The sequence below is a fragment of the Eretmochelys imbricata genome, chromosome 1, assembly GCF_965152235.1.
Source record: "Eretmochelys imbricata isolate rEreImb1 chromosome 1, rEreImb1.hap1, whole genome shotgun sequence".
In the NCBI taxonomy this organism is placed as follows: domain Eukaryota; kingdom Metazoa; phylum Chordata; order Testudines; family Cheloniidae; genus Eretmochelys; species Eretmochelys imbricata.
The window spans coordinates 118,205,808-118,266,755 of NC_135572.1; the positions used below are offsets into that span (position 1 = coordinate 118,205,808).

The following is a 60,948-nucleotide window of genomic DNA, read 5'->3' on the forward strand; positions in this document are numbered from 1 at the left end:
TTGGAACAAGTTAAAATGGAGTTTGAGTTACAATATGGGCAAGTGTAAGGAATGGCAAACAGTGAACAGAAGTTACAATGTGTTGAACACTGTAAGTTTCGGCAATTTAAGCAGCAATTGGGTTGAAAGTGAAACTCAATTAGCCAGTTATTGGGGTAACCGGTTTTATGAATGAATGTATCTCTATATACTGTATCCCATAAGCTTGCATCTGTACACATCATATTGCTACCGCAGTCTTGTTATTAATTTCTGACACACTCAATAAACTTGGATTTAAAGACGTTTCCAAGGCTTGTATTTGTTTTAATTAGAGTACTACATTCCTTGCTCCCATAACGTGCCAAAATTTTGTATTACATGCGTCTGTATAGCTCCCAAAATCTCACCCAAGACATTTTCCCTCATAAGTCTCAGTATCAAATGAATTCCACACCCCAACCCCAGCACCAATGCCACCCACAATATATTCTCCTACACCTCTTTTACCACCATCTCCCCCTTGTTGTTGCCATGCTAGTAACAGAGCCAAGGCATATGGCGTACACTCTGAATGTTGTGCACTCGCATCTAACTGCGACCCCTCTGGCCAGATCATTTGGTCCACAATAGATGGGGCTTCGATTACTTCCCCCCTTCTATATGGATGTTTATCTGCCATGATTCTTGGTACGGTTTTGTGTACTGGTGTTTGATTAAGAAACATGAAATACCTACCATACCCCCAAAAGTATATTCCCCTATTGAATTTCTTGCAACAGCTTAATTTCACCATTATGGAAGAATTTACCATAGCATCATATATCCACACTTTGAGAGCCACTGACTCATTCCATCCCACATGGACATTAGACAATTCTTCTTCATAATTCACATCCCAGTTAGTTACATTAAATCCCAAACTCCAAAAAGTGCAGTTCAGGGCACTTATATTCGGGTTATTTTCATTATAACTACATTTAAATATCAACCAGCCCTTCCCTGTTACAATATAAAAATACTTTCATTGCTTCTCCAAATCCTCTGGTTTTAAATATTCCCATGTTAAATTCTTACCATTTTCCCACCATATTTCAAATTTCCCCTCAAAAGGTTTCACCTCACATCTATCTGTCTGTGTTTGTTCCTGTTTTCTCCATTGTGTCCCATGGATAGTTGAAAGTATTATCCCCTTTAATCCATACCTCCATTTTAGAGGTGCTCCCATGTGTATATCCTTGTACCCCTAAACTTCCTCAGATACTCACAAAACAAAAAAAACAGAAGCCATATCCTCATCCTTCAGGGTGCCAGCGACTTTCCCATTTTTCCCAAATCATTGCTGACAGTGTTAGAACTTTTACTTTAAAATCAATTTTCATTCCCTGCAAACTTTTCTTTTTCTGGTTCCACTTTTGCACCCCTCTGGTGTTGCGGTCATGGTCGTTATTCCGTAAGAATAACGTCCAGTGCCTCTGACCAGACCCAAGCGCTTTTGTTAAGCCTTTGCTAAACTCTTCTGTCTTCGCTCAAGCTCTGGTGTTCTTTTTCCTAAAATGTAATTCGCACAACACAATCTTTCCACCAGACAAATAATGCAAAGCAAAGTGAGCATAAGCAGCAAGCCAATTACAAAAGTTGTAGCTTCGTATCCACACTCCCAATCCAGGATCTGTTTGGAATATCCTCTGATGCAGTTGGACATTCCCCTTTTATTTCTGTAAAACAAATTTTGCGCCATAACTTTAATTGTGATGTATGTACCCATTTCCACTTTTTTCCCCTGATTAATTTGCACTGCAGTGGGAAAAATTTTATTCATAACTGAAAATGGTCCAACCCATTTTGATTCCAAGACATAATCTTTTGGTGTCAGCCTCAGATACATCACCTTATCTCTTATGTTCCACAATTTCGTATCTTGAGTGGCCTGTGAGTTCACATATTCTCTTGCTTTCTCAGTTGCATCTGTGAATCTAAATTCCATTTTCTTAAGTTCAGTCGGTAACTCTTTAACCCATTGGGTAACTGATACTTCCTCTACTTCTCCTGGATACAGTAGAGGGCTCCACAGCCTCATAGGCCTTCCAAAGAGAATTTGGTATGGCTGGTACCCTGTACTTAACCATCACTACTTCGAAGTGCCACCAACACCAATGGTAATTTCTCATCCTGTATGAGGAGATTTTGGCAAACCAGTAAAGTGCCTAAAACCACTATGACTTATTGCTAATAGTAATCAAGTTAGCAGGCCGTACTGAGCCATCCTTGCTCATTGCTAAAAGTAGCCAAGTCAGCAGGTCGTAAATTGGTCATGTAGAGTCCTCAGCATAACCAAGGCAGGAGGGGAGGGGGTTTGGGGTGCCACAGACAGGGAAGCTTGATCCAGTGTCCTTCCTGCTAAGAATGCTTCTAAGAATGTTGAAATTCCTGATGCATGTATTTTAGAAAAACAGGAAGTCTACCTAGATGCGCCCCCTGGAATGTTTATCAGGGCCCCAAGGGCATCTGGAAAAAAAAAATCTGGTAAATTGATGACCATAAGGAAATCTCTTCCTAGATCTTTAAAAACTGCTTGCTTAGCAAGTTTTCTTTAAGGAATATGTCATTATGTTACTAAAGTATAAAAAAGGGGGAGAAGTTTGAGGTAACCAGACTTCTCAGATGGGGCTCTTCAGGGACGCTTCCTCTGGATGCATCTTGGGGTCCCTACCAGCAGACAGAAGCTTGGCCAGCGGAAGCTTGTCATGGTGCCACTCGAAGGCCACACTCAGCTTCAGTAATTATCGAGGGTTGGGGGCAATTTACTAACCTGTTGTGGACATGTGTAAGTGCTTGAGACTAAGTAAAGTTCAGCTTTAAGTGAAAGCACTCGTGTTGTCCTGTTTGTGCCAGCCATCTATCGGTCGGACAGCCGTGTCTCCCCTGATTTATTTCCTGACACCACCTTGCACAGAGTAAAAGTTACCAAGAGCTTTGGCTTGAAAGAACCCCGGGTAACAGAATTTGGAGGCCCCAGTGAGGATGGTAGAGAGGAAGGAGATGGATGGTACAAACAGTTTGTAGTTTGTCCATTGCTGTCAAGGTTCCTTCCCCACTCTGAACTCTAGGGTACAGACGTGGGGACCTGCATGAAAACCTCCTAAGCTTACTTTTACCAGCTTAGGTTAAAACTTCCCCAAGGTACAAACTATTTTACCTTTTGCCCTTGGACTTTCGCTGCCACCACCAAACGTCTAACCGGGTTTATTATTGAGAAGAGTCGTTTGGAAACTTCTTTCCCCACAAAATCCTCACCAAAACCTTGCACTCCCCTTCCTGGGGAAGGTTTGATAAAAATCCTAACCAATTTGCATAGGTGACCACAGACCTTGGATCTTAAGAACAATGAAAAAAGCATTCAGTTTCTTACAAGAAGAATTTTAATAGAAGAAAAAGTAAAAAGAATCACCTCTGTAAAATCAGGATGGTAAATACCTTACAGGGTAATTAGATTCAAAACGTAGAGAATCCCTCTAGGCAAAACCTTAAGTTACAAAAAGACACAAAGACAGGAATATCCATTCCATTCAGCACAGCTTATTTTGTCCGCCATTTAAAGAAATCATAATCTAAAGCTCTTTAGCTAGATTACTTACTAAATTCTAAGACTCCATTCCTGTTCTGTCCCCGGCAAAAACATCACACAGACAGACCCAGACCCTTTCTTTCTCCACCCCTCCAGCTTTGAAAGTATCTTGTCTCCTCATTGGTCATTTTGCTCAGGTGCCAGCGAGATTATCCTAGCTTCTTAACCCTTTACAGATGAAAGGCCTTTTCCTCTGGCCAGGAGGGATTTTAAAGGTGTTTACCCTTCCCTTTATATTTATGACAATTGCAATAGGAGGTAAAAGACAGAGGGGTAGGGTTGCTCCCTGCGAGTTCCCGTGTCACAGTTCACGAGTTAATTTACGGATACATTCCATTACTGGGGCTCAGAACTCAGGCTGATTGCCTGCTCGAGTGGAGAAATTATGTCCAGTGACAGGGAACCAACTCCAGGACACAGCCCTAAAGATCAGAGCTGCCAGACCTTAACACTCTGCCAATGACACCGTGCAGAAACTGGAGTCCCCCAGATGACCCTGATTCTTACTGGCCGTCAAGAAAAGCTCATCTGTCTTATTGGGAGTGGTGAGCACTGTATGTAGCATATGAATTCTGGTTTTGGTGATTGTTAATAAATTGAGGTTACGCAGGATATTACTGTCTAAGGCTCTTTCACTGGTAAAAGACCCCATAAACCCACAAAAGATTAAGTCCTGAATCCACGTGGAAAGGTTGTTTGCTCTGAGCTCACAGGGAAAGGGTGTTTGCCCAGAGCCCACAGAGGGGTAAAGTTAGGTGCCTTTCGCCTGGAGCCCTAGGAACTGGGGAAGTGTGGGGGTGTATAAATTAAGAGGGTTATGCCTTGAGCCCTAGGAAGTGCATAAAGGTGGGTGCCCTAATGTGTGCAGGTAACAAATTTGGTGGAGAGAATGCGGGCAGCCTAAGGTCTTTTGGACTGAACTGATAGAGTTTAGCACAGTAAACAATAGCAAAGTACCTGTGCCTTCTGTCAGAAAGGATTGCTACCTACCTGGCAGAGTGACCTTCCCAGAGCAACAAGAGAAAAAGAGACCAAAGAAAAGGGACCAGGAGGGTTGGGGGCTAGTTGAGGAGCGCACCCTCCTTGCTAAATGGTAACGAAACCTGTGCCCCATGGGAAGGGGCGGTTCAGCAAGGAAAGCAAGATCAGGCCCAGACAAGCAGGCAGGCAACAGATAAAGAGATTGGAAAACAGGTTGGGAGCCCTGAGGGGCATTGTGGCAGGAGTAAGGAAAGGAGTAAATAAGTACAGGCGTGGGGATTTCAGATCCCTGGGACAATACTTGGAATGGTAAAATCTAAGTTGATGAAGGTGTAATTTTGGGAAATAAGCAAGTGATTTAAGGAAAAAGAGTAAGAAGTTAACTCTGCAGAGGCTGGAGGGAATTAAGCAGCTGAACCTTGTAAAAATGTTAACCAAAAAGTGTTATAGAAAAAGAATTCTTGGTTTCTTTGCAGCCATTCTGAAGGGAAAATGGGCCCTTTTCCAAAGGAATGTTTGTAAATAAGCCAGGCAAAAAGAGACTCTGATTGAAATCATTTGACTGAACAATTTAGTCAAATTCATTAAAAGAACATAAGGGGTTTCTGTTGGAACTTAACTGCCCCCAAATGTATACAAATGTAATCTATGTACAGCTGTGTAAAAATTAAAGCAGTGAAAGAGATGTTAAGCAAAAGAGTATGTATTTATTTGTGTGTGTATGTATAAGTATATTGTGTAAATATGTGGAGTGTTTAGGACCTAAACCAACACTCCTGGCTTGTAAAACTGTTTTGTAGGTTTAAGATAAATTGGTTTTTGTTTTGTTTTTAAATACTACTACTAAAAATCCATTTGAATCTTTCATTCAAAGTTGCAAAAATGACAGACACTTTTTGCCAGACACAGGTAACTAGTGTTGTTTGGCTTTGGTATTTAACCCTTAAAGTACCTCAATGCTTTATAAAGTTCAAAATCTTTTTAAAGACCAAAGTTGTGGCTGCAGCAGGGCAGTCAAACCCAGGAGAATGGGGAGAAATTCTGGATCCTTTTTTTTTTTTTTTTTGGCGGGGGGGGGGGACAATATAGCAGATAAAAGCTGTAGTAAAAGAATAAGAAATTTAAAAAAAGACACCCTCTGGTGCAACAGTAAGGGTGTGGTGGTAAAAAAATGAAGCAAAAAAAAGCAATGTTAGAAACACTGAGCCTTAAGGTGGCTCTGAGTAATCAGACTGTTGCTTTGATAAAGGTACATGAAAACTCTGTGAGCACAAAAGAAACAGTTATACTTTATGTAAAAATTGAGATGGCTAATATGATGTTATAGAAGTTAAACTATGAAAGGAATGTGCATTTTTCCCAGGACATGTGCAGTGTATATTGTAGAAGGGGTAAAAGAAATGCAAACAAAACATGCTACTTAACTAAAATCCTATTAGAGCTCTAAAGGGAGCCACAATAGGTTGTTTTCTTTTTCAGATCACTGTGTTTTGGAAGCAGGAGTTAAAAGTGAAAAGAAATCAAAACTCTGGTGGAAGTTGATTGTGTCCCCTTTAAGACAGAGTCTCTGAGCTCTGGATCCAAAAGCAAGCCAGAAAGCGCCTATGTTAATGCAAATTACCTAACTGATAGAGGAAGGAGAGAACTGTCCATAAATGGCAACACAAAGGAGCTGCAGATAAAGGACATACCTGGTTAGCAAACAAACTACCTGAAACCAAAAGGCTCAAATATTGACCCTCCAGAGGAAGGTAGAAAAAAGTCAAACCTAAGAATAAGACAGACAGGTTAATCCTAAGTAAAGAAAAATATACTTTTTTTGTGTATGCAGTGCTGAAATCTGAAGACACGTACAAAAGGGGTCTGCTTATATGCATGACACCCCTACCTTTTAATTCACCAAAACCCCAAGTATATAATTAAATTAAAAAGCCTATGCAAAGATTTCAAGAGAACAATGAACACACTGGCCTCAAAAACAAATTGTCTAAATAAAAGGCATGGTATAACAAGATACTTTTAATAGATTTGATGTTAATATTAAACACTGGGATAAACTTAATGTTAATAAGTACCCCTGTAACAATGTATAGTGTGTATGATTTTTGAAAAAAAAACCTTTAAGGTCATATGGTAATGATCCTTCTCAACTATTACCTGTGAATAAACTTAAAAGCATAGCACAGCAGAAAAAACATTACAAACTTGGTCAGCTGTATTAGAAGAAAAACTGAGGTACACTACCTCATAAATTTAATAACTGAGCAGTGGGATAATTTCCCCTAAACCTTAAAAGGTAGGAGCCATTGAAACCTGGGCTGCCTATAGAACAAAAACACAGAAAAGTATGGGGTAATTCCTCTATTTTGCCTGCAGTTAGCAAGGATATTTGTAAAAGGAAGGAATATTTTAAGCAATAATCTGCCACCCCAAAAGGAGTAGAAACATGTTCTTCTTGTCTTTCGGAAAAGCTGGTACCAGCTGAAGAGCAACCCAGACTACCATGGATCCCAGTCTTTACAAGTCTGCTGTACCACCTTTCGTAGAGGTTGCTTAATCGTTTGATTCATTCTCTTGACTGATCCTGATGATTGAGGATGGTAAGGAATGTGTAACTGATGCTTTATTCCTAAAACTTCCAATAAGCTTTTCACTACTTTCTCCACAAAATGCGGTCCATTATCCGAATCAATTACTCTCAAAGTTCCATACCTGCTAAGAACAACATCCCATAGTTTCTTAGCGGTTGTCTCTGCAGTATGGTTCCGAGTAGGAATCGCCTCCACCGATCAGGAAAAAGAATCCACCACCACCAGCAGATACTGATTTCCTCTGGAAGTTTTCGGCAACTTATCAATATAGTCCATTTGTATCCTACTCCATGGCCCTACAATTCTCTGATGTAACAACAGCCCTGCACTAGATGTTCTATTGCTGTCTGCATTTTCTACAATTTTTAACAAATCTTCCAATACTTTATGCCAAATTCCAATTGGTTTTACCTTAAAAAGCGTATTCTCTATTCCTCAATGGGCCATGGAATGGCCGACATTAATAATTTCTTCCCTTGGTGTTTTGGTTTTTTTTTGGGGGGGTGGGGGGTACCCACTTTACCTCTCCTGTCTTTTTGTTCACTGCATACAGTGAACCTATTTCCGCCCTCCATTCTCTGTTCCCAATAGCAGCAGGCTGGGAATAGAGGGTGTTCGCCTGGAATGTGGTATATCCCTTAAACTCCCACCTTAAATAGCCCATGCTTTCTAGGCAAATCTTGCATTACTTGTGCTTGTCTTACTTTCTTCTCTAAACTTTCCTGGCAGATTTTAAGACTTTCTTGCAGGGTCTGTAGCCCTGCACACGCCTCCCCCTTGTATTCAATTACCTTTTTTGTAGCCCACCACAACCACCATATCCACAGCTGCCTGCTTCTTGCTGGCATTAGGCGTATATAGCTGTACATACTTCTCAAACATGTTTTCCAATGTATCAATTATCACATCAGGTTCCACTGCACCCTCCAGTGACGGGCAGGTCCCAAATGCATAATCTCCTTCTCTAAAATAAAAGGGGCTTTAACTTTAACCCATTGGCATGCCTCCTCTACCCCTTTACTCTTTTTAAACATTATCTCAATAACCCCTTGCAGTTTCTCCCTGCACGCTCTCACTCACTTATACTTAATGTAGCACGTTCCCAAAACTCCACGCAATATGTCCCCACGCGTACTTTTAATCTGACAAATACCACAAATAAAGAGTCATCCTTTAGACTCCCCCAACACTGTCAGACCCCGCCTAGCAATCCAGCACTCCTTATCTCTCTCCCCCATCTCAATTCTCCACCAATTGTTAGGCTCTGATAGAGGCCTCCCTACGGGATGGGGGAGCAGGCAAATACCGGACAGTGTTGGTATATAATACTCTAAATGTTTTTATTGATTACAGTACAAACCCTACTCACTCCACATTCACACTCCTTTCATACTACACCAGAAGCTAAAGATCCAAAGGAAATCCCGACGGCCAGTCGAAATTCAGTCCCATCATAAGGCATGGGGAGCCCCACGTTCCATGCCTCTTCTTTTCCATGATTCTGGGTCGGTGTCTGACTCCAACTTCAGCGATCGCAAAACAACCTTTTTTATAGACCAGTCCCTCACGTCATTAGCTCTTTGTCTGTTTACTAAGCCTTTCATTCATAACTCCAAAAGAGCAGTTCTGGGCAGGCCATCATAATCCAAGACATTCCATTTCCTCTTATTGACATGACAAAGTTTGTTTTGCACAGATAATCCTTGACCGCTCATAACCTTAAGTCCTTGCTTCAGCTGCCAGCACACAACGAACGTACTCATGTCACGCATACAGCATTTATACTAGGCCCATATGGCCTATAGCATATTACAACATGTACATCACAACACAATCAGTCCTTTTCAAACTCAGTCATTTCAAAATTCTGTTCTCAGTAGGTTTGTATTATGGGTACTAGCTTTTAAAAAAATAATAATAAAATTCCTCAATAAAGTAATTGGTTACATTTTGGTTGTCTCCCATTGTTACTAGAATTCTTATCTATTGAAAAGTGGTGTCATTTTATTAGTGGAAATATACAGAATATCAGTTCTTCTTCAAGTAGTGTCCCTATGGGTGCTCCACTTTAGGTGTCTGTGTGCCTCTGCACCTCTAATCAGAGACTTTTGGTAGCAGTGTCCTGTTGAGCCCACATGTGCTCTCCCTCCCTGGTGGTCTGCCTGGAGGCTATTTAGCACTGCACAGGGGAACCCCCCTCACTTCCTTCTCTACTGCCTTTGGCCTCTGAGGGAATGAGCAGTTGTCCCTTCCTTATCTGTGTCATTAGCATAAGTAGTATTTGTTTTAAAAAGAAAAGGAGTACTAATGGCACCTTAGAGACTAACCAATTTATTTGAGCATAAGCTTTCGTGAGCTACAGCTCACTTCATCGGATGCATCACGAAAGCTTATGCTCAAATAAATTGGTTAGTCTCTAAGGTGCCACAAGTACTCCTTTTCTTTTTGCGAATACAGACTAACACGGCTGTTACTCTGAAACCTGTATCTGTTTTGTTACCTTTGTTCTCCCTAAAAGTACTCAGGCTAGTGTTTTGTTTTATTTTATTTCTTTGGTTTAAAAAGAAAGGAGAAAAAGGAAAAGAACTTCACTTTCCTTCCCTGTCTGGGGGCATTCCTCCCCCCACCCCCACCCCCAGGCATCTAGTAGACTTATAATTATTTTATTTTTCAGTTTAAAAAAAAAAAGTAAAGAGAATGTTCTTCTGCATATTCCTCCCTGCTAGAGGATGACACCCCCTGCCCAGGGGCTTGCCTGGCTCTCTCTGCTCCAAGCGGTGCCTCTCCTGCCAGGAGTCAGTTCCTGTAATAGCCAGACACTCACTGTGCCTGGGAGACCCTCACGGAAGTGCTTTACCTGCCACACCTAAAACTGCAGCCTCACAGGAGCTGAAGTAAAAATTCCTCCAGATAGAGAAACACTTCATTCAGTCTGCAGGGGACTCTGGCGGGTGGTGACCCCGGATCATCCCTGGAGCCTTCACTTCCAAAGGGGTCGAGTGGTGAAGAGGAGAAGAGCGAGAAAAAGAAGAAGTCACCAGCAGACTCCCCCTGGAAAGGCTCCTCAGAGCAACTGGCCAGCCAGAGGGGTGTTCCCCAGTGCAGCCATCTCGGAAGGACAATACCAGCAGAGGAACCTCCTGCTGTGAGCTCAGCTGCCGCTCCCCTTGGGCACCGAAGCTCTGGAAGCTGAAACCTGAGAAGGGGTTTCCTGCTGTGAGCTCTGCCCTGCTCTGAGCTCTCCTCTCCCCACGGACAAGGGGCTTCTGTGAGCTCTGTGCTGCTCTGAGCTCTACTCTGGGCAACTAGAAAAGGAGGAATTGTGGCACCTTAGAGACTAACCAATTTATTTGAGCATAAGCTTTCATGAGCTGCAGCTCACTTCATCGGATGCATTCAGTGGAAAATACAGTGAGGAGATTTATATACACAGAGAACATGAAACAATGGGTGTTACCATACACACTGTAAGGAGAGTGATCAGGTAAGGTGAGCTATTACCAGAGGGGGAATCTTTTGTAGTGATAATCGAGGTGGGCCATTTCCAGCAGTTGAGGGGGGGGGGGAATAGTTTTACTTTGTTTAATGACACATCCACTCCCAGTCTCTATTCAAGCCTGGGCAAGTACTGCACGGAGTGGGCACAGTTACCGTACCATCTCTAAAAGAGCGACACAGAGAAGCCCTGCTGTCAGCTCTGCTTCCGCATCAACACACCAGAAGCTTCCACAGTCATGCTCTGAGGAAACGGGTACCTAAGGAGAGGGGACAGTTACCGTACCATCTCTAAAAGAGCGGCATAGAGAAACTCTTTGGTACCAGATGCAACAAAACTCCCATCTAGGAAGTGTTCTGCACCTTCCCAACCATTGATACCGACTACAGACACTCCTCTGGGGTTCCAGATGAGCCCATGGTAACACAGGTATTCTGATACTCTGGAGACCTGTGGCCTCAGTACCCAGGGAGAGACAATTACCATACCATCTCTAAAAAAGTGGCACCAACAAACTTTTTGTACTGGGCAAAATTCTCATTGAGGGAGTGCTCTGCCCAACTATCGGTACTGACAATGTACCACAGACCCTCCTCTGTGGTACCAAATGAATCCATGGTAGTGCATGAGCTCTGGTACCCTGGAGACCTGATGACTGGGGAAGAACCACAATCCCCATTACTTGGTACCAAGACCCCGGTATCGAGCACATCCCGGCACCCAGAATCGTTCTTAGCACTGGAGTGTATACTGCCAATACCCCAGTCAGCAGCACCCTTACCCACTGACAAATCTGACACTGGCCAGGAGGAGATAATTCCCTGGCCCCTCAAGGGTCATCCCCAATTCCAGCATGCCAACCGCCCGTGCCTGCCTTCCTGCCTCTCCCTCCCAAGGCCATATTGTAACTCTTTGGGTATATACACACACATGGCGCGACTGTCTCCGGTGTCTCTCAGGAAGAGTCCACCAGATGGTTTGCTACAGTCTGGCACCTGAGCCAGGACAGGAGAAAGCTTTTTCAGAACAGGAAAGAAGGGGGAAGGGGGAAAGGGAAAAAAAAAAAAACACCTGAAGAGGAAGCTACCTCTTTAGCGCACTTCTCCTCATCTCTCCTAGATGAGACTGTGCTGCTCACCCCTCATCACTAGGTGAAGATTTAAGAACTTTCTGGATCTTACCAAGAGGGTGGCAGACGAGCTGCAGATTCCCTTACAGGAGGTGGCAAATACACATCACAAGTTGGTGGAAATTCTGCACACTACCTTCTCATCTAGAACTGTCCTCCCAATTAATGAGCAGATTCTAGATCCTACCAAAATCATCTGGCAGAGCCAGCCTCCATCGCACCAACCAGCAACAGAGTGTAAACAAAAACAACTCTACATCTCTACCCAAAGAGGCAGACTTTGTTTTCAACATCCGCAACCCAACTCCATCATAGTGGATGTGGTTAATGCAGGAAGCAAGCAACATAATGCCAAGTCAACTCCATATGATCAGGCTTCGCAAGACGGTGTATTCATCAACAACATTACTGTTTAGAGTCATAAATTACCAAACTGTCATGGCCAAAACAATTTTGTTAATCTTGGGAAACCCAGAATGTTTCTGAAACATTACTGGAAACACAAAAAGAACAGATTCAGACCATTCTTAGAAAAGGTCAGTTAATAGCCAGACCAGTCCTAGAGACACCACTGGATGTAGCTGTTACAGCTGCCCGCCCAGTCTCCATCACAGTGGTACTGAGGTAGGTTGTGGGGTTGTTTCTTTTTTGTTCACTACACCTCTTTAGATTGCCCAAAGAGCTACAGACTTCCAATTTGAAGGGCCAAACTCTTTGCGGAGAAGACAGATTTTCTCTCCACATCCTGAAGGATTCTTGGACCTCACTGCACTCCTTAGGAATCTATACTGTGGAACAAAAGAGAAGATATACCTCTCAACCACACCACAGATCACAAATCTTCTTAATACTCACCATCTCTGCGCTGTTATGAGCCACAGTGTAAGAGGCCCAGGGCTCAAAAGTGAGAACAGTCTGCACCCCAGTCCATGACCTCTCAAACTGCCTCTTATAAGCACTTTGATGAGCTGGCCAGGGGCCTGAACAATGATACCTTACGGCATCAGCTGCCATCTATACACCTGTCACACCACTCAGAAGTCACCTTACCTTACTTCACAGCAGTTAGGACCAGCTCTAGAGCAAAGAGATTGATTTCTAACCCTGAACTTACAGGGTGCCTACTTCCATATCTCAATACAACTATCGTACAGGAGATTTCCTACTGCTTACCTTTGGGGCAGGATCATTATAGGTACAGACTGCTCCACACAGGGTAGTCTCCAAGGTTCACTTCATTGTAGTGGCATACTAACCCTGATACAGTGACTGGACTTTATCAGCACCAACCGATGCAGTACAAGCGAGAGTGCTCCTCTCACTACCCACATTCACCACCCTGGGACACGTCTCCCTAATATCCCTACACAACAACAAGGTTCAGGACAAATGGCCTTCCACCGAAATGACCTTCCATATCACTCTTTTGGGGCTAGGGGCTGTCAGGAGTGCCGGTGCACAAACTCTGCCTGTTATCAAAAACAACACACAAAGGTTATGATGGACTTAATGTGACCTGTACGTTTTGTATGAGCTGCCAGATCTCCCTCCCTCTGCAAGACAGCATTCAAACTTTGGAATTGATGCACCCATCACAATGTGCTCATCTCTGCTGTCTGGTCTACAAGGGATACAGAACGGGATAACCAACAGTCTCCGTTGGAATTTTCTCACAACAATAAGTGTATACTGAATTAACAGGTGCTTCAAGATATAGTCACCCTTTGGGGAAACATTCACTGGCAGTTGCCCTCATCTTCCCAGTGGACAGGGCCCACTTGTATGTCTTTTCCCAGTTTCCTACCCTATCCAAGATTCTGTTGAAAATTCAACGAAACAAAGCGAGAGTTATTGTGATTGACCCTCTTGACTAAGACAAGTTTGGCTCCCTTACCTGACGCAGATGGCAATATGCCCTCCTGTTCCTCTGACGTCAGCCCATTCCTCACCCGCTCTCTCAAAACAATGGGCTGACCCTTCACCCCAACCCATGGGTCCTCCACCTCCAGGCTTGGATCTTTCTTTCTTCCAAGGCTTAGAAGCAGAATGCTCTGACAAGCTGAAACACATGTTGCACCACAACCACAAGTTGACCACTCCACATACCTATCTACAAAATGGAAACGACTCCAAGTTTGTACTATTGCAAACGGATAGACGCAACCTCATCTTTCCTCCCTCTGATTTTGCACTACATTTTAAACTGTCACTCAGCTCCCTTAAGGTACATCTCATGGCGAAAATGGCTTCCCATCTGGAGTTTGCTCACCCCCTAATATGTAGACTCTTTAAGGGCATTGGGACTCTCTTCCCCATGTGACACCACCCGCTCCAGCCTCGGACTTTAATCTAGTTCTCAGGGCTTGGACTAGACCTCCCTCCAAGTCCAGGGCAACTTGTTCTCTCTTACACCTGTCCATGACTACAGCATTTCTAATTGCCATTGCCTTAGCTAGGCACATAGAAGAAATAGCGGCCCTGGTGGCACACCCATCATTCGCAGCCTTTGTCTTTTTTTTTTTTTAAATAACCTCTAAGGCTATATCCCAAGTTTCTCCCTACTTTTTCTGCACTTTCCATATGAATCAACAGATCCATCTCCCCGTTTTTTCCCAAAACCACATTGTGACAACTGGGAGACAATTGTGCATATGCTAGATATTAGAAGAACATTAGCATTCTACTTGGACAGGACTAAGAACTTCGGGAAATTCCCTAGACTCTTCCTTTTGTCCACAGAAAGATCAAAAAGCTCTGTGATATCTCCTCAAAGACTATCCAAATGGGTCTCTAGTTGCATTAATCACTTAGCAAGGGCACAATTTGCTTCCGTCCATACGCACTCCATGAGATCAGTTCCTACCTCAACCACATTCATTAGGGATACCCCTATCTCGCCAATCTATAGAGCAATGACTGGGGCCTCTGTCCATACTTTTGCAGAACATTATGCGATTACTGAAGATTTGGCCACTGACACCATCTTCAACTCCACAGTACTCTCTGTAGTAAAAGACTCTGCTCTGAAGTCCCAGCCTCCAGTGGTGGGTACTGCTCTGGAGCGACCTGACGTGGAGCACCCATAGGGACACTACTCGAAGAAGAAGAGGAAGTTACTCACCTTGTGCAGTAACGATGGTTCTTTGAGACGTATGTCCCTATGGATGCTCCACAACCCACCCTCCTCCCCTCTACTTCAGAGTTCTCTATAGGGCTCTGTGGTAGAGAAGAAAGTGAGGGGGGTTCGCCTGTGCAGTGCTAAATAGCCTCGAGGCAGACCACGAGGGAGAGAGAGCACATGCGTGGGCTCAAGTCGACACTGCTACCAAAAATCTCCGATTAGAGGTGCAGGGGCACGCAGACACCTAAAGTGGAGCACCCATAGGGACACACATCTCGAAGAACCATCGTTACTGCACAAGGTAACTTCCTCTTTCTGAAATTCCTCTTCTTGCTGGAGGACTTTGACCGTTGGAAAACCTGGATAGGGATGCCAGAGGTGGGTGAAATCTGACTTGCAGGTCTCCCAGTGTCCAGTCTGGGGAAAAGGGAATGGCAATGCTCAACTGGGCATTAAGGTTTAAGAGCTGCATCTGCAGTTTCAGCCTCCATTGATGCCACTGTCCAAGGTCTGATGAAAGTCCTCCAGCTAAGAGAGACTGGCTCCCCATGTTACTAATGTAAAAATAGATTTTATTTATTTTAAGAAAAACACAAGGCTTTACGAAGATATAGATGAAGATAAAATCTTGGAAATGTTTTGATGGGCTTCCTCCCCCAGAGAAGCAGGGATTACTTGATTTTGAGGCATTTGGGAGTTCTAGTTGTGTTAGACCATTCTCAATGACAGTACGCCAGGCTATTTTGGACTCACAAAGCTATAGTGTTAAAAGGAAGCCAACCGATGACATTCCACTTTGTACCACTTGGCATTCCCCAGGAACCAGGCCAGTGGAACTGTATGGGCTCAGAAATTTGAGATTTTTTTCCTTTAGTGGTATCCCTAGGGCTGGCACTAGTGCCCCCATAAACCCTGCACCTATGTGCCAGTATAATGGGTGCTGCTGGCCCCACACCTGCTCAGTTCCTTCTTGCCGGTACTCTGACAGAGGGGAATGAGGGTGGGTCATGGAATGGACATGAGCAACACATCTCAAAGAACAAAAGTTATGAAGTTTCAGTAACCATTTTATCTTCTTTGAGCGCTTGCTCATGTCAATTCCATGCTAGGTGACTCACAAGCAGTATCCCTGAAGGTGGGCTTGGAGCTCATGGACATGTTGACTGCAACACTGCCCTCCCAAAAACTGGCATCATCATGGGCCTGTTGGGTGATGGCATAGTGGGATGCAAAGGTATGAATCAATGACCATGTCGCAGCCCTGCAAGTGTCCTGGATTGGTATCTGTGTGAGGAATGCTGCTGCTGAAGTCTGAGCCCTTGTAGAATGGGCTGTTGTGATGGCTGGAGGCAAAACCTTCACCTGATCATAGCAAATGGGGATGCAAGTGGTTATCCAGGACTAGATTCTCTGGGATGACACCAGCAGACCTTTCATCCTGTCCGCTACAAAGAGTTGTGTCAACTTTTGGAAGGGTTTAGTTCTTTCAACATAAAAGGACAGGGGCCATCTATGTCTATGGTATATAGTCAGTGTTCCTCATCAATTCTGTGAGGCTTTGGGAAGAAGAAAGGCAGAAAAATGTCCTAGTTGTGGTGGAACTGTCACATCACCTTTGGTAGGAAAGCAGGGTGGGGATGCAGCTGGACTTTGTCTTTGAAGAACACCATATGAAGGGGTTCTGAAGTCCAGGCTTTGATTTCAGAGAATCCCCTGGCTGAAATAATGGCTTTCCATGAGGGGAGCAGCAGCAAACAAGATGCCAAGGGCTCAAAGGGTGAGCCTTGACAGTACCAGATTTAAGTCCCGTGCGTGAATCGGGTCACAAACATGCGGATAGAGCCTTTCTAAACCCTTGCGGAACCTGATCATCATCTCATGGGAGAAGACTGATCTACCTTGGACTGGAGGATGGAAGGCCGAGATGGCTGCCAAGTAACCAGGAGGTTACTCACCCTGTGCAGTAACTGACGTTCTTCGAGATGAGTGTCCCTGTGGGTGCTCCACTCCAGGTGTTGGTGCGTCCCTGCGCCTTCACTCAGAGATTTTTACAGCAGTACTCGTACCAGGCACGCCTGCACAGAGCCTGCCCCCCCACTCTGAGTGTACCTTAATAGTATGTGTGTGCGACCGGTCTCCTCAGTTCCTTCTCTACAATGGAGGCTACCCCAACTCCGAAGTAGAGGGGAGGAGGGTGGGTAGTGGAGCATCCACAGGGACATTCATCTCGAAGAATATCAGTTACTGCACAGGGTGAGTAACCTCCTCTTCGAGAGAGAGATGTCCCTGTGGGTGCTCCACTTCAGGTGACTTAAAAGCAGCGTATCTCAAGGAGGTAGGGACTTTGGTAGGAATGCAGAAGATAATACAGCTCTGCCTAATCGTGTATCAGAGAGAGGGCCTTGAGTAAGGGCATAATGCTTAACAAATGTGAGTTCAGAAGTCCAAGTGGCCACTTTACAGATGTCACTCAGAGGAACTTTGCGTAGAAAAGCCACGGAGGTAGCCACAGATCTAGTGGAGTGAGTTCTGATGCCAGCTGGAGGCGTAATTTTCTTTATTTGGTAGCATAGTCGGATACAGTCAGAAATTCAGTTTGAAAGTCTCTGGGTAGAAATTGGTGCGCTCCTTTGGAGCGCTCCACAATGGAGACAGAGTCTAGAAGAGTTTCTAAAGGGCTTGGTTCTATCCAGATAGAAGGACAAAGCCCTGGGTACATTTAATGTATGCTTTGTAAAAAGAAAAGGAGTACCTGTGGCACCTTAGAGACTAACCAATTTATTTGAGCATGAGCTTTCGTGAGCTACAGCTCACTTCATCGGATGCATACCGTGGAAACTGCAGCAGACATTATATACACACAGAGATCATGAAACAATACCTCCTCCCACCCCACTGTCCTGCTGGTAATAGCTTATCTAAAGTGATCATCAAGTTGGGCCATTTCCAGCACAAATCCAGGTTTTCTCACCCTCCACCCCCCCACACACAAACTCACTCTCCTGCTGGTAATAGCCCATCCAAAGTGACAACTCTCTTCACAATGTGCATGATAATCAAGGTGGGCCATTTCCTGCAAAAATCCAGGTTCTCTCACCCCCTCACCGCCCTCCAAAAACCACACACACAAACTCACTATCCTGCTGGTAATAGCTCATCCAAAGTGACCACTCTCCCTACAATATGCATGATAATCAAGGTGGGCCATTTCCAGCACAAATCCTGGTTTTCTCACCCCCCCACCCCCATACACACACAAACTCACTCTCCTGCTGGTAATAGCTCATCCAAAGTGACCACTCTCCCTACAATATGCATGATAATCAAGGTGGGCCATTTCCAGCACAAATCCTGGTTTTCTCACCCCCCCACCCCCATACACACACAAACTCACTCTCCTGCTGGTAATAGCTCATCCAAAGTGACCACTCTCCCTACAATGTGCATGGTAATCAAGGTGGGCCATGTCCAGCACAAATCCAGGTTTTCTCACCCCCCCCCCTTTTTTTTTCCCCCGGGGACACACACACACACACAAACTCACTCTCCTGCTGGCAATAGCTCATCCAAACTGACCACTCTCCAAGTTTAAATCCAAGTTTAACCAGAATGTCTGGGGAGGGGGGGGGTAAGAAAAAAAAGGGGGGGTAAGAAAAAAGGGGGGGGTGAGAAAACCTGGATTTGTGCTGGAAATGGCCCACCTTGATTACCATGCACATTGTAGGGAGAGTGGTCACTTTGGATGAGCTATTACCAGCAGGATAGTGAGTTTGTGTGTGTGGTTTTTGGAGGGCGGTGAGGGGGTGAGAGAACCTGGATTTTTGCAGGAAATGGCCCACCTTGATTATCATGCACATTGTGAAGAGAGTTGTCACTTTGGATGGGCTATTACCAGCAGGAGAGTGAGTTTGTGTGTGGGGGTGGGTGGGTGGAGGGTGAGAAAACCTGGATTTGTGCTGGAAATGGCCCAACTTGATGATCACTTTAGATAAGCTATTACCAGCAGGACAGTGGGGTGGGAGGAGGTATTGTTTCATGATCTCTGTGTGTATATAATGTCTGCTGCAGTTTCCACGGTATGCATCCGATGAAGTGAGCTGTAGCTCACGAAAGCTCATGCTCAAATAAATTGGTTAGTCTTTAAGGTGCCACAAGTACTCCTTTTCTTTTTGAGAATACAGATTAACACGGCTGTTACTCTGAAACCTGTATGCTTTGTGGATTCAAAAGAGTTTGCATGTGGTTTAGGAAAGAAGGTTGGTAGGTGTATCGGCTCATTAGTGTGGAATGACGAATGCACCTTTGGAAGAAATTTGGGGTGTAGTCAGAGGGTAACCTTGCCTTAAAAAATAGTCGGTGAGTCCGCCATGAGAGCTGCTATTTCTCCTGCACGTCTGGCAGAGGTGATTGCCACTAAGAATGCTGTTTTCATAGAGAGGTGTAAGAGGGAGCAAATGGCTAGGGGCTCAAATGGTTGTTGAGTTAAGGAGGATAATACTATGTGAAAGTCCCACGGAGGGGTAAGGGGTTTAATGTCCGGGTATAGGGATTGGAGCCCTTTGAGTAAACGCTTGGAGATAAGCAAAAATAGAGGTATCGTCGATCCTGTCATGAAAAGTTGTAAAGCAGCTAAGTAGACCTTGATGTAGCTGAAAGGCAGGCCAGATTGCTTAAGGTCTAATAGGTAGTCAAGTATGGGTGGAAGAGGTGCAGAAGTAGGAGGAAGTTGTTTAGTTGAGCACCATTGTGTGAATCGCTTCCACTTTCTGAGATAGGTGATGCAAGTAGATTGTGTTCTACTATTTAGGAGCACTCTTTGAACCTGCTCAGAGCATGCTAGTTCATTTTGGGAGAACCATGTAGGAACCAAGCTTTGAGGTGAAGCATGGACAGGTTGGGGTGAAGAAGTCGGCCATGTTACTGCGATAGGAGGTTTGGAGTGAAGGGCAACGAAATTGGTGGGCGAGTTGACCGTTCTGGTGAGGAATGGAAACCACGGTTGTCTGGGCCACGATGGGGCAATCAGAATGACAGTGGCACGATCTGTTCGTATCTTTGTCAGAACTCTGTGGAGAACCGATACTGGGGGGAAAGCATACATTAAGTGTTGAGCCCATGAGATCAGGAATGCATCTCCTAGGGAATGTTTGCCCAATCCCGCTCTGGAGCAAAATTCGAGACAATTCTTCTCCATAAGCCTCAGTTCCCCAAGCATAAACCCTCAGTAACTATGTTGGCCTTACACAGTATCCGGATTGGCAAACAAAGAAGATATATCTACCAGCTCTAGATGGAGACTACTTCTCTTTCCCCACTCAGGCACTTGGTCTGTCCATCGAAGCAGGACCTTGGTTACCCTGACTTCTGGTTTTAAGATCTTGCAAAGGTCCCTCAAGGCCAAGTCTCGGTTACCCCGATGACTTCTGTCTCACAGTCTCAAACCTCTTCGGATATTAATTGGGGAATTGATCCAAACTGACTAATTTACTTTGCTTAGCACTTATATACCTTTTTGTCCTCAAAGGAATCACATTCCAGAAATATGCCTCAAGCATTTATTACTGGTTTTCTTCAGAATTTTGAAGGGATTGCAAAGCGGACACACAAACCAAAGCTCATCCATAATTCACCCTCTCATAAATCATTCAGTTAAGCTCTTAGCATGAGGTTATCCAAAAAGGGTAATTCTGACCCATGTCAGCCATGTTACCAAGCCCACCAATCGCATGATTTTACGTGTTCTTTACTTTGTGGGCTGGTTCCCCTGCTGATATTCCAAAGTTCGATGTTGAAACACACATGCCGATCAAGCTGCTGTTAACCATTCCAGTGTAATTTCAGCACCTCCAGTAGTATTTCACTCCATTTATCTAATGCTAAGAGAATCCTGCTCCCAGAATCCTCTAGTAGGTCCAGATATACCAAGCCATACCAAACTCATGCTTGCCCAATTTATCCCTATCAATCACAGCAATTCATAATAATTTGGCACTGTCTCAACACCCTGGGCCATCGTCCCTCTGAGATGCAGACAACTGTCTATACTCAAACTTATTAACTAAACTAATTAAAACTATATACAACAAATTCAAGTCCAAACTATCAGGGTAAGAAAGCCTTTCAATAGCAAGAAGCCATTCCAGCAACTGTCACAGGCGGTAAGAAGGAACAGAGAGGTTGTGGGGCTGGTGGTGCCCCTTATACCGGCGCATAGGTGTGGGGCTCCAGGGGGTGATAGGACTGTCCCAACGGACATCACTAAGGGAAAAAAAATCTCTGGCAACTGTGCATGAGGTGTGTGCACACCTAGCATGGAATCAACATGAGCAAGCACTTGAAGAAACTGGGATTTTTTAGTTGTCTTCTAGAACCACCGACCACGTCTGAAAGCACGGTTTCTCCAAGCCTTATGCTGAGTGGGAGATCACCTGTGTTTGTTGGTAGTGCTGCACTGCCAACTGCAGGATCAAACAGAATGACTTTTCCCTGTATAGGGTGGTCAGAAAGCTTTATTTCCTACATAGGTTCAACTTTTAAATAACCACATTAGAAAACAAAGAGTATAAGTGAGGAAGAACCTGTACATTATTCTCCAAAAACTGGTAGAATGCATGGGCCCTTATTAGTTGTAAAGATAGACTTCTCCTTATAGTTAAGTAGTAATCAAAAATCAAAGTGTAAAGGGAATATATAAAGTCACAGTTTCCTAAGCTGGTTCTAAATACTTGCATACAAAACCAGTGAGCTTCACTCTCACGTCCCAAGTTGCCTCTGACCTCTTCACTCTGATTCTTTATTCCACTTTCTATTTTTAAATGACAGTTCTCTTACAGAAACACACCACCCTCCTACCAATACACCCACTCCATTATTGCAGCATAAAAAGGAGTGTAAGGAAGGAAAGAAAATGAGGTAATACCTCCAGCAATAGAAGGCTACCCCTGTAGCCAGCCAAAACACTCTGAAAATGCAGAGGTACAGAGGCACAACTTGCAAGTGATGGTGCTTTGGTAAATGTACAGTGCTACAACAGTTCTTCTAGTAGAACGTCATCATTCATTTCCTGGCCCCACTCTGACCTCACTCCAGAAGTTTATATCTTTTCCCCTAGGTAACTGGAACTTTTACTTGTGGCATATTCCTTTTTCAAAAAAAGCCTACATTTGTTAAATGTACATTCACGTGTAAGTTTGTGTAGAGAAATGTGTTTTCCTTTTTAGGCCATATTTGCTTGCAGAAAAAGTGTTTGTAAGACAGTCCAAAAGTACCCAAAAAGAGGAGATGGTGAAGATAAATATTAACAAAGCTCAGTAATGTCTCGGTTTCAACATCAAACGTTTCATTTTAAAGAAGGATAACAAGCTAGATAAGAAACTATCTAGTTTTAACAGTATTAGGGCTGAATCTCTCACCTTAAAAATAAAGATTTAGTTGAAAACAAGAAAAAGAGTTTACTAGTAATGATACTACTACTAAGCATTTGTATGGCACTTTATATATCTTTACAGCTCTGTATACTTAACTCTCAACACCCCTAAGGTAAGTTAGGCATTGTTACCTCTTTACATTGGGGGAATACAGAGGGTGAAATCCTGACCCCATTTAAGTCAAGGGCAAAACTCCCATTGATTTCAATAGGTCCAGGATTTCACCCAGAATAGCTTGTCTATGGCTGTGCCTCAAAGCAGGGCAGTGCCAAATTCAGAAGTCAGGAGTCCAAGTCTCGCAGTCCACTAGATCATATTGATTAACTAAGTTCAGTAAGTGGAATGAAGTGTTCTATATTAAAATCAAAACTTCTCCACGTTGGCCTCAAGTGAACACACACACCAACTCCCCCCACTTCCTCCCCCTACAATCAAAACGTGAATAAAGAAAATCTGTACTCTCTTATTTCTAATGTAAGGTCAGTATTGAACTCAAATCTTCATGTGTCTGGAAAAAAATTAAGACTTCTGGAACACCATATTACAGATACCTCTTAGTTGTTAGACTAATCATATTCCTAGGCTACATGAGTCTAAAGAAATACAAGAGAGGCACAATAGGCCTCAATCCTGCAATACTATCCCTGCAAGCAAGGCTTTATGCCTATGCAGAGCCCCAGTAAAGTCTGAGTCCAACTGTACGCATTTCATCACAGGATCAGGGCCACAATTAGTCAGAGATACAAAGTTTCAAAAAGACAACTTTACCTTGTAAAAATTATTCTATTATGTACCTGTGTATGATGCACTAAACACATACTATTATTTTAGCACATTTCTAATGAGAACAGGTAAATGCAAGTAACAAAAAACAAGCATGTACTTTTGATCACATTCTTAGAGTTTTACTGAGTAAAAAATATTTGCACCTGTTTAAACCAAATGGTTACATAAACAAAGTGACTAAAACACAGAAATATAACTTTTAATACTAGGTCAGGCTGATGATTTGGTTGCACTGCTATTCTACCTCAAGCAGAGGTCAGTACCTGAGGCTCGGAGAAAACCTCAAAATAAACATATCCAATTGCGCAATGCTATAGATGGAAAATATTTCTTCTGATAGCACCACCATTCCCATTCTATTCAAACAATAGTCCGGAGGTTTTATTACATTTTTCTAATTATCTTAAAAATATGTACATTAGAGAGAGAGAGACTGATTTCATTGACTGATACAAATACAATTTACCATATGTAAAATATAGACACTGAACATTTATAAGCACAGTTCTTTGACTCAGTGATATAATTCCTTCCTTTTGTTGCTGAACCTGAGAGCACACAAAGTTCATATTTCCCCTAACCCATCTTTGATCACAGCCAATTACAAAAACGTATTGCTGCACTTCCTAGTATACAAACCATACTTATCAGACCCTGAGCAAGTTACTTTATTAAGCAGTATTACAAAAGAATTGATCCTGCAGTCAATGCACTGTCTTCTGTGAAGATTCATATATGTAGAGTCAATACTTCTAGGAGCTGGATTTGTTAATTTCAAACCAATTACAGATTTAATATCAAGAGTCAGAGCCCTTCTTTTACATAGCCAACTTCTATCTGCATTGAGAGTCCTCCTTGTCACAGGCCCCTAGGCAAGCAAGCACTTACACATGCTTAACTGTTTTTGCAAGTAGTCCCATTATAATCATGGGGCCTTAAGCATTAGTTTCAGAGTGAAATAACCTTTTCTGGTTAATTTAGAAGACAACCGGTAGATCCACAGGTCAGTGTAGTATCCATAAATTTAGATATTCGATATTTGATCTCCCAAATTTTACCAGTTTTCCCTGGCCCGCCCTACAGGTTGTCATTTCTCACATGACCAATGTGCACTGTGCAATTCTACTCTTCATTTCAAGAACATGATTTTTTCCTATCATTTACAAAAATACAAAATTTCCTTCCAGTGAAAGGAAGGATACATTGACTAGATTGTTGTTGTAAATCCCTGTATCTTAAACATATCCCAAGCTCTTGTGGTCCTCTCCAGGGCAGACTAATTTCTTAGCAGTTGTAGTCAGAACACTTGGATAACTATACACAGACAACTCTATTACAACCTGCAAACATTAAATCCTCTGCTGTGCCAGGAAAGGTCAATGAAAATCTTGCCTCCTTTTCTCAAAAAGGTATCATTTCTAAAACTTGCCACCTCTCCTGGCCAGCAGCCTCTGTGTGGTAGTCCGGTTCAACATCAGTCTCATATGGTTAACAATACACAGCTGCTTCAAAAGGATTATATTTTCCACAAAACTGTAATAGGCTTTAGCAGTCTTTATAATTTATGCAAGAGGAAATTATACCATCAAATCCCTGCAGTTTGCTTCAAAAATTGACCCAAAACAGTACTGGAAATGTATTAAAGATCAGCTGCAACTATGGCATATATTTTCTTAAAAACAAACAAAAAAAACCCCGCACTTGCCCCATTAACTTAATATTTATATCTGACCAATATTAAACACACTGCTATCACTTCTCATCAATTCTTAGATGTTGGGAGATGGAAGAGACTTATTTGATCACCAAGGCTGTCCTTCTGCCAGGTCACTGACTGTTCGGTACAGTACATTTTGTAATGCTTCTAGTGAATCTCATTGGATTAGGTTGTATCATTTTACGCATGGATTTCCAGCCTTCATACGTTTACTTTGTTCTCCTTCGTGCTTGCCTCGTACCCCAAATTAGTATTATCGGTGAAGTAATTTAACATTTTACAGCTGTTTAATCCTTTGCCCCTCTTCCAGATCATTTAAAGTATGTTCAGTAACATTATGCTTAAAAACTAATCACCGTGGCATCTTTCAACTGAACTGCCTCCATCTTTCAAACTGTTCAGATTCATCTAAAAACGTATTTGCTGGGACTTGAAGATCTACAATTCAGAGTAAGATGAGCTTTTGCAGGATACGCATGGCAATGTCTGATCGTGCTTGGTGGCAGGGTGAAGAGGGTCTAACCTGGGTGGACTGAATAAGTTAGTGATAAAGAACAGATTAATGAACTACACTTCTAACTACTGCAATTGTATCACCTAGGATAAAGACATAATATATCACTAATAAAACTTAGAATATAAATCTGGACCCAGTTAACATAAAAGATACCTGAATGTTCATTATACTTAATCTGCTTTAATTCAGTTTTTTTCCCCTAGAAACACACTGTTCAAAAAGGGTCTGAAAAGTGTCCTTTCAAAAGCTTATTTCTTCTGCTGTGTTTGGGGCTTCTTTTCTGATGTCATCATTCTAATATTGTCATTAATATAACATTGAAGGAATACTACTGTGTGTCCTGCTGGCTAGCTCTGCACAGTGGAATGATAATTAATTAGTTTTCTCTAACCTGTGAATGCAATCCTGAAAGGCTTTAAGTGAAATCATCCATTTACCATGTACACAATCAGCATTATAATAAAATCCATTAAAACAGCATTAGAAATGGAGCTGCCCAGGGCCATTAAAGTGACATATGCCTCATCTTTCTGTGGTTTGAAAGCTGTTCAAGGTTGTTGGCAGCAAGTGTAGTTCTGAAGAAGTTGGACATCTGGATGGCATTTGGTATCTGACATTTTTCCAAAATTTTGTATTTGCTGAATAGGATTTCTCTGTGAAGTCCCCTTTCCATCTGATGGCACCATGCTTTTGTTTAATGTATTTGATTGATTCTGGCATGTTCGTATAGTTCTTTATTTTATCTAGCTCAGTCAGAATAACTTTAATTCCATCCTGGACAAGAGCATTGTACACAACCAGTTGCTGTTCGAAGATATCCTCTAATAAACTGCAACTTGATGATTCTGGTACTAATACAATTATAAGCCTTCTGCTTTGTTTAATGGTTTCATCAACAACACTGACCACAGCTGTAAAAGACACACAGAATGACTGATTAACTTTTAGCTCATACAAAAGAATCTCTCTCCCCCCATTAAAAATAGATATTTACTTTTTCTTATGTCAGCATAATTAAAGTGGCAAAACCCCTCTAATATATACACAGTTATACTGATATAAAGTGTCTATGCCAGCATAGCATATTCCAGTAGAGAAGCAAAATAAGCTATACACACACTTTTATACACATATAATTGTGTCAACATTAGAGAGGTTTTTGGTGGCAAGAAAACCATACACCTTACCAACATAGCTATGCTGGTAACATTTTTAGATGTGCACTCTAGGCCACACTTTTATGATACACCTGATTTTTTTGTTTTTGTTTTTAATCCATGCAAAATTACTTACCTTACAGTAACTGAAGGTTCTTTAAGATGTGCGGCCCCTATCTGTATTCTACTGTGGCTACGCATATTTTGCATGCATCCAGAGCTGGAGAATTTTGAAAGCAGTGTCCGCTGGTCCGCACATGTGCCGTGGCTCACCTTGTGCCACCGACCGAGGAGATAAAGAGCGGGGTGGACCAACTGCTTCTCCAGTTCCTTCTCCACAGGGCCGTCCTTACCCATACGCAAAGTAAGCAGCTGCATAGGGCACCAGGAAATTTGGGGCACCAAACTTCCTGGTGCCCTGCGCAGCCGCGTGCTGCTCCAGCCCCTGCTCCACCTCTTCCCCATGGCCCCACACCTGCTCCGCCTCCCTGCTCCACCCCCACTCCTCTGAGGACTCTGCAGCAGGGCTGGGCCTGCACTCACCAGCGGCGGGAAGTGCAGCGACCTGGACCCAGCCGTGCTGCCAGTGAGTGCTGGGGGGGCGGGTCCCACCTGCCCCCCAAGCCAGCCTTGCCTCCCCGCAGAGGCCTGGTGCCAGGCCCTCCTCCCCCAAGCGGAGGACTGGGGCCCCACAACCACCGCCCCCCCCTACGGGGGAGCTGCATAGGGTCCCAGAATAGCTAGGGATGGCCCTGCTTCTCCACCGCAAATCACAGAAGATCCAAAGCAGAGGGGAAGGAGGACAGGTAGAGGAATACAGATAGGACTATACATCTTGAAGAATTTCCAGTTACTAAAAGGTAAGTAACTTTCTCTTCAAGTGCTGGTCCCTATGGGCGTTCACTGTGGGTGACTGACACGCAGTACTCAGATAGGAAGAGGGTGAGAGGTTGTAGATGGCAGAGCCAAATGAAGGACTGTGATTCCAAAAGATGTATCGGCAGAGGAGTCCTGTACCAAGGCATAGTGTCTCACAAACGTGGATGGAGCCCCTTGTAACTGCTTTGCAGGTATAAAGTAGCAGCATCTCTTGAAGTGATGCCAGAGATGCTGTTTGCACTCTTGTGGAATGAGCTCTTACCCTATGTGTGTGTGTGTGGGGGGAATTAAACAGTCAGAGATCCATTTTGGGATTCTTTGAGAGGATATAGTATGACCCCAGTATGTCAAGTAAAACCCCCACCCTTGGTACTAAAGAGCAACCTTCTCTATTGCTTCCCACTGAAAGAGGGATTCCACTTTGAGAATCTTAGCATGAGAGTGGCCCCCAAGAGGGGGTGAGGAAGGAAGTTTTGGAGGGGGAAGGGACATAAACTCTATCGTACAGACAGAATGGATGATGTTCAGCACCCATTTATCCACTGTACTCCAGCTGTTGAAAAAGAGTGCTAAACAACCCCAAAAGGTGTGTGGGAGTAGGGAGATGTTGGACTTAGTGGTCTGCAGGTGACAGATTGCGATCTGGTGCCAACGGAGCCCTAGACTTGTAGGTTTCCTTGTCATAGCTCTAAGACATAGGACTTACTAGGTTTTCTGGGGCTGAGCTTATAGACTTGCTCGGTTTAGACAGGGCTGAATCTGACTTCTTCAAAGAGGATTTGGAAAAGGACTTAGCCTAATGCTCATGAGAATGCTCCCTACTCTCCCAACAAGACCCATCAAGGGATCTGTGGGGATAGACTTCTTGGTCCTGAGTCAGACTTCATGGCAGGAGGTGCACTCTTTTCAGAATCAGGCTGATCCAGGCTGGGGGACTCCCCCACCCCCAGCATACGTCTGATTGCTGCCTCATGGCATTTTCCATTAGGTGCTTCCTGTGGCAAAGTTCCTGCCCTTGCCATGATGTGGACTCCCCCAAGGCAGCACATGCAGTATTGGTGGTCGTCACTGACTGAGAAGGATTGCAGGGAGGAAGCACAAATTTTGAAGCCCAGAGTTCTGGGCATAGTCCAGTACCCAAATTGGGGGGGTGGTGGGGTGCCCTCCAGGTCGGGAGAGACTGACTAAATAACCAGAAAACATTAAAACTATCAGATAAAAACTTTAAAATTCTAGAACTATAAAAACTATTGACAGATATCTATTAATAAATAAAAGAGAAAGCCAAAGCTTTGGACTCTAGAGATTCTGAGCTGGACCATGGTGAGAAGGATATGGAGACGCAGTCGGTCCGTCTTGCCCTTTACCTCCTCAGTCAGAGGCATGAGGTAAGCCTCGGGGCATGTGTGTGTGGACCAACAGACACTGCTTTCGAAGTTCTCTGGCTCTGGGTGCATGGAGTGAATGCATATCCACAGTGGAATACACATAGGGGCCAGCACTCGAAGAATAATGTTTATTGCTACTTTTCACTACCCCAGATGAAAATCAATTAAAAATGTTACTAAAAACAAATTCTCTCTATTAAAGATTTCTTTCAGAAATATGAATTCTACAATTATAACTAGTAACAAAAAAAATCCATTTTGCTTTATAGCCATATTTCAAAATCAATTACCTCAGAAGCAATTTTTTATTCTGATGTTTTAATATAAATGTAAATATACAGTACAAAATAAGAACATGTTAACAGTGAAAAAATGTCTTTTCTATAGTAAGCAAATGGGATAGTGCAGAAGTATTAGAAAGAACAAACATCCAGTACCAACTGGTTAGGTTTTATTGTACTAAAACCAATCAACTTCTTGATGTTCTATATCATACCAGATCTCTCGCTCTCTCTGAGATCACTAGCAGATTAGCCTTTCCTCCCTCCCAGAGCACTGCTCTTACCTTTAAGACTAGGAAAAGTGGAACAAGAAAGAGTTGCTCCTATGATGCCAAAAACACTCTATTCCGAACTCTGCCCACAGACATATTGCAGAGAGATTTAGGAGCAGAGTGCCACCTAGTGGGAGATGTGTAAAGCCCATCACATGGGAGCACAAGCAGCAGCAGTCTCATGTTATCTACAGGGTATGGGGAAAAGGTGGAGTATGTCACAGGGAAAGGTGAAAAGGGTAAGTGGAAGCAAACTTCACTGAACATTCTCAGAAAGAGGCAAAGATACCCAAAATTTCAAGGGTTTGTCTGTATTGTGGGGCAAGTGGGGCCAGCAATGAAGTTCCCCCTACAAACAAAATGGTGCAACTGAAGGATCCATGGAGGAGATGAAAAAATGAAAGGGAAACATGAGATGGGGGAAGAGGAAATAAAGAGAGAAAGGAAAATCAAATCTGAAATGAAAGGAAATGAGGGATCGGGGAAGACTGCAGAGGAGGGACAACAGGACAAAAAACATTGGAGAGAGAGAGAAAACCAGAGATGGGATAACAAAAATATGAAACCAATACAAGAATCAGATAGAAGAGGAGAGTATATCCTGCCAGGACCAATGCTTTTGGTCAGTCACACGTAGGACACAGTGCTAGAACCAGCCCTTCTTGAAGCACTGAGAATTCAGGGACTATGGGGAATGCTGCCAATACTTAACCTGAAGCAGGAATTAAGAGAAGATTGGGTGTGAAGTATTACATGAATTTTGCTTGGGAGAGGAACCCTGAACCTTCCCCTTTCTAGGTGTAGTATCCAAAACCTTTAGGCAAGCTATTCTCTTCCCTTGACCTCTCTCTACTGAAGTTCAGCTTGGAGACACATTGGGTTTTGTTGCCAAGTGGCCGCCTCTCCTCCCACTAGTAGTTCCATTCCAACCTAGTTCCAATTTAAAATATTTCAGAGCATCCATATTTCGGAAATTACTATTATAAAAATTGTTGCCTTAATCTCCTGCCTCTGTGTCATGATGTGACCCATGGGACCACAGTGATGTAAAACTTTCCTACCCTGCTCTAGTATTTAAAGAGAATGATGAAAAAACTCACCCAGTTCTACTTTAAAGGCAATGAGAGAATACCATGATTTTTCATTTTACCTTTTCCTGGTAGATCATCTCTTCCAAGTATAAACAGATTATATCCACACTGTCTCTCTAAGACCTCAGGAAGCAGCGTTAGCACAAAGTTATCTGGTGGGTAGATGCAATCTACTTTGTTGATTTTTGGATACAATACATATGCATCATAGATCTTCCCATCTGAAACTGAACAAGACAGAAGCAGTGAGATTTGTAAGACAAAAATTATTTTAAAGGAAGAAGAATATTTTCTCACCTTTTCTAGTTTAAACTTTATTGCATGAGTTAATTGTTTGAATAGAACATACAAATAACCACAGGTTAATAATAAAGTAATCTTTGTTAAATGCTGCAAAAAATACCACCATAATTAATTGCATTTAATTATTCAGGCAAATTTAAAAATTGTCCAAATTTACTATTTTACTACCTATCTAGAATGAAAAATACTAAGAGTTGCAGGGCTGGCTAGAAGTTCTTCACTGCTGCCTTAGCACAGTGGTTCTCAACCAGGGGTATGCGCATCCCTGAGAGTACTCAGAGGTCTTCCAGGGGGTACATCAACTCATCTAGATATTTGCCTAGTTTAACAACAGGCTACATAAAAAAGCACTAGCTAAGTCAGTACAAACTAAAATTTCATACAGACAAGGACTTGTTTATACTGCTCTATATACTATATCAGCGATCCTCAAACTGGGAGTTCATTTCAATGGGATCTCCCGAGCCAGCGTTAGACTCACTGGGGCCCAGGGCAGAAAGCCGAAGCTCAAGCCCTACCATGCGGTGATGAAGCCGAAGCCAGAGTTTTTAACTGAGGTGAAACGTGGGGTATGCAAGACAAATCAGACCCCTGAAAGTGGAACAGTCATCTGGAAAGGCTGAGAACTACCCTGATTTCTGTTTTAACACTGAGCAATAAACTACCTTATCACATTGTCACCTTGTCAATGTAGCTCTTGCAGCAGTAGCTCTTGGTGACATCAGCCTTTCATTACAAGACTTGCTCTGCAGATATAAGTATTCTGTAGTATGCATGTCTCGCAGTTAGAAAGAGTTTCCCTGCAAAGCAGAGAGCAGATAAACCTTTTTTCAGGTTTATGTTTCTAGCAGATTTACATATCTGCTTTACTACCTACACGAGCCAACATCTGATAGCTTACATATATAAGGCATTTCACACCCTCTGTTCAAAGTGCATCTAAGCCCAGATTTTAAAACAGCAGACTTCCTTTTTTGATGGAGCACATTTTGCACTTTCAAAGACTGCACCCATATTTTTTTTCACCTTCAGCGAATCGTAGTTTCACATCTTACAGTTAAAATTATAATGTTTTCCAACAAGCACACTTTCTCCCATCCTGTCCTTATGCCTCATAGGAGAGCCATATCAATATCTACAAAAGTACTGCATTGCCCTCCTTCAAACCCCTCCATCTCTGTTATGATACTTACACTGGACAATGATTAGAATAGCGGTGTTCTGTGACCACTGCTTATCATGCTAACCAGTATCATTCCATTGGTACCTTGTGTTCCCCTTCACTGTTCATCATATCCACCTGTTGTCTATGGAGTCTTAAACTGTAAACTATTCAGTGCAGAGATGATCATCATTTTGCTATATGTTTGTACAGAGCCTAGCACAAGAGGTCTCTGGGCTTCTCGGTACTATCACAATACAAATAAAAATGACACCACTAAGGGTACGTCTTCACTACCTGCCGGATCGATCTATCGGGGATCGATTTATCAAGTCTCGTCTAGACGCGATAAATCAATCCCCGAATTGACGCCTGTACACCACCTTGGCAGGAGGAGTAAGCGGCGTAGATCAGGGAGCCACCGCGGTCGACTTGCCGCCATGAGGACGGCCAGGTAAGTCGAAATAAGATACTTTGAATTCAGCTAGGCGAACAGCATAGCTGAAGTTGCGTATCTTAGTTCGAACCACCTCCCCCGCAGTGTAGCCCAGGCCTAAGATGGCCATACTGAAGTACTTCAGCATCTAAAAGAGAGGATTTGCACTCTTAACTGACTGTGTGTAAAATACATTGGAAAAGACTGTGTCTGCAAAAAAGGACACTGAGTAGAAGCCCTTTTAAAAATCTGGTACTCAATCTTTTCATCATCCATATTGCAAACACAACACAACACACAGACGGAAATTCCAAACAAGCTTGCTCATTCAGGGACATTTCCTGCATCTGCTCCCCCTTAAAAAGGCTACACAAAATAAATGTAGCTTCTTATTCACTTAAGAATTCTTAATGAATCCTGGGATTTTATGCCATGTACATAAGCTATATGGCTATACACACCTACCTTCTTTACTCAGAAAAGGACGACAGATTTTCGATACCAGAGCACAATGTCAACCTTGAAATACTTGTAGATTAATATGACAACAACTATTACAAACACTGGTGCAAGGAGTCCTCCAGTCAAGTATCCTTGAAAATTTCGAACTACATCAGCAAAGGAAAAATATGTAATATATTGAAGTGGTAGCACTGGTCAAGTTAGGAACATTCAAACAAAATTGTGTAGAATTCTGAAATTAGAGCCCTTTTAAGCTGCCTAAAGACAGTTATAACTGTGAATAATTGATAACAAAAATCTGACATCTCTCTCCTCTTTTTCTGTTCATGAATTATCTGCAAACTGATTGTGATTTTCTTGAATGTATTCATTATTCCAAATAATTGATGACAAATAATTCTAGTTCTACAGCTTGTTTGTAAGCAGTTCATTGAAGGTATTCAATACTTGAAATTTATGCTGTCTTGACTGGACACATGGAAACACAGAACGCTTGGTTCTCTGGCTGGAGAAGCACCACTTTCAGAACCAGATGTCTGGTGCAAATTCAGAATTTGCTTTTCCTTATGTATTCTATTCCATCTGCCTTACCGCTGATGTTTTGGTGAATAATCCGATCAGTAAATCTATAGTAACTCCTTTGACATTAATTAAGCTACTCCATGATTTACAATGATTTTATAGCCTCTTTCCTGCCCATTATCCCAAATTTTCACACACCCTTTGTCTGTCCCTTTTCAAAGTGTTCCCCTCATCTCTTTTTTAAATTAAGTCCTGACTACAAGAGCAGTTCAGAACATTATTAAGACTGAAGGCCTGACCTGACTGTCTTAATGCAATGTAGGCTGCAACTTCACCGGCATGACACACAAACTGACGTCCATAATCCTCCTGCTTCACTTCTGTGATGCTGAGTGTCACTGTAGAGAATAAGCACCCATCGGGAAAAGAATCTTCTCTATCCAAAAAGGTAGTGAATAATTAAAATAATAAAAGTGGCATTAGGCAGGTTCCTTCATTTGAAAACAAAACAGGACAATGGTTATATTTTATCTTCAGACATGTCTGAAATGTGCCTGAATCTTTTCAAAACAGACGGATATCTGGAGTCTATGATTATAAATTATCTGAATTATAGATGTACCTCGCAGATCCAGTCAAGAGCATGGCCTCATGTGTAGACACATAGTGAGATAGCACTAGGAGCTCTCAATCAAAATAGACTATATTTACATACATGTAAGAATCTTATTCATGCTATCATTGCCCAGTGAGAAAGACATGAGGCAATTCTATGACAGTGCTGCCAACTCTCATATTTCAAACAATCGATTTGTAAGCATATAGAGGATAAGACAGTGATAAGTAATAGCCAACTTGGATTTGTCAAGAACAAACCATACCAAACCAACCTAATTTCCTTCTTTGACAAGGTTACTGACAAAGTGGATAAAGGGAAAGCAGTAGACATAATTGAGTATGAGCCAACAATGTGATGCAGTTGCAAAAAAGGCTAATATTCCAGGGTGCATCAACACGAGTGTTGTATGTAAGTGACAGGAGCTAATTGTTCCACACTACTTGGCACTGGGGAGGCCTCAGCTGGAATACTGTATCCAGTTTGGGGAGCCACACTTTGAGAAAGATGTGGACAATTTGAAGAAAGCCCACAAAAAACAATAAAAGGTTTAGAAAACACGGCCGATGAAGAAAGGTTAAAAAAACACCGGGATATGTTTAGTCTTGAGAAAGTAAGACTGAGGTGGGATCTGGTAGCAGTCTTCAAAACACAGTCAGGGCTGTTACAAAGGGGATGCTGAGCAATTGTACCCCTTGCCCGCTGAAGCTACGATAAGTAGTAATTGGCTTAATCTTCAGCAAAGGAGATTGAGGTTAGATAGTAGGAAAACCTTCTATTTGTATATTAGGTAAGTACTGGAATAGAGTACCAAGGGAGGTTGTGGAATCCCCATCATTGGAGGATGTTAACAACAGATTAGACAAACACCTGTCTGGGATGGTCTAGGTTAGTGGTGGGCAACCTGCGGACCGCATGTGGCCTGTCAGGGTAATCCCGCTGGCAGGCCACCAGATAGATTGTTTACGTTTGCACAGCCACCCGCACCTCCTGTTGGCCAGGAACAGCAAACCGCAGCCACTGGGAGCTGCAGGTGGCCGTGCAAATGTAAGCAAACTGTCTGGCAGCCCACCAGCAGTTTACCCTGATGGGCCTCGTGTGACCTGCAGGCTGCCCACCACTGATCTAGGTCCTCCATCAGCACGGGGGGCTGCACTAGATGACCTCTCAAGGTCCCTTCCTACCCTATAATTTCTACGATTTTATTACAAAGTCTCATGATATTTGGCATTTTTCTGAAAGCCTCAGCTCATGTAACTGAATAATTTCTTGAGAATCTCAGTCTTCATTTAAAAAGAAAACATTTCTAGCCCTCATAGTTGAAGAGAAAAGCTTAAAAATCTGACCCAAGTGCACCCCAAAAACCAAAAGGCAAATAGAAAGAACCCCAAATCTATTTTTATAAATCTCATGATTTTTTGAGACAATTTTGCTATTTTGGAGAACCTAACTCATGATTTTTGACCTCTCAGGGTTGGCAAAACTGCTAGTATTCTACTTTCTAAAAAGCACATGAGGTTTCCATATGCAGCTGTTGGACAGATTTGCTTCAGTAGCTCATACTCTTAATTTTCAGGAATATTTTTCTTTGGGGGAAGGGGGAGAACCAATGCAGACTGGTGATGCTTGGGGGTTATAGCCCCTGAGTGGTGCCTTGCCCAGTGAACAGATTTTTTTGTAAAGCAATATGTTCCGAAGTATCCATGTTATTTTTTCTCCTAGACTCCATTGAAGTTTAGTAGGATACTAGTTGTCCAAATTGGTCTCTAAGAAACACAGAATTAGGATCCCTCCTGGGAAGCAAAGAAAGGCATTACAAACACTAAGGGTATTGTCATACATTGCAGTCAGTGATCAACTGATATGCATTTTTATATGCAAGTATACTTACTGATTTCCCTCTTGAACTCTTCCCATAAACAAAAAATTGACTAAAGTATTATTGACTTTCCAGGATATACCAATTGAACTATCTTTAAAACTTGATACGTTGCAGTCCACGATAACACTGGACCCTGAAAAATAGCATTAGAAAATGGCCATGAGATATCTTTTACTCTGCAAAGTCATGAGATCCACTCATGTAAAGGAACATGGGAAACATTAGCAACCAATGCCAGTAAACATCTAAAGAGTAATCTGACAGAACGAAGGAGGGAGTTTGCAGAATTATGAAGATCCCTTGTCAGACCATCAGCGTTTTACAAGCGCTAACCTAGCAAATTATAAAGAGCCCAGTAAATTAATCCCTTCAGAGAATAAATATGTTAATTCTATTTTGAACAAAATGACCATAATTGCTTCTTAAATTTGACACATCTATGGATGAAATAATGTTCTCTCAGGTTTATGGCTTCAGTGCGAAGCTTGGAAAGGTCAAAGTAGAAAATTCATAAAAGAACGAATACAAAACTCTTCCATCCACAACAATTAGGAGAGGTTTAAATATATCACAACCCTTGTCATTTTTTACATTTGGTCCAGATCAGCAGATCACTAGGACAAAATCAGTTGCTCTTTATCCTGCAAAAATTTTCTTGAAGTGTGCTGGACAGACTCTTATTGTAGAAGACAAAACATCATATTTGTTGAAAGTAGAATTCCAGAACCACTTTTTATTATGGATGGTATAGCACCAAAAGAGAACTAAATGCTTTTTCACAAAAGTATGAAGACAAGGGCTACTCCTGGGGGAATTCTGCACCTAAAAATTCTGTACACGATATTTTAAAATTCTGCAAAATTCTGAACATTTTATTTGTCAAAATAACACAGTATAAACACACCAGTTGCAATTATTTTTGGTAATTTATTTCAAAATACCTGTCAGGAAGTATGTCTGTAACAATACAGATAACAAAACAAAAAACAACAAAAAAAAAGATTCAGGAAATTTTTTTTTTTTTGACAAATAGATTCCTTAATAGGCATATTAATACAGAACTTTGAGCAATTCATTTAAACTATAACACAGAACTGTATTTCTGCACCCCAGAGAAGCAGTGCAAAGACTTGGGGGAGTCGAGGGTAACAGAGGAGATGAGGGAGCAGGAAGGAGCCTTGGATTGAACTCGTAGGGTTGTTGGGTGTGGGTGGGAAAAGTATGGAACAGTTTCTTTGGGTGGGGGGATTCTTAGGGAGTTGGGGAACCTCTCCCATGCAGACCCTGGCTGACCCCAAGTCTCTCCCCTTCAGTAAGGCACATCTACCCCCATCCCCATATAGCCCTCCTATCCCCCATCATCATATGGCGCTGGAGCCCCTTCCCATTCAGGCCCTGGCTCAATGCTGTCAGCCAACTAGCTCCTGAACCCAAGTCCCAGCCTGTGCTCCCCATTAGCCCTTCTGGACCCCAGTCCATGACCCTCCCAGCAACCCCATATGCCCCACTCTGGCTCCACCAGCAGGCTGCTGTAATGAACACAGCTGACTGCTAGCTGTTAATGCCAGTCAGCCAGCTGTTCTGGTGCCACAACAGCCTCTTGTAGGCAAAAGGCAGAACTGCAGCACTTCTTGGGCAGAATGTATTTACTGCGGGGAAAAAACTCTGCACGGAACATGAATTCTGAGCATGTACAGTGGCGCACAACTGCCTCAGGAGTAAAGGGTCTTGCCCTAAAGAATTCATAAGCCAAACAGCATACAGGACATGAAGCAACAAAAGCAGTGACTTTTTTTTGTTGTTGTTAATTATACAATTTTTGCTTGAATTTTATTTGTGATAAGCATTTCATTTTTTTCCATTTCTAGGATTAAAGGTGACCCACAAAGGAAAACACATAGATTTGTGCCTTTGTTGTTTCTTTTCAACAGACAAAGGTGACATGAAGTGAGGGTTTGTTTAAAGAAAAGGGGGGGAAAACCCTTAAACATTAGAAATTCAAGTCTTGCCTGCTTTATTTTCCCTGACTCTACGAACAATTGGAAAACTGGTAGAATTATGATATTCCAAATACAAGCAAGGGAAATTTGATTAAGGCCCAATCCAGTAAAAACATGTGTGAAGTTACTCATGTGAATAAGTGTTTGTAGGATCAGGGCCTGAAAGGAGTGGCATTTATCCAGGCTGTTTAAAACTCTGTTATGTTTGTTTTTGTTAACATCTATTTAAGTAAAACATCCTATAAAGATTTGAAGATCTAATGGGAAAAAAAAATCTGTTAAAGCTTCGACATTCCCCAGCTCTTCTCTTAAGGGCTGAGAAAGATCACAACGCACATCTCAGTCTGCAAGCGAATCTGGTTCCGAATCCCATTCCATTCTTTCCTATTCCCCTCCCCCCCGCACGCACACACACACATACGCACATACACACACACAGACAGGAAAGACACGACTGGACAGTCTAAAAAGATACAAAAATGCAGGTTTGGTTAAGAACATAAGAATGGCCATAATGGATCAGACCTATGGTCCATCTAACCCAGTATCCTGTCTTCCAAAAGTGGCCAGCAACAGATGCTTCAGAGGAAGAGAACAGAGCTGAGCAATTATCAAGTCCAGTCCCAGCTTCTATCGGGTTTTTATTTTTAAATTTGAAAACATATTACCGGGATTTGTTTAGACTTCTCAAAGCAGGAAAAACATCACTCACCCTTTCTCCCCAGCCCCCTTTTCAAGTCCCTTTTAAAGGCAAGCCTTGGAAGGTGAAACATGAAACACTGAATCAGGGTGGGAGCCCCTGGCATTTGGGAAAGGGACATAGATCCCCCCCACCCCAATTCATTAGAAAGTATTTAAGAACATAGGAATTGCCACATTGGATCAGATCTGAGGTCCATCTAGTACAGTGCTCTACCTCTGACAAAAGTTAGTGCCAGATGCTTCAGAGGGAAGTATAAGAACCCTGTGGTAGGAAGATGTGAAATAAGCTGCCCTCCACACTGGGTCTCATCCTGATCTCTAATAGTTAGACATGGGCTAAAGCCCTGAAGCATGGGGTTTAATATCCTGTCCAAAATAAATCATATCATGAACTGTAAAAAAGTGTGGCTGTTCTTCTTAATCATATCATTAACTGTAAAAAGTGTGGCTCTCTCTATCAACATCCAAAACAGTTTTTGAACCTTGCTAAATTTGGGGCTCAAAGACTTCCTGTGACAGCAAGTTCTACAATCTAATTACATGTTGTGCCAAAAGCACTTAGTTTCGCATCTGCCACTTTTTTACTTTAATCGAAAGACTTCTCATTGTGTTAGGAGACGAGAAGGGCAGAAGCTACTACCTTCGATATAATTTATTATTGTATATACTTTTATCTGTCTTTGGGTTTTATATTGCTGCCCCTCAACATGGCATCTGAACATCTTCCACACGAAATCAATAGCAGTAGTACAGTCCCAAGCAGACCATGCACTCTCTGGCACTTTTCCCTTTTTGGAATCAAAATTCTGCTTGGAGCAGGGTGGGGTTTCATTTGCTTGTGGGGAAGACGTCGATCAAGTCCCCTCTTGTTCATCTCCTTTCTAAGGTAAACAATCAAAATCTATTCAATCTTGCTTCACTAAGAATTTTTCCCCATCCCTAATTTTTCTCATTGCCCTTTTCTGAACCTCCCCTTTACCCTCTTCACTGCAAGTTACTCAATATTTATGTAGGATGGTCAAAAGATATCAAATCGACCACTTTGCAGCTGCTACTTCAGTCATGTAAGAAGTCCAGCCGGAGCCTCAGCCTTTTTAGCAATCCCAAGATGATTGACAGGAGATAGATGAGGAACCACCCCTTTATCCCCTTTAAAAAATAATAATAAAATAATAATAATGTAAATGGAGGTTCAATGAATTTTGGGAAAATACAGGAAAGGTTTCCCAGACTCAAGAAGTCTGAGGACCATAATAAAGGGGTTATGAATTGACAATGAGACAAAAGACTCTCAATTTTTATAATGTGCGATGAGCCCATTTCTTACCAAGTTCCACTTCAATTGTATTGTTTCTTGGATAAAGAATTTCAGTTTTCTTCTTCAGTGGGGTCTCTAAAAATTTTTAAAAAACAAAAGCACATGCATAAATACAAAATTTTATCAGAAATAATCAAAAGTAATGGCAAGGATATTTAGTACAGCGCTAGTTTAGAAATACCACTAACAAGCAGGAGTGGTTTATAGATGAACTGCAAAACAAGAACACAAAACTTTTGCCTGTAGCCCTTACTGTTCCTTTGCAATGAAAAGAACCTCAAACTTTTTCAGAAAGTATGTTTCTACATGTTTGTTTTGTGTTTGCTTGTTCTTTTCTTTCTGAAGAACTTCCATAAAACAACAAACAGACCGAGAAAAGCAGGGGAAGAGGTAAAACATATTAACAGTTACAGTATCCCAAAATATCAACAACCCTTCACTCTCCCTGCTCCATCCTTATTTGTAGTGTCCAGGATAACAGTTCTCTACTTAATCCAGACACCCCCCCCCCCAAAAAAAAAAGATTAACTACATCAAGTTAAATACCAGAAATACTTGCAAATACCTTAAAAATATCGGTTTTGTAGAAAAATCAGAACAGTTTTCTTGTCAAACAGTTGTGCTTAATTTGTGATGGATGACAGGGTCAGCCCAAACTTATACTAATAAAACCTTTAAACTATGCCACTCCATCACATTTCTTATTCCCACAGGCCCCAGCATGTCAGATACTGTACAGGCACATAGTAAGAGACAATCCTTTCCTCTAAAGACTCTATGATCTAAACAGATAAGACAGGTATAGGGCAGAGAGAGGAACAGAAGTGAAGCAACTTGCCCCAAGCCAAACAGCGGCAGGATTAGAACCCAGGTCTCTGAAGACCCAATCCAGCGCTACAGCTCCTGGACCAGAATGGCTCCGCAAAGCATTAGTTAATTATAATTCACTTTAGCATTACAATTATGGCTATAGTGCTCCAGGTGTGAATAACAGTACAGTAGACACTGCTTAGTAACAACCTGGAGAACAACCACTTTTGGTTAGCAGAAACATTTTGTTAATTGGTCTGTATACTGGCAACAGGCACGTCAGCTACTGAAAACAGTTTTTGTGGAAAGCCACAGCTGCAGGAAGGTTTGCAGCCACGGTCGGAAGGACTGGGATGTGTCTTCCCCAGCTGTAGGCCCTCAACCTACCGGCGGCTGGTGCTCGGTCTGTCCCAGTGCCTCCTTCCAGACTGCCGAAGAATATAAGAATGGCCACACTGCATCAGACCAACAGTCCATCCAATGACCCACTATCCTGTCTTTGTGAGTGGAAGCCTCACAAACCTGTCTGCAGCTAGTGCTCAGTATGTCCAAGAGCTTTCCTCTAGGGCTGCAGAAAGGGAAGGAAGCACTGGGCATGGCACCAAGCACTGCATGGCACCTCTCCCTGCGTTCTCCAGGCTGTGTTTTATCCTGAAACAAGGGGACCAGGATCAGCATCCCCCAGTGCTTCCTTCCCTGGCTGCAGTCCTGCACATCTGGCTGCAGCCAGGGCTTTCCACGGCTTATGGGGATGCTGGGATGTGCTGAGCCTGGGCCCCCAGTGCCAGGGCAGGATGTAGCCTGGAGAGCTCACGGAGAGGTACCGGTCAGGCCCCCAGTGCTCTCACTTCCTATGGAAAGCCCCAGCATCCAGGCAGCAGCCCTCTTCCCCACGGCTGCCCTACCTGCGGCCTATTCTGGGGCCCAGGATCAGCACGTACCAGCGCTTCCATCCCTGGCTGCAGCCCTGCAAACCTCCTTCCACTTACTGGCAATTGTCTAACAGCAGCAACTTTTTGCTGAAAACAGAGGGGCTGCGAGTAAGTGGACTCTATTCACATGGCAAGCTATCAGCTGACACATATTATGTCCCTCTTCACTATTTCACATGTAACTACATGTCTTTTTGTGCCCTGAAGGATCCCAGAATGCTTTACAAATGGTAGCATTATTATACATATTCCCCCCCCCAAGGATTAAGTAAACTCAGTCTTACCAAATTGTCAACCCAAGTGTTCAAAAGCAGTGCACCAAAATAACTGAGAGATTGGCTTAAAAATGATATTTTTTTTAAAAAAAAAAAAAGAAATTTTGAGTACTTTTTATTTGCCTTCTGGTTTGGCGACCTTCAGGGTGCATTAGGGTCGCATCTTCATATTCTTCTCTGCATTCATGAGTGTTAGAAACATACTTTTGTGCAAAAAGCAGAGATTCTCACATACTCATAACTCCCTGAGCTGGGGATATTAAGAAGAAAAAACACCAAATACAGCAAGTTAAGGTTGCTAGACTGCATCTCTCACCAACTCTGACCATTAAAAAAAACCCAGAGGAAATAAGCTATTAAGTCATTTAAACACCCAATTCACATTCCACTCATAAGTTCCCCTTCTCAGCCTCCCTTTCACACGCCACGTATCTCCACCTTGAACAAATGTGCAGCCTCAACTTCATCCCTGTAAGTTCAGATGTTTTGATGATTAATACAGAGTTACTGTCTGTGGCTTTCAGATGTTACATTCCATGTAGCTCTAGTGTGGCTCTGCAATGATATGTGTAAGGAAGTAAAGGAGAGAATCAAATTGCCAAAGGTGGCTGTGAGATTAGTTGTCTATAATGTTTAGGAACAGCGATGTGAGTTGGTGATCTGTGTTAATGACTGTTCTAAATCTGGCGGTCATTTTTATATAGAAATTACAAAACTGAGATCTGCATGTGATGGTGCATTATATTTATGGTTGGAATTAAGGATGCACATTGATTGGTCAGAGTGAGGGTGGAGAGAGGTAGCTGAGGTTCAGAAGGGCAACTGATGACTGGAGCATATGGGGTTGAATGTCCTAACTGCTTATTTCTTTGTTTTTTTGCAGTTTGAGTTGATCGGATGCACAGTCTGGTAACCTTAACTTAAAGTTAATTAAGTGTTGTGTGTGGAACTTTCTAGGTGTATTTTTAACATGTGTCAACACTGAGTTATTCACATGGGTAACTATCGGCTGACATATATTATGTCCCTCTGCAGAGACCTAGTATCTCTCATACTCATCTTCTCCCAACCAACTTTCACCCCCTCCCCAGCCACCCACAGAGCTGCACTCCTCTTCCAATGTCCCTTTAGCACCCCCATCCCTCCCCATGCCCCGGCTGCCCCTATACACTTCCCCCTTCATCCTGATCCACAGCATAGTCCCTCCAACATCCCTGCTCCTTACCATGTTCCTCTACTTCCCTGGGACATTCAGGTTTCAAGCAGCAATCACTGACTTTCAGTGCTTACTGCTTTTATTGGCTGCGGCTATTCTATGCTCCTAAAAGACACTTTGTTGACTAGGAAACAGCAGTGACTGGCAGGCGCAGTGGACGAGAAGTAGCCAAGTAACAGGATGAGTTACTTTGACTATGGTTTTTTATTTAAATTAATATACAAAATAAGTAAAGGCAGTAGCTTTAAAAATGTAGGGGTAAATAAACAAAGGCGGTGATTATTAAAAATAACCTCATAAAAACACTGGAGAAAGCAGCAGTTTAAATACTATTAGAAAAACTGTCAAGTGCAATGAATACAGTACTTTAAGAATGTGGAAAAGGTAATGGCTACAAAAATAGGTTTTAAGAACAAGAATAAAGATGTATTTAATTTTAAGAAGGGGAAAAATAAAAACACAAATCAGCAAAGTAGGAAAAGGGGATCATACAGAAAAATGAATCTAATTCATCCGGCCAGATCTTCAGCTGCTGTCTTGGTCATTCGTGCTGCTTTGAGGGCCAAGGCAGCCCAAAATCTGCTCTTAAAGAGCAGTTAGAAATTGCCCTGGTATAAAACTGGCAAAGCTAACTCTGCACCATGCACTCCCACCTTACTCTGTGCGGGCAGCACCTGGGCAAGGGAAAGGTGGGGCCAGAGTACATGGTGGAGTGGTCACCTGGGACAGGGGCTTTTTCATCCCCAGAATCAAGGGAGTGGGAAGGTGGCTTTAGAGTCTTTTCCTCTCCTCAGCTGGGGATTATTTAGCCAATCAAACTGAGCACTAGCTAGACCACCAGATCTTATCCCTGTTGCAATTTTCCTTCCTCCAACTGTTTCTTAAACCCAACTGTCACATCCGGTCTTAAAATCAGGACCTGTCTGTGTTGAGAGTATTCGTACTGGTGCAGCTGCACTGATGCAAGCCCTCAGCGTAGATGCACTTTACCAGTGTAAAACAGCTTGCGCTGGGGGGTTTGCATTAGTGCTGTGCACCAATACAAATGCTCCCAGTTTCAAATCATGGGAAGTCACACTAGTGCAAGCCTCATTTTACATCAGGGAAGTGCATTCCCCCTGGAGTTTGCTTCAATATATAAAAAGAAAAGGAGGACTTGTGGCACCTTAGAGACTAACCAATTTATTTGAGCATAAGCTTTCGTGAGCTACAGCTCACTTCATCGGATGCATCCTATGTATCATCATGGATGCATCCGATGAAGTAAGCTGTAGCTCACGAAAGCTTATGCTCAAATAAATTGGTTAGTCTGTAAGGTGCCACAAGTACTCCTTTTCTTTTTGCGAATACAGACTAACACGGCTGCTACTCTGAAACCTTCAATATATAGTACCAGTGCTGTTACACCAGTACATCCATCCCCAGTTTAGAACAGGCCCTTATATTGTAAACTAATCCAGAGAAGGCCTGTGTTTTCCTGTGTGTTTGTACAGCTCCTAGCACAACTGGACCCCAAATCCTGACTGGAGTCTCTATTTATTTTATTGTAATACAAACAAACAAAAATAATATTAATAGTGTTTTTCAGTCTTCTAGCTCTCCCTTAAAGTTATATAAGAATTACTAACAAACGATTATCTTAGTGGTCAAATTTGGTATTCCTTTGAATCCACACTAACCAATGAATTGACCAAAACTTCTGGATTTGCAAAAAAAAGTAACATTGAACTCTACAAATGCACTGAAGAATAAAAACAAGACTTACCTATAACAGTTACATAAATGTTTCGTGAAATATTATATTCTTTTCCCATATAATTATATGTCATTTTGCATATGTAATTTCTTGAATCATTTACATTCGCACTAATTATTATGAGATCATCATTCCAATTTAGAAATCTTTCATTGTCAATCAGATTACATTCCTAAACACAACAGAAAGTGCGCTGTTAAATCACAGACAGAGAATAAGAATACAGTACTCCAAAAATATCCAATTCAAATATTCCTTCCCATGGAATGGGGCAAGGTAATTTCACCAGTTAGGTTCAATATGAATGTTATGTTGAAACTAGGGTTGTCGATTAATCACAGTTAACTCATGCAATTAACTCAAAAAAATTAATCGAGATTAAAAAAATTAATCACAATTGCAGTTTTAATTGCACTGTTAAACAATAGACTACCAATTAAAATTTATTAAATATTTTGGATGTTTCTCTACATTTTCATATATATTGTATTCTGTGTTGTAATTGAAATCAAAGTGTATATTATTTTTATTACAAATATTTGCATCGTAAAAATTATCAACAAAAGAAATAGTATTTTTCAGTTCACCTCAAACAAGTACATAGTGCAATCTCTTTGTCATGAAAGTTGAACTTACAATTGTAGATTTTTTGGTTACACAACTGCACTCAAAAACAAAACAAATGTAAAACTTCAAAGTCTACAAGTCCACTCAGTCCTACTTCTTGTTCAGCCAATCGCTAAGACAAACAAGATTGTTTACACTTACAGGAGATAATGCTGCCCTCTTCTTATTTACAATGTTACCAGAAATTGAGAACAGATATTTATTTGCATGGCACTTTTGTAGCCAGCATTGCAAGGTATTTACGTGCCAGATACTCTAAACATTTGTATGTCCCTTCATGTTTCAGCCACCATTCCAGAGGACTGCTTCTATGCTGATGATGCTCATTAAAAATAATAATGTGGTTAATTAAATTTGTGACTGAACTCCTTGTGGGGAGAACTGTATGTCTCCTGCTCTGTTTTACATGCATTCTGCACATATTTCACGTTATAGCAGTCTCGGATGATGACCCAGAACATGTTGTTCATTTTAAGAACACTTTCACTGCAGATTTGACAAAATGCAAAGAAGGTACCAATGTGATATTTCTAAAGATAGCTACAGCACTCGACCCAAGGTTTAAGAATCGGAAGTGCTTTCAGAAGTTTTAAAAGAGCAACACTCCGATGCGGAAACTACAAAACCCAAACCACCAAAAAAGAAAAATAAACCTTCTGCTGGAGGCATCTGACTCAGACAATGAAAATGAACATACGTCGGTCCACACTGCTTTGGATTGTTATCAAGCAGAACCAGTCATCAGCATGGACGCATGTCCCCTGGAATGGTGGTTGAAGCATGAAGGAACTATGACTCTTTAGCACATCTGGCACGTAAATACCTTGCAATGCCAGCTACAAAACTGCCATGCAAATAAATGTCTGTTCTCACTTTCTGGTAACATTGTAAATAAGAAAAGGGCAGCATTATCTCCTGTAAGTGTAAACAAACTTGTTTGTCTTAGCGATTGGCTGAATAAGAAGTAGAACTGAGTGGACTTGTAGGCTTTGAAGTTTTATATTTGTTTTGTTTTTGAGTGCAGTTGTGTAACAAAAAAAATCTACATTTGTAAGTTCAACTTTCATGATAAAGAGATTGCACTACAGTACATGTATTAGGTGAATTGAAAAATACTATTTCTTTTGGTTTTTACAGTGCAAACATTTGTAATAAAAAATATAAAGTGAGCACTGTACACTTTGTATTCTGTGTAATTAAAATCAATATATTTGAAAATGTAGAAAACATCCAAAAATATTTAAATAAATGTTATTCTTTGATTAACAATGTGATTAATCACAATTAACTTTTTTAATCACTTGACAGCCCCAGTTAAAACTAAAACATCACCGAAGGTTTTTTTTCCCTATTTTCCTCCTAATACACCATAGGCAGAATTTAAGTCATTTGTGCACAGCAGGTACTCATTTAGGGTCTGATTCTGCAGTGAGCTCCGCATAGCGACAGGGCTACCAAGACAGGACTCAGTGCTGCGATGGGCTCAGCATCCTCAACTCACACTGAAGTCTGGCTACACATCAGGCCAGCCTCTTCAAGAACACAATCACCCTACTATGTAACTACGTATATATGTTGTTAAGGTCCCTTTTTTGTTCGATATGAGGGAAGGGGAAGATGAAATCACCTTCAAAACAATAGGCCCCTTGCGTGTCATGTGGGCAGCTAAAATAGACATGCTTATCTACATTTTATTATAGTAATTTCACCATGACACACAAGTCTCCTCACATGTACATCCCATGTCACAGAAAAAAAAGTCATATGATCTATTCTTTCTCCCCACCCTCCATTACCAATTCTAAACATCAGTTAAAACACAAAACAGTGGCTGAAAATGAAATAGGGGACAGACCCCACATGGTCTTATACCTTATACCAGTGAATGGGTAAAGTATTTTTCTCATCTCTGAAATAGTCTAGATGAGGACACACAATCTTTTCATTTGATGATGCTGGTATCTCTTGAGCATAGAAAAAATCCCCATTAAAACACAAACCAGCAGTATTTTTGAAAACGATTACATTGAAATATATTTTGTTGCAGCTTGTTAAATTCCTGTAATGAAAATAAAGCAGGTGAATTACAGTTCTAATATTTTTCATACTTATATCCTTTTCATACCTACTACCCTTTCTCTTTAGCCAGTTCTAATGAAGCTTTAACATCAGGCTGGAAAGTTGGGAACATAGTTCCCCCCAGAAGCAAATCCATTGCTGTCTAGCACATTGACTGTCAGAGGGTCCTGTAACAAGAATTTCCTACCCCACTCCCCCTGCCAGCTCTACTTTCCCTAGCATCAATTCCTTCATTCATTCCATAATCCACAAAGCCCATACGATTACAAAAAAAAAAAAAGAGAAGAGAAGACAACGTGGTCAGGTATGACATTCCACAAACTATGAACAAATTAAGAGACAGATCCTGAGGAGCAACTAAACTGCACAGAATGCTGATCAGCATGTACACACATGTGGTGTAAAGCTCGCCGTTGCACTCCTCCAAATCTGGTGCTCTGCCAATCCCCCTTCCAAGCTTTGGTCTACACTAGGGGTATGTCTACACTATGGAATAAGGTCGAATTTATAGAAGTCGGTTTTTTAGAAATCGGTTTTATATATTCGAGTGTGTGTGTCCCCACAGAAGATGCATTAAGTGCATTAACTCGGCGGAGTGCTTCCACAGTACCGAGGCTAGAGTCGACTTCCAGAGCGTTGCACTGTGGGTAGCTATCCCACAGTTTCCGCAGTCTCCGCTGCCCATTGGAATTCTGGGTTGAGATCCCAATGCCTGATGGGGTTAAAACATTCTCGCGGGTGGTATATATTGTCAGGCCCCCGTTCCCTCCCTCCCTCCGTGAAAGCAAGGGCAGACAATCGTTTCGCGCCTTTTTTCCTGAGTTACCTGTGCAGACGCCATACCACGGCAAGCATGGAGCCCGCTCAGGTAACCGTCACCCTATGTCTCCTGGGTGCTGGCAGACGCGGTACGGCATTGCTACACAGTAGCAGCAACCCCTTGCCTTGTGGCAGCAGACGGTACAGTACGACTGGTAGCCGTCATCGTCATGTCCGAGGTGCTCCTGGCTACGGATTGCTAGCAGTCGTACTGTACCATCTTCTGCCGAGCAGCCATGAGATGTGGATGGCATGCAGTCCTTCTGCACCGTCTGCTGCCAGCCAAAGATGTAAAAGATAGATGGAGTGGATCAAAACAAGAAATAGACCAGATTTGTTCTGTATTCATTTGCTTCCCCCCCTCCCCCGTCTAGGGGACTCATTCTTCTAGGTCACACTGCTGTCACTCACAGAGAAGGTGCAGCGAGGTAAATCTAGCCATGTATCAATCAGAGGCCAGGCTAACCTCCTTGTTCCAATAAGAACAATAACTTAGGTGCACCATTTCTTATTGGAACCCTCTGTGAAATCCTGCCTGAAATACTCCTTGATGTAAAGACACCCCCTTTGTTGATTTTAGCTCCCTGAAGCCAACCCTGTAAGCCGTGTCCTCAGTCGCCCCTCCCTGCGTCAGAGCAATGGCAAACAATCGGGCATCTGAGAGTGCTGTCCAGAGCAGTCACAATGGAGCACTCTGATGGGGCTAAAACATTGTCGCGGGCGGTTCTGGGTACATATAAGCAAGGGCAGACAATCGTTTCGCGCCTTTTTTCCTGAGTTTCCTGTGCAGACGCCGTACCACGGCAAGCAAGGAGCCCGCTCAGGTAACCGTCACCCTATGTCTCCTGGGTGCTGGCAGACGCGGTACGGCTTTGCTACACAGTAGCAGCAACCCATTGCCTTCTGGCAGCAGACGGTGCAGTATGACTGGTAGCCGTCCTCATCGTGTCCGAGGTGCTCCTGGCCACGTCGGCTGGGAGCGCCTGGGCAGACATTGGCGCAGGGACTAAATTTGGAGTGACTTGACCAGGTCATTCTCTTTAGTCCTGCAGTCAGTCCTATTGAACAGTCTTATGGTGAGCAGGCAGGCAATACGGATTGCTAGCAGTCGTACTGTACCATCTTCTGCCAGGCAGGCAAGAGCTGAGGATGGCTAGCAGTCGTACTGTACCATCTTCTGCCGAGCAGCCATGAGATGTGGATGGCATGCAGTCCTTCTGCACGGTTTGCTGCCAGCCAAAGATGTAAAAGATAGATGGAGTGGATCAAAACAAGAAATAGACCAAATCTGTTTTGTACTCATTTGCCTCCTTCCCTGTCTAGGGGACCCATTCCTCTAGGTCACAGTGCAGTCACTCACAGAGAAGGTGCAGCGAGATAAATCTAGCCATGTATCAATCAGAGGCCAGGCTAACCTCCTTGTTCCAATAAGAACAATAACTTAGGTGCACCATTTCTTATTGGAACCCTCTGTGAAGTCCTGCCTGAAATACTCCTTGATGTAAGGACACCCCCTTTGTTGATTTTAGCTCCTTGAAGCCAACCCTGTAAGCCGTGTCCTCAGTTGCCCCTCCCTCCGTCAGAGCAACGGCAGACAATCGTTCCGCGCCCTTTTTCTGTGCGGACGCCATACCAAGGCAAGCATGGAGGCCGCTCAGCTCACTTTGGCAATTAGGAGCACATTAAACACCACACGCATTATCCAGCAGCATATGCAGCACCAGAACCTGGCAAAGTGATACCGGGCGAGGAGGCGACGTCAGCGCGGTCACGTGAGTGATCAGGACATGGACACAGATTTCTCTGAAAGCATGGGCCCTGCCAATGCATGCATCATGGTGCTAATGCGGCAGGTTCATGCTGTGGAACGCCGATTCTGGGCTCGGGAAACAAGCACAGACTGGTGGGACCGCATAGTGTTGCAGGTCTGGGACGATTCCCAGTGGCTGCGAAACTTTCGCATGCGTAAGGGCACTTTCATGCAACTTTGTGACTTGCTTTCCCCTGCCCTGAGGCGCATGAATACCAAGATGAGAGCAGCCCTCACAGTTGAGAAGCGAGTGGCGATAGCTCTGTGGAAGCTTGCAACGCCAGACAGCTACCGGTCAGTTGGGAATCAATTTGGACTGGGCAAATCTACTGTTGGGGCTGCTGTGATGCAAGTAGCCAACGCAATCAAAGATCTGCTGATATCAAGGGTAGTGACCCTGGGAAATGTGCAGGTCATAGTGGATGGCTTTGCTGCAATGGGATTCCCGAACTGTGGTGGGGCCATAGACGAAACCCATATCCCTATCTTGGCACTGGAGCACCAAGCCGCCGAGTACATAAACCGCAAGGGGTACTTTTCAATAGTGCTGCAAGCTCTGGTGGATCACAAGGGACGTTTCACCAACATCAACGTGGGATGGCCGGGAAAGGTACATGACGCTCGCATCTTCAGGAACTCTGGTCTGTTTCAAAAGCTGCAGGAAGGGACTTTATTCCCAGACCAGAAAATAACCCTTGGGGATGTTGAAATGCCTATATGTATCCTTGGGGACCCAGCCTACCCCTTAATGCCATGGCTCATGAAGCCATACACAGGCAGCCTGGACAGTAGTGAGGAGCTGTTCAACTACAGGCTGAGCAAGTGCAGAATGGTGGTAGAATGTGCATTTGGACGTTTAAAGGCGCGCTGGCGCAGTTTACTGACTCGCTTAGACCTCAGCAAAACCAATATTCCCACTGTTATTACTGCTTGCTGTGTGCTCCACAATATCTGTGAGAGTAAGGGGGAGACGTTTATGGCAGGGTGGGAGGTTGAGGCAAATCGCCTGGCTGCTGGTTACGGACAGCCAGACACCAGGGTGGTTAGAAGAGCACAGGAGGGCGCGGTACGCATCAGAGAAGCTTTGAAAACCAGTTTCATGACTGGCCAGGCTACGGTGTGAAAGTTCTCTTTGTTTCTCCTTGATGAAACCCCCCATCCCTTGGTTCACTCTACTTCCCTGTAACATAACCACCCGCCCCTCCTCCCTTCAATCACCGCTTGCAGAGGCAATAAAGTCATTGTTGCTTCACATTCATGCACTCTTTATTCATTCATCACACAAATAGGGGGATGACTACCAAGGTAGCCCAGGAGGGGTGGTGGAGGAGGGAAGGAAAATGCCACACAGCACTTTAAGCACAGCACTTTAAAAGTTTACAACTTTAAAATTTATTGAATGACAGCCTTCTTTTTTTTGGGCAATCCTCTGTGGTGGAGTGGCTGGTTGGCCGGAGGCCCCCCCACCGTGTTCTTGGGCGTCTGGGTGTGGAGGCTATGGAACTTGGGGAGGAGGGCGGTTGGTTACACAGGGGCTGTAGTGGCAGTCTGTGCTCCAGCTGCCTTTGCTGCAGCTCAACCATACACTGGAGCATACTGGTTTGGTCCTCCAGCAGCCTCAGCATTGAATCCTGCCTCCTCTCATCACGCTGCCGCCACATTTGAGCTTCATCCCTCTCTTCAGCCCGCCACTTACTCTCTTCAGCCCGCCACCTCTCCTCCCGGTCATTTTGTGCTTTCCTGCACTCTGACATTATTTGCCTCCACGCATTCGTCTGTGCTCTGTCAGTGTGGGAGGACAGTATGAGATCGGAGAACATGTCATCGCGAGTGCGTTTTTTTTTCTTTCTAACCTTCACTAGCCTCTGGGAAGGAGAAGATCCTGTGATCATTGAAACACATGCAGCTGGTGGAGAAAAAGAAAAGGGACAGCAGTAAAGACACATTTTATAAAACAGTGGCTACACTCTTTCACGGTAAACCTTGCTGTTAACATTACATACATAGCACATATGCTTTCGTTACAAGGTCGCATTTTGCCTCCCCCCACCGAGTGGCTACCCCCTCAACCTTCCCCCCTCCCTGTGGCTAACAGCGGGGAACATTTCTGTTTAGCCAAAGGCAAACAGCCCAGCAGGAATGGGCTCCTCTGAGTGTCCTCTGAAGAAAAGCACTCTATTTCAACCAGGTGACCATGAATTATATCTCACTCTCCTGAGGATAACACAGAAAGATAAAGAACTGATGTTGTTTGAATGCCAGCAAACATACACTGCAATGCTTTGTTCTACAATGATTCCCGAGTACGTGTTACTGGCCTGGAGTGGTAAAGTGTCCTACCATGGTGGATGGAATAAGGCTGCCCTCCCCAGAAACCTTTTGCAAAGGCTTTGGGAGTACATCTAGGAGAACCGTGAATGCCAGGGCAAAGTAATCCTTTCACATGCTTGCTTTTAAACCATGTATAGTATTTTAAAAGGTACACTCGCCAGAGGTCCCTTCTCCGCCTGCTGGGTCCAGGAGGCAGCCTTGGGTGGGTTCGGGGGGTACTGGCTCCACGTCCAGGGTGAGAAACAGTTCCTGGCTGTCGGGAAAACCGGTTTCTCCTCTTGCTTGCTGTGAGCTATCTACAACCTCATCATCATCATGATCTTCTTCGTCCCCAAAACCTGCTTCCGTATTGCCTCCATCTCCATTGAAGGAGTCAAACAACACGGCTGGGGTAGTGGTGGCTGAACCCCCTAAAATGGCATGCAGCTCATCATAGAAGCGGCATGTTTGGGGCTCTGACCCGGAGCGGCCATTCGCCTCTCTGGTTTTCTGGTAGGCTTGCCTCAGCTCCTTCAGTTTCACGCGGCACTGCTTTGGGTCCCTGTTATGGCCTCTGTCCTTCATGCCCTGGGAGATTTTGACAAAGGTTTTGGCATTTCGAAAACTGGAACGGAGTTCTGATAGCACGGATTCCTCTTCCCAAACAGCAATCAGATCCCGTAACTCCCGTTCGGTCCATGCTGGAGCTCTTTTGCGATTCTGGGACTCCATCATGGTCACCTCTGCTGATGAGCTCTGCATGGTCACCTGCAGGTTGCCATGCTGGCCAAACAGGAAATGAGATTCAAAAGTTCGCGGTTCTTTTCCTGTCTACCTGGCCAGTGCATCTGAGTTGAGAGTGCTGTCCAGAGCGGTCACAATGGAGCACTCTGGGATAGCTCCCGGAGGCCAATACCGTCGAATTGTGTCCACAGTACCCCAAAATCGAGCCGGCAAGGCCGATTTAAGCGCTAATCCATTTGTCAGGGGTGGAGTAAGGAAATCGATTTTAAGAGCCCTTTAAGTCGAAATAAAGGGCTTCATTGTGTGGATAGATGCAGGTTTACATCGATTTAATGCTGCTAAATTAGACCTAAAGTCCTAGTGTAGACCAGGGCTAGGAATTGAGGTCGAATTTAGCAGCGTTAAATCGATTTAACCATGCACCCGTCCACATGACGAAGCCCTTTTTTTCGACTAAAAGGGCTCTTAAAATCGATTTCCTTACTCCACCCCCGACAAGGCTCGCCCAAGGCTGCCTCCCGGCCCCGCCAGGCAGAAAAGGAACCTCTGGTGAGTGTACCTTTTAAAATACTACACATGGTTTAAAAGCAAGCATATTTAATGATTAATTTGCCCTGGCATTTGCGGCTCTCCTGGATGTACTCCCAAAGCCTTTGCAAAAGGTTTCTGGGGAGGGCAGCCTTATTCCATCCACCATGGTAGGACACTTTACCACTCCAGGCCAGTAACACGTACTCGGGAATCATTGTAGAACAAAGCATTGCAGTGTATGTTTGCTGGCATTCAAACAACATCCGTTCTTTATCTCTCTGTGTTATCCTCAGGAGAGTGATATCATTCATGGTCACCTGGTTGAAATAGGGTGCTTTTCTTAAGGGGACATTCAGAGGTGCCCATTCCTGCTGGGCTATTTGCCTGTGGCTGAACAGAAATGTTCCCCGCTGTTAGCGACGGGGAGGGGGAAGGGGCTAGCCACACGGTGTGGGGAGGCAAAATGCGACCTTGTCACGAAAGCACATGTGCTATGTATGTAATGTTAACAGTAAGGTTTACCATGAAAGAGTGTACCCATTGTTCTATAAACTGTGTCTTTTTAAATACCACTGTCCCTTTTTTTTTCTCCACCAGCTGCGTGTGTTTCAAGGATCTTCTCCTTCCCAGAGGCTAGCGAAGATTAGAAGGTGAAAAAACCGCACTCGTGATGAAATGTTCTCTGAGCTCATGCTGTCGTCCCACACTGACAGAGCACAGACGAATGTGTGGAGGCAGACAATGTCAGAGTGCAGGAAAGCACAAAATGACCGGGAGAAGAGGGGGCGGGCTGAAGAGAGTAAGTGGCGGGCTGAAGAGGGGCTGAAGCTGAAAGGTGGCGGCAGCGTGATGAGAGGAGGCAGGATTCAATGCTGAGGCTGCTGGAGGATCAAACTAATATGCTCCAGCGTATGGTTGAGCTGCAGGAAAGGCAGCAGGAGCACAGACCGCTGCTACAGCCCCTGTGTAACCAACCGCCCTCCTCCCCAAGTTCCATAGCCTCCTCACCAAGACGCCCAAGAATGCGGTAGGGGGGCCTCTGGCCACCCAGCCACTCCACCCCAGAGGATTGCCCAAGCAACAGAAGGCTGGCATTCGATAAGTTTTAAACTTTTAAAGTGCTGTGTGGCCTTGTCCTTCCCTCCTCCACCACCCCTCCTGGTGCTTCTCTCCTCCACCACCCCTCCTGGGCTACCTTGGTAGTTATCCCCCTATTTGTGTGATGAATGAATAAAGAATGCATGAATGTGAAGCAACAATGACTTTATTGCCTCTGCAAGCGGTGATCGAAGGGAGGAGAGGAGGGTGGTTAGCTTACAGGAAAGCAGAGTGAACCAAGGGGCGGGGGGTTTCATCAAGGAGAAACAAAGAGAACTTTCACACCGTAGCCTGGCCAGTCATGAAACTGGTTTTCAAAGCTTCTCTGATGCGTACCGCGCCCTCCTGTGCTCTTCTAACCGCCCTGGTGTCTGGCTGTCCGTAACCAGCAGCCAGGCGATTTGCCTCAACCTCCCACCCCGCCAAAAGCGTCTCCCCCTTACTCTCACAGATACTGTGGAGTGCACAGCAAGCAGTAATAACAGTGGGATAACAGTGGGAATACTGGCTGAGGTCTAACCGAGTCAGTAAACTGGGCCAGCGTGTTTTTAAACATCCAAATGCACATTCTACCACCATTCTGCACTTGCTCAGCCTGTAGTTGAACAGCTCCTCACTACTGCCCAGGCTGCCTGTGTACGGCTTCATGAGCCATGGCATTAAGGGGTAGGCTGGGTCCCCAAGGATACATATAGGCATTTCAACATCCCCAAGGGTTATTTTCTGGTCTGGGAATAAAGTCCCTTCCTGCAGCTTTTGAAACAGACCAGAGTTCCTGAAGATGCGAGCGTCATGTACCTTTCCCGGCCATCCCACGTTGATGTTGGTGAAACGTCCCTTGTGATCCACCAGTGCTTGCAGCACTATTGAAAAGTACCCCTTGCGGTTTAGGTACTTGCCAGCTTGGTGCTCCGGTGCCAAGATAGGGATATGGGTTTCGTCTATGGCCCCACCACAGTTCGGGAATCCCATTGCAGCAAAGCCATCCACTATGACCTGCACATTTCCCAGGGTCAATACCCTTGATATCAGCAGATCTTTCATTGCGTTGGCTACTTGCATCACAGCAGCCCCAACAGTAGATTTGCCCAGTCCAAATTGATTCCCGACTGACCGGTAGCTGTCTGGCATTGCAAGCTTCAAAGGGCTATTGCCACTCGCTTCTCAAGTGTGAGGGCTGCTCTCATCTTGGTATTATTGCGCCTCATGGCAGGGAAAGCACATCACAAAGTTCCATGAAAGTGCCCTTACGCATGAGAAAGTTTCACAGCCACTGGGAATCATCCCATACCTGCAACACTATGCGGTCCCACCAGTCTGTGCTTGTTTCCCAAGCCCAGAATCGGCGTTTCACCGCATGAACCTGCCCCATTAGCATCATGATGCCCACATTGCCAGGGCCTGTGCTGTGAGAGAAGTCTGTGTCCATGTCCTCATCACTCTCATCACCGCGCTGACGTCGTCTACTCGCCCGGTTTCACTTTGCCAGGTTCTGGTGCTGCATATACTGCTGGATAATGCGCGTGGTGTTTAATGTGCTCCTAATTCCCAAAGTGATCTGAGCAGGCTCCATGCTTGCCGTGGTAAGGCATCTGCACAGAAAAAAGGCGCGGAACGATTGTCTGCCGTTGCCCTGACACAGCTTACAGGGTTGGCTTACAGGGAATTAAAATCAACAAAGGGGGGGTGGCTTTGCGAGAAACTGAATGGTCCCCTCAAGGACAGAACTCAAAACTGGGTTTAGCAGGCCGTTGATTTCACGGAGGGAGGAAGGAGAAAATGAATACAAAACAAATCTGCTCTATTTCTTGTTTTGATCCACTTCATCTATCTTTATACATCTTGCTGGCAGCAGACTGTGCAGTACGACCGCTAGCCATCGTCATCTCCTGGGTGCTCGGCAGAAGACGGTGCAGTATGACTGCTGGCCATCGTCTTCTCCTGGCTGCTGATTAAAAGACAATGCACTAGGACTGCCGGTAGGACTCAATCGCCATGAGACAAAACTTAAAAGGGAAATGACCTGGCTGAGTCACTCCCATGTTTACCCAGGCGCCCCGACCTCATCGAGGTTGGTTAAAAGAGCATCCAGGACTACGTCGACAACGGCTACCAGTCATACTGCACTGTCTGCTGCCAAAAGGCAATAAACTGCTGCTGTGTAGCAATGCAGTACCGCGTCTGCCAGCACCCACGAGACATACGGTGATGGTTAGCTGAGCGGCCTCCATGCTTGCCGTGGTATGGCATCTGCAAAGGTAACTCAAGAAAAAAGGCACAAAACGATTGTCTGCCCTTGCTTTCACGGAAGGAGGGAGGGAAGGAGGGCCTGACGATATGTACCCAGAACCACCCGCGACAATGTTTTAGCCCCATCAGGCATTGGGATTTCTACCCAGAATTCAAATGGGCGGCGGAGACTGCGAAAACTGTGGGATAGCTACCCACAGTGCAACGCTCTGGAAGTCGACGGTTGCCTTGATACTATGGACGCACTCCGCCGACTACATGCACTTAGAGCATTTGTGTGGGGACACACACAATCGACTGTACAAAAACGCTTTCTACAAAACCGACTTCTATAAATTCGACCTAATTTCGTAGTGTAGACATACCCCAAGTTACAGCGGCCTTCAAGCTGATCTAATTTAAGTCTGCACAGAAGGGGACAAAAGGATTGGTGTGGTGTAAGGGTCACCTAGCTATGCTTCCTCTTCTGCTATTCTGGCAGCAAGGAAAGAGCCCCTACACTGGCTTTACATCATCAGAAAACTGTCCTTACATTGGTGTGATCCTCCTTGAGATGCTTATGCCAGCTTTATGACCAGAGGATTTTTGGGTCAGAGTCCACTAGTGGTGCAAGACCAGCTGCTGCACTATACCAGAGAACCTGGCTCACAGAGTCTTTTTTTCTTTGGGTCTGCCTAATTACTTCAGACTGTCAATGAACTGACTGTTTTAAAAGTCTGAGAGAATTTGTTTGCTAGTCATGTTTTAATTAGCAAAAAATTCCTCCAATCCCTGAAAACTCACAGCAAACAAACACTGTTCGAACTGGGGTATGAACCTCCCATGTGCAAATACATGTCCATGAATGAACGTCATCATACCCTGTCTACTGGCCTTCAAACAGCGTCCAGGCAACTGGCTTATGCTGAAGAAACAAATATGATTACTGAATTTTAGGGACCCAGGAGAATGCTGTAGCTGGGAAAGAATACATCAATTTAGATCACTTCTTAGTTCTTCAAGGGCCAGAACAGGGAAGGATTTCTGAGACCATGGCTACATCTGGATTACAACTGAAAATTAAGGCTGGACATGGTTTTCTGGAGGCCTGAAGAGGGTTAGGATGGGCATGAGTTTTTAACACTGGGCAGCAGGACTGGGAAAAAAAATCACTGGGGCAGATCCTCCACTGGTGCAATTTGTCTTGGCTCTATTGAAGTAATTGGAACTATAGCAATTAATACCAGCTGAGGTTTTGCCGCCATTATGTCCTATCATCATGATATCTGAATAGACACAAACCTCATGATATCATGGCTAGAGCTGGCTGAAAGTGTTTCCTCTGGAAGTTTTTCAAGGAAAAGTGTTTTTCATTACAACTTTTTGCAGCGTTTGTAATTTTCTGATTTTCAACTACATGAAATAAAAGATTTTATTACCAAGAAACAAAACTGTTAACTCCATTAAATTCCAATCAAAATGAAAATGTTTCACTTCCAATAATTTTCTTTAAAAAAAATCAAAATTCTGAAAAAAAATTCAAATTTTTAAAAAATAATCTCCTTTAGTTTGAAAGTTTCCATAGAAAATAATTAGTATTTTCTGACCAGCTCTAATCATGAAGTTGTGTCAGCGATGAATGTACTTGGGATTCTTTTCCAATAAAGTGTAACAGCCTCATCAAAATCAGCTCTGCTGTAAATCAAAATGAGTAGCTCTGTTTTTAATAATAAACCGTAAGAGTTTGTGAAGGGAAAACTACAAGCTAAGCCCAGACTTAATATCAGAAAAATAATTCAGATACTTGTTTAATTATTATTTTTTCAAGCTCACATCTACAGCTTGTAGCTTTTGTAAAAAAACCAGACCAAAGGAAAAACACATTCTTACCATATGACACATTCATAGGATCCTGAGTCTTCTAAAATTGCAGGCATAAACCAAAGCAAGTTCTCATGCTGATGTATTCTGGAAAGTTTCACTTGAGTTACAGGCATTTTTCTCCCACTTTTATACCAAGTCAAGCTGTAATTCATGTGCTGAAGAGCCAGTGTTTTATCTAACAAACAATCAATAGTAAGAGGTTCTCCTACCAGTACAGATACCAAACTTTGACTGTGCAGCACATCATGTACCATGCATTCCTCTAAAAAACATGGAGACAAAATTTAAAAAAGACATGAGTATAGAACTATGGAGACAAATTGTCTATTTCTTTAACAGGTTTTCAATATTCATCCTTAAATACTCTTGTGGGACAGGCAACTCCAGCATCTACAAACTAAATGATATTCGATAACTATACACAAAAATTCTGTTAGTGAAATTCTAATCATAAAGAAGGCAGAGAGTTCCCCAGCAATCTGAAATCTGACTATTTTATGTGAAGGAATTAGGAGAATATCATTAGAAACTGTCAGCTTCAATGTGATAGCCAAATCCCAGTTTAAGTAATTATATTTTGCCTATCTAGAATTCCCCACACTGAGTTTAGATTGCATATTTTGTTTCACCTCCCTTCCCGCACCGAGTTGAAATTTCAAAAGCACTAAATAGCAACTTATCTCTGCTCTCATTGAAGACAAGGGGAGCTTACCATTGGCTTTGATGAGAGTAGAGTTAGGCTAATAGAGAGTACTTTTGGAAAATCTCACCCTACATTGTTTTGTAGCAGTACTGTCCAGTCTTCAATTGTTCCATCAGCCCATGCAATAAATGACTAGTTTAGCCAGCATCAACTCTCACTCTGAAATATACTGAAAGCAAGAGGAGCATGCCAACTTCCAGGAAACAGTAATTGTTCTTTACCTGACTTTTTCCATCCCAATGTGCAAATACCTGATCACAACATACTGGTACAAAGGTCCTTCTACATTCTCCAAGTCTGCACATTGGGGGAGAGTGGAAAACAAGGAGAATTTTATGGAGCTGTCATTTCCAACTTCTGCTACTCTGTCCCCTGCTTGTATGAGCTTTCTGCTGCTTTGCTGTCAATGGCAGCATGGAATTAACAGATACATGGGGACTTGATATTGTAAAATAATTTGTCAGCCTAATCCTGCCCAGATCTGGAACAATAAGAAGGTGTATACATTGTAGGATTATATAGAGACACTGAAAGATGTACAAATATAAGTCTTGAGAATTCTCCACACTGAAAATATCAAATGTGTATCAAATCTAGGATATTCAATACTTTTTACAGTGCTCATTTAAAAATGCCTAGGTTTGGAAAGCACACATAATGCACTGACAAACTTCACACCAAAGCAACTTAAGATCACAAATAAAAGCCACACCATTTTATAATGAAAATACAACACACCCTAAATATATAGAGTTCAGACTAGCGTCTCTACTGGTCATACTAATCTCTGTTCTTAAATAGCTGTTTTCAGGTATCTGAGAAGTAAGTTACTTTAATACATGTGTGTGAAAAGAGCGCATTTCAGAGGAAGTAATTAAGAAACCATCTGATCAACTTACCTGCCTTCACTGAAGAGATAAACACTAGGATTATACTGCAGGTAATCACAGCTGTAGCCATTATGTTTTACTAGAGGGAAAAAAATAGATTCAGTATTGTCTCTCTCAAAGTAGTACAACTCAGAGCAGAACAAAAATTACAAGCGTCCACACTGTAACTTGTATTTTTATAGATCTTTTTGTACACAAGGACCTCATAAGAATGGCCATACTGGGTCAGACCAATGGTCCATATAGCCTGGTATCCTGTCTTCTGACAGTGGCCAGTGCCAGATGCTTCAAAGGTAATTAATAAAACAGGGCAATTATCGAGTGATCTATCCCCGTTGTCTGGTCCCAGCGTCTAGAAGTCAGAGGCTTAGGGATACCCAGAGCGTGGGGTT

At 43.3% G+C, this 60,948-nt stretch overlaps 1 protein-coding gene across 1 annotated transcript; it reads right to left on the reverse strand.

Moving 5' to 3' along the window:
• Positions 1–25,854: 25,854 nt before the first annotated feature.
• LOC144258956 (interleukin-1 receptor-like 2) lies at positions 25,855–60,626 on the reverse strand. Its single transcript, XM_077807101.1, is given in 11 exon segments — positions 25,855–26,283; positions 30,500–30,667; positions 32,807–32,833; positions 32,836–32,949; positions 33,625–33,761; positions 35,833–35,956; positions 39,853–39,918; positions 44,842–45,004; positions 47,332–47,518; positions 58,970–59,225; positions 60,566–60,626. Coding segments are annotated over 11 exon segments (1,692 nt in total). The 3' UTR covers positions 25,855–25,894.
• Between the last annotated feature and the right edge of the window lie 322 nt (positions 60,627–60,948).